Raw genomic sequence first — 72,089 nt, 5'->3', positions numbered from 1 at the left:
TGCATGCTAACTTATGGCTAAGACTCTAACTTCTGCATAGGACTCTGCTAGTTTTATGATCCCACATTAGGTAATTCACACCACTGCTGATGATGTTATGAATAGCCAGCATAAAATGAACACATGATTAAGTCACAGACATTGACAATAAAAAGAAAGTCGTAATTTGCTCTAGACATGTCTAGATAGTTACAGCAGACCCTGTTGAAAACAGGACTGTTTGGAGAGTATTTTAAATCTTTAACTTCTGACAGGTAAGTATTTAAAGGCAAAGAACTTTGCATGTATATATAAATCAGCATGGTCTCTATAAATATGAGTATATAGGTGGTGGGACTGTTTCACAGACAGATCTTCAGAAGTAGCAGTGGGGAAACAACTATATACCAATAGGGGAAGTTTAATGTCTTAACAAGCATATAGTATATTTCTACATCTGGAACTAGTATACAGCCTGAAGTAAGCCTGGGTTAGGTACTTTAAGATTTCTGATGACATTTTTCCTTTGTGTTCAAGCTGGATTTTTAACCTCCTCAAAGAAGCATGACCAGACTCTGAAAGAGTGTGGGGTTCTCAAATCCCTTTCAGAAACCATTTTAGAAGTCATTCACACTAATGGCAAATCACAAAGTGCAGATTATTCGATACCAGCACCTGGTGACTTTCTTTCTTACACCTGTGAAGTTCAGAGATGGAATTTGTTTGAGCACTGCTTGAGGACTTAGAGAAACAGATTTAGGTTCAGTGACAGGCAGAGTACTGATGTGACTTATTTGGAGACTGTTGTCTTTCTCTAAGTCAGAATGACAACCCCCTTTCAATATTTGCAAATAAAATAAAGTTAAAATAAAAATAACTAGTAAAAATATGTAAGCAAAAGAATATAGTATGCATTACCAATATGAGTAGGTAACTATTTCAGTATGTCCCCAGAAGCACAAAAGGAAAACTAACATTTTAGTAATGAGGTAACATACAAGTCCATTATTACTGAAAGTTTTTTAATACATAAAGAATATTCCTATATCCTGTGTTAGGACTTTAAATCAATTACCATTATGGTAAGAAAGGCATGAGAATAAGAACAGACATGCAAGGGATTCGATGAAGTGATCTAGATCATTCATTCTTCCATATTGTAAATGCTACATTTTTGCCTTTCTTAACCCAAAAGTTTTATAAAAGTAAATAGCTAGGAGCACTTCAAATCAAAGCAAAGATGTATCAGCATGTTTCTGGCAAGGAGTAAGACGAAGATAAAGTGGAAACATGTGGTGAACAGCTTCAGGGGCTGGTTCTGACCCCTCTCCTGAGCATGGCCAAAATAGACAGCATGCCACAGTGTTTAGTTTGTTTTAATTAATTAATAATGGATGATAAGAGTATGATCTTTCTCTCTTTACATCTCCCTGACCACCCATTCCCACCTATCTCCATTCTCTCTCCAAATGATGCTGCTATGCTTAGGGCAAAATCTTCCTACTGTACCACTTCTGTCATTTAGAACAACATTCCTGTACTTCTTTGCCTTATTAAGTCATAACATCAAGTGAAAATCTCTTTTTTCAGGCCATTTAGTTTGAACCTTTCTCTCTATTGACCTAATAGCACCTTATTTCCCTGTCTGTGATTGCTAATATCAAGGTACATGGATCTCACCACCAAATTTTGCATCAACTTAATGCCTTTAAACCTAAAATACTGTTTTTTGGAAGAACAGAGTAAAAAATAGGGTATAAAAGGCTATTAAATGCACCTATACAGCTATCAGCCCAGCCCTTGAAAATGTTTCCACTTCTTTATCATGTGTAGAAGCATTCTATAATATAAATAATGGCAAATTAGTAACCTGAGATTTGAAAGGTGTTACCTAAATGAAGCTGGATTTTATGATCGGAATCATTGACTATTTGAGAACATCTTCAGTACATGCTTCTAAACTGACTAATAATCAGAATTTAGAGCTTGATTTTCAAAGGGCTACCGTCCCACAGACTAACAGATATCTCAGTTATCTGTGCACTTATCTGTTTAGATAGGTAAATAACTTCCTAGGTCATTTACAAGCAGATTATTTTGCGTATATACTTCCATGCACTCACATCTTCGTTGCCAAATTCTCCTTAGTATTAATGAACATGAATCAGGTAATCATTTGAGTTGGAAAGGACCATAAAGATCACCTGGTTCCAAAACCCCTGTCACAAGCAGGGACAGTTTCCACTAGACCAGGTTATCAGAATCCCATCTAGTCTGGCCTTGAACACCTGCAATGATGAGGCATCCACAACTTCTCAGGGAAACCTGTTTCAGTGCTTCTCCACCCTCACAGTCAAGAATTTATTTCAAATATCTAACTAAACATATCCTCTTTCAGCTTAAATCCATTTTCCTTTGTCCTGCTAATACACACCCTTGTCAAAAGTCCCTCTCCAACCTTCTTATAGGTCCCCTTTAGGTACTGGAAGGCTACAATAACTCCCTGGATCCTCTCTTCTCTAGGCTTAACAATACCAATCTTCTCAGCCTATCTTCACATAGGAGAGGTGTTCCAGCCTTCTGATCCTCTTCATGTCTCTCCTCTGGACTTTCTCCATCAGGCCAGCATCCCTCTTATGTCTGACGTCGCAGAGCTGGATGCAGCACTCCAGGTGGGATCTCACAATAAGATAGCAGAGGAGGAGAATCACTGCCCTTGACCTTCTGGCCATGTTTCTTTTGGAGTAGCCTGGGATACAGTTGGATTTCTGAGATGCACACATTTCCAGGTCATGTTGAGTTTCTTGTCAACGTATAATAAGGGTTTCAGTTAATTAAGAAAATCTAGTTGCCTCTCTTTCTCTAAATTTCTTCTCACAGGGAAACTTCAATTTGTTTTTGTAGCTTGGGCACTAGACTGTGGACTTTCTGATTATGGTACTGAACTACATGCTTTGTTTTTTATTTTAAGCATAATAAAAGGAATACAACATTCTTAAAATCTTCCCTCATAATGGTTCCCAGGGTTTGGAGTTAATGGGTCACTGGTATTGTTTACAGTATTGAACAGCTCACTGATGCGAAGAAATATATTTTTTTCTTTCAGACATGGCAAAAGTAGGTGAATAGAAAAGCTCTTGTTCACTGACACTTAACCATACTGTCTTCTAGCAGTCATGCAATAAATACATTTAATATTTTTTTTCAAAAGGAATCAACAGAATAATATTACTAGACAAGCTAACATTTAACACTGGTTTCCCTTCCTTTCCTGGATCTGTCAGTAAGTTACTGCTCAGCCCTGTAGATGTAGTTCATTTAGCCAATGTACACTGAGCTTTATTGAGGCATTTAAAGTTTTGATAACACAATTTGCTTAAATGTTTATGCAACATGTTGTGCTTTGATGTTATAAAATATATAAGAACATATTGTACTTAATGGTAGGGCAAGCAGCAGAATGTTAAGAAAGCTGTTTTGAATAATACTTTGCCAAATGTTAAAACTTTAATTTTCACCTCTTTTTGTTCTTTTTTTCTTTTTTTATTTGTGATGAAACATAGCTATTAAAATCTGGACTAGCCAAATTATATATTTATGTCTGTGAGAGCCATGCATCAGTGAAATGACCCTTTAGTGGTGTGCTATGCATTAACCTAAGAGAACACATTAATTCCAATGAAAAAGGGATAGCAGAAAAAGAAAATCACTGAACATTCTAACATTCTTACATAATGTCACAATCATGACAATTTCCAGCTTGTGATTTTCTTGATGTCTGATGGATTGAATACAAATTACTCAAATATGTAAAATTGTTCAGAGGCTTATTTTGTTTAGCAGCCGAATATCAATCCCTAAAAACTGTTAAAATTATACAACTCCAAAAGTCTTGTTTGATGTTCTGTCTTTCATAGGAAGTCTATCCCTAACTATTCAGTTTAAAGGATGATAACCGAAAATCATTTCTGAAGCTGACTTTGTAAAATGGTCAATAATGAGCAATTTGTTACAATAGTCATATTCTATAATTATATCATGATTACAATATTGTTTTAAAATAATGAAAACCAACCCACAAGGTAATGCTGTGGTGGTGCATCCTGCTCCCTCTTTCCAGGCTGCACTGGGGTCTGAGAAATGCTTGTTAGGCCTTGGCCTTGAATATTAGCACCATGGCTTGGCTCTTCCTGAGCTTATCAGAAACAAGGTCTTCTCCCAGGAACTGCTAAAAAGCTCCTGTTTTCCTCAATAACAGCCCTGGAAAATATTGCTCTTTCCTGAATGGAATAAGCTCCTGTTCTCACACTTTCACACAGTGTGCTGACCCAAACTGTGGTCAGGAGGCAACACTGTTATGACTAAAGCCCACTCTCTGTTGACCCTATAAACAGTGGTTCAAAATGAGACCCTCTGAGCTCTCCTGGACTGCAACTGGATGTGTCCAACAGCCTCCTTCTGAGGGAGATACCTCTCAGAGCTAGCAAACCCTCAGGTTCTCTGGATCTGAGGTATGAATCCTCGGGGCTGATTCCCTGACTCCTCGGGGCCTGACCCTTCATCCAGCAGGAGATGCAGAAGCATCCTGAGTGAAGATTCCTCTGACATCTGAAGGGAATTTTTCACAGGTGCCTTGCTTACACTGACCCTTTCTGTCTGGGTGCACAAACATGTGCATACACTAAAGCAAATCTGGGAGAAATGTTGCTTTCTTAACTTTTTCTTGTATATTGAAGTAAGTTAGGCCTGTAAGTAAGCTCGTGACTTATGACTTCTTAAATACTGCTAAGTGTTGTTCTTTTGTGAAAAGGTTAAGTTCAACATAAGTTATAAGCTAAGTGTTGCTAAGTGTTGTTCTTTTGCTACGTTGCTAAGTATAACTTTGAAGTTATGTTAGGTTAAATGCTGTCAAGTGTTATTCCTCTGCTAAATAGTAACAGTTAAGTTATAAATTAAAGTTAATGCACAAATTAAGTTACTTATAAATTAAGTGTTCATTTGTTAAATTGTTAAGTTTAAGGTATAAGTTAAGTTAAAATGCTATTGAGTGCTGTTCAACTTTTAGGCTTTATTCCTTTTCATCCTTTGTCACAGGGTCCTAAACACATCCACACTCACACACACACCCCACACCCCCCTAAACAGTTCCTGGTTAAGCTCTTGGTTGTTTAGATTTTGTTTAGTTTTGTTGCTAGTTTTTACTTATTGTATCCTTATTGTCCTGTGAGTAGTGGAGTGAATCTTGTCAATGAACTTTGTTGTGCAGTCATTTAATACTAAATCTGGCTTTTGCTGATACCCTTGCCAACGATTTTTTAAGCAAACACTTGTTTATAACAAATGCTGACTTGTGTTTGATCTAATATGAGCATCAAGGTACTATGTAAATGAGAAAAAGGAAACAGACACTGGTTTTCCCAAGGAAAAGAGCATGTTTGGCTTACTTCTGGAACCCAACTGAAACAACAGTAAGAAAATCGTTCAGGTCAGAAGTTTTTATATTCTCTGAAGATAATGGGATAAGAAAACTTCATAAAGAAGATAAAGACATCTGAAGGTGAATTTAAAAAGAAATATGTGTCTGCATCTTTGTTTTGGTAATGTTCTGGCTGGATCCCACTGTTTTGATCAGGATGTATTTCCAATCACCTCTATAATTGGTTCACAATGTAAACACTAACTAGGTTATGATGAGGTTATGGGGTAATTTCTAAACTATAAAATATATTTATACTAGTTTCTTGTTGATATTTAAAGATCTAATAGTAAGAAATGCCGTACTAATCTGTTTTAAGGATAACTGGCTTTCAAATTTCTGAACACAGAAAATGTTTGAGCACAACTAGAAGCAAGAAAAAGAATGCAGTTTAGACGCAATCTTCAAGTTCAAAAATTATAATTATCAGAAAAGCAATCACATTTTAATAATTAATTTTTTTAATTATTTTTCAGTAACATTGTATTTCCAAAATAGAATTTTTTTTACTTAGTAAGATGAAGGCAATTTACAAATTGTTCTGTTTATAAGTAAATTTGTGTCAATTAATTCCTGTAAGACAGTCAGCAAGTCAGTCATCAGCTTCATTTTAAGATTAGACTACAGTTCTTCAGTTCCTTGTATTGATGTTCAGCCATCTTGAACTTCATTATTCAAAAAGTTCTCCCTTACATGCAAGATAAATTGAGAGTGACTGCTTTAGAATATTTATGCAGCAGGTGTTTCTTTTAATATCAGTACTCATATAGCCTTTTGAATAGTTAGGAACTTTAATGGCCTTCTGTAGCATCTGCAAAAGAATATTTCAAGTAACATATTGTTGCATTGTTTAGAAGTTAATCATCAGATAATATTAGTGATCATATGGAATAACATCTGTTAGCATCAATCACTATAATTTTAAGCACTTGAAAAGCCCATGAAGAATTGGAAATCCTTCAAAACAAAGGGGTTCTTGATAATTTTTCTAATAAAAAAAATTAAAAAAACACAACAAGTAGCTCAGGAAGCATTGTTTAATTTTATCTAGTTAATATATATATCTGAAATATAGATATGACTAGCATGAAGATCATATAGAGAACAGTAAAGTTTAGCAGATATAGAATACTGTAAATGCCAATAGAGAATCTTATTATTCAAAAGTCACAGGAAGGATTTTGATACATATTGGAGAACCTCTTAAGCTATAAGTCTCAGGGTATATATGTCTCAGGGTGGTCACAAAGGTGCCAGATACTCTTGGCTATAGACTTTGTATCAGTGATTAATACCAGACTGTAGTGGATCCTGCTTTTACATGTATGAACATTGTACAGGTTACTCTTAGTCAAACAGATCAATATGAGCAGATTTTGTACAACAAATGATAAGATCTGCATGAGAGAACATAGGAGTCCTTCACGTGTGCAACAGAGAACATTTCAATTAAGATTCTGGCCAATGGCCTCTGAGTAAAAAAGCTTCATATAGATTCAGGAGCCCTCCTGCCTGCAAGGTAAGATAATCTTCACAAACAGACCAAAGTATCTGGGCTATCTTGTTAAAAAACATCTGCAACAAAGGAATGCCTACCTTGACCACTGGCAGGGGTCTTTGTATAAAGTGGTTCAGATCTCTGTATATGTTAACCAAATATTTACGAGGCATCACAAGGTGCTTTCCAAAGTAAACAGAGAGCAAAATCACTGAATCTATCACAAACACTCTATTCTGCTGTTGCTTTCAGCCCTCAGTAGTGCCCAAATGCATAGGGCAAGAAGTGCACAGCCAACCAGAGCTAAGTAGAGTTTCAGAGGAAATACCGGATTGAGAGATTACAACTATATGTGCAGTTTATTTTGGACAGAACACTGTAATTAACACATCTGACTCCTCTGAAAAATGTTATGCAATCTTGAAAATATGCAAAGAGTTAGGATTTGTTTCATATCTCACCCAAACATAATTGTGCTCCTCAAAGCTTCCTGAAATCATAAGGGAAAATATATAGCCTATTACCTTAGAAGGGTACCAGAGGTACCTAGTTGCAACATAATTTAAATGATGTTACCCCTAATCTATGCATATGTGAGACACAAAAATTAGGTCTTGGGTTTCCTTGCTTTCTTCCTTGTGAGGGGCAATAAACTCATTAAATTTGCTCATTTGTTAGGTATTTCCATGGCAAACTAAGAGTTGTATCAAATTTTGCAATTCACATGTGGTCTGAACTCAGAGACCTTAAGATTATTTCATTTACAAGGATATCAAGTTTACTGTAACTTGAATCATGGTCACACAGGGGCAGACCTGATTCTCTGTTCCCCATATTCTGAACCTCACTTGTACTGCCTTAAGTGCTTACAGAATTTTGGTTTTGTGTTTTTTTTTGTTTTGTTGGGGATTGTTTTGGTTATGCAATTTTTAATGAAATTGAAAGTTAAATGTATGGAAAAAAGAGCATCTTTATGCTCTGCTGCAAAGTGCATTTACTCTGCACTTGTCCAGTAAGACACAGATCTCTTTTTTTTGTTCTCCACTAGCTATAAGAAATAATATTATAATAATTTAAATAAGAGCATAATAGTTCTGATCATTTATTCCTGGTTCTTGTAGTTAGATATTTTAATTTGGAAAACAAATATATATATTACATACAGATTTTAGGGGGTGAAAATGCATTTCATTTGAATGAGAACAAGATCTTAGGGGCTGGAATGACACAGTTTCAGAAAAGCATCTCTTTGCATGAGTGAATTTGGTTTACTCATTTTTTTGTGTCCTACATATGAGTATAAAGAAGTGAATGTGACAATTCTTAGGGACTGGTAAAGAGACTCCATCAGTCTTCTCTCAGGATTCTCATTTTTAGCATCAATGTTTCAGCTACTTCAGTTGTGGTGCTAAAAAGCTTTGTTAAGGTTTCTCATGTCTGTTCTGTTATGCAGTACTTCTAGCTCATAGTAGAAGGTGGACTGATATATGCACTGCAATAGAAATGAGTCTCACTACTCCTCTTCTTATTTAAGCTTATTTGACTGTGTTGCCAAACTTTGAATATGCTGTTGAACTTTACATTCCCACTCTATTAGCTCCAGATAGTTTTACCTTGCCTTCCTTTAAAGTTTCTGTTTGAAAAAGAGTAAAACTCAGTGTCCACACTTCAGTTATTAGACATTCAGCTGGGGAGGAAGGAGTAAAAAACTAATTAGAAAATCTTATTTGCTTGATTCCTTTGTTAGAACAAATGAAAACACAATTTTGGTTTTGTTCATTTTATGCACAGCTGTTTGAAATAGTGCAACATTATATTAATTAGAACACAATTTCCCCAGACCTGCTGTTATTTCAACAATTCATTAAAAAGTCCAGGTGTAAAATATGAGGGATTTGATTGCTCAAGGGACTGGTAAGGGCATATGGAGTTTTTCTGCACTAAGTTGTTGGTGTGAATCCAATGTAGGCCAGTAGTTAGAAGCTTTTGATTTACTCTGTAATAACTCTTCTGTAGGTCAGGAGATATGCCTAGGTACTGGCACTCTCATTCCCAAGTTTATAACTCACAACATTTTTGAACATCATCCTGGTATTTACAGATAATGGGATGAGCAGTAAAAACAGAAATAAAGACTGACTTCTTTTCAGTGATCCAGTTTTGAGATATATTGGGAAGCATGTCGAGATGATGCTCTACACTTATTCTTTCAGTAGAAGAATGTGAAAGGAATTATTTTATAATGCTTTTATTCTAGCATTTTCAGCACTGCTTTCAGTTATAAACTGTATTACACATCACCATTATTCTTGCTGTCACTCTGCTTTAAGGGAGTAAAAAATATTTCAAGACACAAAACCTTATATAAAGAAAGGCCCAATTTCTTCTTGTCATCAAGACTTTTATATTTTCTTGTCCTTTGTAAGGAAAATTTCTTTTAATGAAGGAGAAGGATGAGTCATGGTAGCGAATTACCTCATTTTCCAATGGCCCAAGAGAATCTGGTCTTTTGTTCATATAAGTGTAAGCCATGAAATATAAGGGAAAGAAATCTGGGGGCAAAACATACATAAACAAATGATGAACAGCAGCCAAGACCAATTATAAACTTATTTTGTTTTATGAAAAATATTTACACCTCTCTAGAGACTCATTGAAAGGCTTTTTTACATCTAGTCTGTAGGTCTCTTCTTAAATTTTTCTGACTTACCAAACAAATGCTGTGGTTAGAAGTTCTGCTGCCATCTGATTGGGGTTGGGCCATCCTTGCCTCTTTGATGTAACATGAGTTTCTGTGTAGCAGGTGGTCTTTCCTGCTGTTTATAGAGCAGCCTGGGGAGATCTGTCAGATGCAACAGCTCTTCTTTATCTGCATGGAGTTTGGGTAAATCACAATGGAACAGATGGAAAAATGTTCACGTACCACCACAGTCCCACCTCATAGTAGCAGCCTGTAAAATTCCACAAGCACTCCTGACTCCCCAAAAGAGAGAGGGAAAAATCTGATGGGTGTTTCTGAGATGCTGGAGGATACTCAGTTTGTTTATACACAAGCATAGACCTGGAAACTAAGAGAAGAGAACAAAGCTAACAAACAACCTGAAATACCACAACTGTTCTGTACATGTATTTTATGGTTACATTCTAGATTTCTGCAGAAAAACATTGGAAAATTAAAAATTTTTCCCTAATATCCTGTGCTAATTCAAAATTCATTATTTTTTCCTCTCTTTTTTCTTCCTCTTCTTTTTTCTTTCTCTCATTCTTTTTCCTTTTTGTCCTCTTATCCACTTAACTTAAAATTTTATACATTTCTAGTTAATTTTATAAGTCAATTATTTTGTAAAACTAAATATTGTTAAGATCATTGCCTAAAACATTTTTTACTTCAATGAGCAGGTTGATAAACATTTGCAAAAATCTTCCTCATACAAGGTTTTAAAGATCTCCTTTGTCTTTTAAAAGATGACAAGAATTACAAATGTAAAACAAATACTTAAATATTACTCACTAAAAATATGAAGGAAAATTCATTTAAGGATAAAAGCTCTAATGAAGTGAACTACTTTAGAACAAACATTCTTGATGCCAATGGTTCAGATTTTCAAAGAAAACATTTTCTTTTCCCATACCAAAACAGTGGATTATTTAAACTAATAACATTCCTAGCACACTACGTACAGAATTTCCTCTAAATACCTGCCTCTTCTGTGGGTGATAAACAGGGAAGTGACTTATTTCTCAAATTCAGCATAGACACTGTTTTGGACTGACCCTGACTGAATGCCAGGTGCCCACCAAAGCTCCTCTATTACTCTTCTCCTTAGCTGCACAGGGGAGAGAAAATATAAGAAAATGTTCATGGGTAGAGATAAGGGTGAAGAGAGACCGCTCACCAATTACCATCACAGGCAAAACATTCATCTTGGGGAAATTAGTTTAATTTATTAAAAATCAAATCTGGGTACAGTAATGAGAATTCAAAACTAAATTTAAAGCACTTTCCTCCCACACCTCCCTCTTTCTTGGGCTCAACCTCACTCCTGATTTTGTCTATGTCCTCTCCTGGCAACATCAGGGATAGATATGGAATAGGTTTGTAGTTAATTCATAGCATATTATTTCTTCCACTCCCTTCACTCTTCCTCCTGCTCCAGTGTGGCTCATTTCTGGGGTTGCAGTCCTTCAGAAACAAGCTGCCCAGCATGGGTCCCATGGGGTTACAGGTCCTGCCTGAAAATCTTCTCCAGTGCAGATGTCACACAGGGTGGCAATGGGACAGCTTCCTCACCTGGGCTATAGGAGGCTCTCTGCCCTGGCACCTGGATGTCCTTCTCCTGGTCTGCCTTCACTGATTTTGATGTCAGCAAAGTATGCTTCTCTCATACTCTCACTCATTTCCCCCACTCTGCTCACTGCTGTGCAGTTTTTCTCCCTTATCTAGACATGTCATTCCAGAGGTTGTCATTCCACTGCTGCTGATGTGGCCCTGTCACAGATGCAGGAAGCTTCTGACAGCCTCCTCCAGAAGCCATCCTTATAACCTCTGGCTATCAAAACCTTGCCACACAAAACCATACAGACACATATGTGCATTTAACAATGAATGTTTCTTCCAAACTGATTTCTTTCCATTTTTTCCAAGTTCTATTCAATTCCCATTTGCTTATAAAAACACCTTGAGAGGTCACGGAAAATTGACCTCTCAGATAAATGTCCATTTATCAGTAGTCAAATATATATAACAGCAGTATATACATTAGATAGAATTCAGGTGACTATATCTCTTAAATGTATGATAACTGTAGAAGGGAAAGATGATCAGTCCTACAGGAACTTAGGTAGCCATTGCCCAGATTCTGTTTATTTTAATTTTATTTATGAAAGGGGTAAATGACAATTCCTCGTGTCAGAGTAGAGGTGCAAATGCACAGTGTGCAGTATGAAGTGCTCAAATGTTTTGATACTGAGTAGCTTGTAAAGGTATTTGTGTGTTAATATTTGACTGTTACATTACCCTTAAAGTTTATATATCTATGAAATAACTCTGCTCATCTGCTTCACTCATCAAAATCATGTTTTGCAAGCTGGTCAGACTAAAAGACTTGTAAAAGCATAGGTCAGAATTAAATAATAAGGAAGACTTATTAATCTGCAATAATACAAAAACAATGCATGATATGTTTTGTTATAATGGATGGGGATTATATTGCATATCATTAAGCTCCATCACATAGGGGAGATTTCTGCTACTGTTAATTGATTCTTGTATCCACTTCTTTCCAACAGTTCTTTTAAAAAGGGAAGATTTTATTTATTTTATTTAATCAGTTGCCAGGAGACTAGATTTTGTTACAGGAATATATAGAATTAGCACAATGACATCCTGATACATCGTTTAAGTCTCATCATAGTAGGAATAATAGCATTATGGAGAGAGAAATTAGCTTCTATGCAAAGCTAGTGCAGCAATTAATTCCAATTATCATATATGCAGAAAACTTTTCAGTAGATATAGGTATTCTAGAACTGAAGGTTTTCATTTTCTGCTACCACTGGAAAACAAAATCCTTTGTCAGCTACTTGCAATGCAAAGTCATTACTAGAAAGTAAACTCTTCCCTGCAGGCATTTTCTCCCTCTAAACAGTTTTCCATTAATTAAAGGTAGCACAGAAAAAGCTCTATGTTGTCTGTGTAAAGATAAAAAAGCAGCAAACAAAAAGAGTGAGTGTGAAAGAAATAGAAAAATGGAAGTGTCTCTGCAATTTCCACTTAGTTGTTGAAAAGTGACTTTTGTTTCCTTTTGATACTGCTTGCTTCTGCCAAGAAGAAAGGAAATGAATGAAAGGGGTACCCCATCAGGCACCCTGTGTGTAAGAATATACTGTAAATTTCAGAGTTAATGCCAGTGAAAATACACAGGCTTCAAAGAAAAGCAGAATTAATCAGCACTTTAGCACTAACAATTGTGATTCTTCATTCCTAACCAAAAAAACACAATTTCTAAGTGCTGATGCAGATTTATATTTGAAGTGATTTGCAGTGTAGTGTTTTCTGACATATTTAAGACTAATACTTGCTTTGGCAGGTAAATAATAACAGCTTTCAAAGGCAGTTACTATTTTAATTTAAGACCACCAGTCTGTGCTGCCTTGCTCACTGCAAGAACTGAGTTTCTTCCCCTGTAGACCCCATGTATGCAAGTATGCCCAGTATATGCCCAGTATATTATCAAACTTTTGTTACAATTTGAAGAAAAACCTATTGATAGAGTGTATGGGTCACTGTGAAAATCTGGTGATACTACTTAATTGATTTGGCTCTGAGTCAGGAGAATTTTACGTTTTCAGTTTTCAACTGTGCTTAAGCCCTGCTGATTTCTGGTAGTTACATATTCATGTTTAGATGGCTGTCTTGAATGAGGGTACACCCCTACAGCAAATCACTCTTTTACAGTATTTCCATCTTTATTGTGGTTATGATTATTTTGTCAACACATTCAGAGATATAACTCCTGTTTCTAAAGTGGTTTGAAGTCTTGGTGCAAATTTTTAAATTTAATATTAATATAGAATTAAAAAGATAAATTATAATTTTACAGAGAAAATGACCTGTATGTTCACGTTGCAAAAGTGAATTTTCTGGTTTACATAAGCACTTGCATTGCACTGGCCAGGAACACATTCTGCTAGAAATTCTCAAAATTAACCACCATGCACTTGAATGTGACCTGTTCTACTACATAGAAAACTATACTTCATGTTAAGTGATTAGTTTAACATTATCTACCTCTGTGAACCAAAAAAATCAACATTTTTTACCTTGTGATATCTTTTAGATATCTTGCAGAACCAAAATAGATTGAGAGCTGAAAGACTTCCTAAGCAAGACAGGTAGAAAGAGTTTTAAATGAAGAACAAATATATGTGTTTATATCTTATGCATCATATTCTGTTGAATATAACTTCTTAAACATATTCCACCTTTGAACCTTGTTTTCAAAGACTGTCCTTGAAAAAAATAAAAAAGTCAATTAGAATAGCAACTACAGCTGAAGTAAACAGTCATTAGGGATGTAATGCCACTCTCTGTTCATCCAGCTTGAAAATACTGTTGTGTCTGCACTTCAGCATTTCAGTCTGATGTCTAATGACTTTTGTTCCCAGTTTCAGGGCTTCTAAAATATTGCTGAAAGCTGAAATCTTTCCTTTGTTTGAACTGCTAATTAGTTTTGTGTATATGGGATTTATGAAGTACAGGGTGTTTAAATCATATCTGAGATTAAATCTGCCTGGAAATGCTCTGCATTTCAAAATATATAAAGAAAAGCAGCATCCTAACAAATTCGAAGTTTGTGAATTACTTCTTACAGATAAAATGAATCTGCAAATCTTTTACCAAACAATTGCTGATTACCCCAGTCCTCTTGTTTTAATTGCATTTTCCTCGATTAAATCCTTTAGCCAACCATGAATGGAGTAAGAGTTCTCACCAAGAAATAATGAAAACAACATGCAATGCCAGGGCTCCCCATTTCCCTGCCTGTTTTGCTGACAGAGAAAGGTTTGTACAAATCTCACACAGCTTCTGTCACCTGATATCTGAGTTCATTGTCTAAACAAGGGAGAAAAATTATCCGCTTAACAATAAAGCTTATATTTTCATCTTCCTTAGATTCTGTAGACATTGTCTTATTAGGAATCCAATCTGTCAGGAAAAGCAAAGTCTATGCAAAGAAATTTTTATTGGTTCTGTGTTATGTTACAGTACTTTTATTAGACGGTGACATTCCTAAGACAGCACCTGCTGCGTGGATTTGGGCTGTTAGCCAGAAAAGAAATAAAAAAGAAATGTGTGGTTTAAATCCAAGCAGCAATGGGCTTGCACTACTGTAACAAATACCCACATGCCTCAACAGTTGGAAAGTTAGAGTGAATCACAGTTGTAAGCATTGGGGATAAATATATGTATAAGTGGCACTGTTATCACCATAATTTTCAGAGCAAGAGAAGATATAAAATGTCTCATCTACATCTGTTCTCTTTTCCCCTGTGAATATAACTATTGAATGATATTTTCTACCCAATATACATGGAAAGAGAGAACTTTTCCTTTCCTTCGTCTGTGGATTTGTTAGCACACTCTGGCCCATTCTACTGCCAAAGCAACAGAATCTATAATGAGAAAAAAAATAAAATTCAGTTTCTCCCTGTAAATCTGGAACAGGTCTAGATTTAATGCAGTATGAATGTGGCTTGAGGCAGAATTATGTCTAGAAATATTTGTGGGCTTCCAGGGTTGCTCAAACTGCTCCCCATGTGTAAAAATTCACTTCCCAAAGCCAAAGGAGATCACAAACCCAAAGCAAATATAGTTCTCAGACATCATACAAAAGATCATTTCTCCTTTTTGAGTTCTGCATTTGATATTCTGGAAGTAAGATCTGGATATATGATCAAATCTGAAAAGTAAGCAACAAAAAAACTTGAAGAAAACAATAGGCACTAAACTAGAGGGCTGTAAGCTTCTTCATTTTTTTCTACATCATTTCTGGATGTAGAACTTTCTCTCTGGATTTACATTGTGTTTTGATACACCCCTAGTCTCCTGCAATACGGGGCAGATGTCGTAGAATTTTTTCATTGATCACAGGCAGGTTGTTTCAGATGGAACATAAGCCTGATCTGGTCCCTCATGCAGAGAGAACTTCTGGTTTAGAAGCTAATGTCTAGCAGCAAGATTGTCATTGAAAAAGACAGTAAGTAATGTTCTGTCATTTTCTGACATTTATCACTTTCTCACAAGAGCAATATTTTGGCCTTTCAGACATCTGTCTGTTAAAGTTCATGGGTGTTGATTTTATGGGATTAGTCCAGACAAGCATAACTTGTTTTGAAGAAAATAGAAATAATTCCTCAGACTTTTAATGGGAAATAGGCAAGACACAGATCACATATTCTCTGTATTATACTCCTGTGACAAATATAAGACAAAAGCAAAAATTTCATGGTTGGAGTAATAAGTCTGTTACTATTGACACAATTAGTTTACCAGCACTCTCAGTGGTTTGGTCTAGTGGCTGGGTCAGGGCAATCTCACACATAAACAGAGACTAGGATGAGATGGAATCAAAATTTGCTCTGGGAAGAAGGACATGGGTGTATTTGTGGATGAAAAACTCAATATGAATCAGCAGTGTGTATTTGCAGAAAGCCAACCACATCCTGGGCTGTATGCAAAGCAGCAGCAGCGTGGCCAGCAGGTTGAGGGGTTAATTCTTCCCTTCTCCTCTGCTCTGGTGAGACCCTGCCTGAAGTGCTGCAAGCAGCTCCAGGGCCTCCAGCACAAGAGAGATGGACACCTGTTGGAGGCCAGAGGAGAGCCAGTGACTTGATCACAGGGCTAAAACACCTCTGCTATTAACACAGAATGAAAGAATTGGAGTGGTTTGGTTTGGTTTTCGTTTTTGTTTTTATTTGCCCAAAGAGATTGCCAACTTCCTGTTCCCAGAGGTGTTTAAGATGAGGTTCTGAGCAACCTGGTCTAGTGACAGGTGTCCCTGCTTTTGGCAGGGAGGCTGGAAACAGATGATCTTTAAGGTCCTTTCTAATCCCAAGTATTCTATAACTTTATGTTCCTATAATTTTCAAATATTCAAGAAAATTCCTATACTGAGAGAATTCCGAACAAATTTGAACTCACTGAGAGGTCCTTTGCTATGTTCAGAAGGTATGGTTAAACCTTCCTTCAAAAGAATTGGTGCCAGACTGGAGGGAGGGAGAGAAAAGGTATACATTTTTATAATGTTGATTAGAAAAATATTATATAATTTGATGTAATTAAATTTCAACCAAATGTGTCACCAGTGGAAAAATCCACTTGCCTGGAACTCTGTTGCAAACTGTGGTTAATGTGGTAATTCACAGCAATTGCTAACAGGAAATGCTAATGAAGGGTTTTCTGATGTTCTCCCTTTTGAGTCCTGCTGGTGGGAAGGTATAATAATGCTAGATCAAACGAGAGTTTTCAGTAACTTACAGCTGGACTTGATCTTTTCTGTCGGTAACTTTTCTTTACAGACAGCTCTGCATCTCTCTCACTTCATAAAAGTCTTCTTGCACTGATTTGCTTGCATTGTTCAACCTTCTTGTCATATATTTTGAAAATAGGTGGCAATACTATTGTCCATATATTTGACATATTATTTTAAATGCTTGGCATTAGTCCAAATTTTTTTTTCTTCTGAAACTGAATGAAATATGAAGGGATCTCAATTTCCAAAATTCTTTCCTAAAAAAGAATGACTGGGTGTCCTTAATTCAGTTTTGTTGATTCAGCCAGTGAAAAAAAGCAACTAAGATGTAATTTATGCTCATGAGATCCTCATCTGCATAATACAGTGAATATTAATATTGCTTCATTACTAGGTAAATAGAACATATTTCTATTTCTAAATGTCAATAACACACAAAATATGTTCTCTGGGTAACCTCTCTTTCAACTAATTTCTCTTTATGGATGTCTGTAAATCACAGATTCCTTTTAGGAGAATCATACTTAAAATATTTCAAGCTCTTGGGGAGGAGATATGGATATCTTCTTTTTCTTTTACTGAAACATTTTATGTTTTGGAGAAAAGAGTGTCTCTTTGCTCGGTGGATGATCTGTACAGCCCAATAGAGCAAAGACTTTGTTCATGGTTGGACCTTTTAGATTTTCTTACCATTATTAACTGAGTAATTGTGGCCTTCCTGATTGATAGCTGAGTACTTTATTTCACTACAGTCTTTTCACACAAAGTATCCATGCAAAGAACTTCTGCTGGGCATAGTGAAGAGTGTAGATGGGCATGTTACCAACCAGTGATGAGCAAACTTAAATTCAGAAGATGTTATACCCTGAGCCTTGGACTTTCATTTGTGCCTAGACACAGCACACATAAATCTCATCTGTGTGTGTAGGAGGGTAGGCTTCACAAGGATCAAGATGAAAGAACTGGACTCACCCAGGTTTTCCAGCTGGGCTCGGATAAAGACTTCCCAGTTAGACTCTGAAATCTTGAATTCTTGGAAGATTTCAGGTAGCTTTCATGAAACAGTCTTGTGAATGATGCAGTGTGTCAGTATCTGGCATGCCTTGAGCTTTCCTGAACTTTCTGAATCTCAGTCTATCCTCCGGGAAGGGAGGGGTATTGGTTAGTCATGTCCTGTTTAACACAGGAATATTAGGTTTCTTCTGGTTTTATCTACCTCTGTGGGCAGAGAAAAATTAAAAACTTCCTAAAATATAAAGTATCATGCTTGTTTTTTACACAGTCCTTGAATATTGTCCATTCATGTTGGGATGACCCTATCATAGACAGTGAACTCAATGGTTTTTCACCATCAATGCAAATGGAGGCTACTTTAAGAAGATGGGAGAGAAGATAAATACTCAGAAGAATAAGAGAACTATGACAAAAATAACAGTTCTTATATATTTTTAGCAAATTACATCCAACCTCTAATTCTTTCAAGATAAACCCTTAAAGTTTTGAGTTGTTTTGTTTTAGAGGTTGTGAGATTTTTGTTGATTGACTGTTGTCTTTTGTTTTGGGTTTTTTTTTTTCTAGATGAAGTATTAGAATTCCCGTTAAATTACTATATAATATTATAAAATATTACTAACTGACCCACTGGCAGTTTTAATACATTTGTGCAAAATCCTGAAAAAAATATTTCATTACTAATTCAAAAACTTTAAATGCTGAAAGTTCTGCTGAACCACAGATGATACGACCTTTATTTTCGAAGCAGTCCTGTTTGGATCAATCCTCTTGTTAACAGCAACACTTTGCTCTCATCGCTCAGTGTTGCTTGATGTATTTTCCCTGTCAGCTGTAGGGGAATTGGAACTAACCAGATGATCTTTAAAGATCCTTTCCAACCCAAAACAGCCTGCACCAATGTGCAATAATTCACAGAGTTTTCTTTTTGCCTCCATTTCCTTCCTAGGCTGAGATTTTCTTTTTGCCCACTTTAGAGAGAGGTATTTACATGGTTAAAATTCACATCACCTAAAGACCTTTCCTTCTGCCACTCTTTTTACCTCATTTTCAAATGAGAAACAATATGTTCACTACTTTGGCAAAAGAGACTGTCACTGCATGTGCTCACAAGCATGTGCTTCTTTAAAAGGCAATACATTCACTGTAAACACATATTTTTCCTGTTTGACACATTCCCAGTCTTTATGCTGGTTACTGCTGTATATGGTTCACCTCAAAAACAATGCATATTTATATGCAGATTGGAAGAAAATGAATGCTTAGAAATGTTGCATTCATCAACTCTCCTTGCATTTTGAGGGTTGTCTTTTTTCCTGGACTTTAAGACAAATTCTGCATTCAGTGTTAAGTCGTAGATCTCAGGGTACAGCTCTGACGGGTTAATTGTCATGGAAAGGTTGAGAAGGGGTACAGGAAGTCCTAGAAACAAGAGCTGCTATGACTCCTGGGGAGTATATGCTTTCAGGACAGAACATGGAGTCCTGTTATAAATGTAAGCTCACAGTTGCTCTCGAACATCTCTAGAGAAACCCTAAAAGGATGATATTTAGACAAGACACAGGATTGGTAAAGGTTAATTTCCCAGAGGAGATCTGTGCCAAAAAAAATAAAAAATAAAAAGAGCACCAGGAGGAGCACGAGCAAGTATTTTCAGTATAACAATAAGGAGATTCCATCAATGTATAAGCTCTTATGAATTAATTATTTTGCAGTGGTGCTCAAAAATAACTAAATCTCATGCCAGTTCTCGACTGCTCTGAAATTCTGAGATTTAGAAGCATTTTTGAAGGTAAGATTCTAATCCTTCTTCAAGGAATGTAACATTCAAACAAAAATTACATAGATGTGTGGCTTTAGGTGTGGGCAGGGAGTGGAGAACTAATTTTTGCTATGAAGTGTATAGGAATTCTATTGTCTTCGTGAAGCATAATAGTCACACACCATTTTTAGAAATTAAAAAACTGTGAACAAGTATCACACATACATTCATGTTCTATTTCTTATCTCTTGTTCCCCTATGAATATTTTAAAACTTTAAAAAAAACTTTAGAACTTTAAAAAAGATTTAAAAGAGAGGATTTTTTTTACCTTTAATAGTGTTTTTCTTAAAGAAATGGCTCTCTTTCTCATTTTGAAAACTGCTTAGGATGAAATGTTGGATGTTGGTTCTAAAATTCATTTGTTCTGCTGTCCATCAGGAGTAATTGAACTAATATTAATGAAAACATAACACTAGCAATAAAAAAATGCAATCTATAAAAGAAGCTTCTTATGTCACTCTCTCTGACTTCTCCCACAGTCCTGTTCTGCAAAGAGGAGCAGGAGGGAGCTGTGAAGAACATCTTCCAAGAGCCATTATCCTTCCCTGTTCATCTCCAGTGATCTGTCACATGTCACATTTTCCATCCTTAAAGGCATATGGTGGGTATTAGAGATGATTGCTGCAGCATGCTGATCCTGGCCCTACATATCCTTGTTTGACACACTAGATTGTTGAATGACATTTAGTTTGACAAAAAGAGTTGCATGTGCCTTTCATTTTGTGCCTTTTTTTATTTTAAAAAACATGAACAAGTTTTGTAAATACAATAGAGAAACAGAGCATCTCTTTGGTTTGTAGCAGATTTTCACACTATTCAAGAATGAGATTAATAGTAGTCTGGAATATTTAATACATCAGTACTTACTATTCAAATACATCCCATGTGCTATTGAATAAGATTTTGGGCACACTGGCTTATATTTCAGTGAAATATTTCTATGCAGAAGATAAGCAGAGAGTAGTAGGAAAACTAGGATAAACTGTAGCACACGAATTGGGCAGAAGGGAATGGAATATGTGCGTATGGGAGAATTTAAAGTTTCAGATGAATATCGGCTTTACTTCAGGTTCAGTCTGTGATCTGTTACTGGCTTGACACATACTCTAGATCAGAAGAGAGGGTAACAGCAGACATATGATATAACAATGACTTATTATGATTCTGACACTGATTTGTTTGCATTTGTTTGTTATTTATTTAACCTATCTCTGTTAATAAAGAGTAAAATCTAATAAAGAGTAAAAAATCTAATAAATTTCTCTAATCGAAAAAATCCATAAGATTATTAGGGTTGAACAGTTGTAGTGCCTTGATATCTCTCTATATATAGAGATATATAGGTGTATATATATATATATATATATATATATATATATATTCATCCTAGAATGGCTCTTCTTCAATAGCAAATCTAGTGGTAATCAGAATGAGAAAATTTAACTTGGGTTATAAAGCACAAGTCTGTCACTCATGATTTTGTATAGAATCATTTTTCTTGATGTATTCAGTAATGTTTTCATCATTCCATCAGTCCAATTCTAAATTGCATAAGCTATGGAGTTTTGATCCTTTTCTTTGTGCCATTAGGAAACCCTTTGTACTGTTTTATCACTGGAAAACATTGGTATCCTTTACTGCAGTTTGTTTTCTCTTTTCTAACCTTTTTTTCCATGTTAAACAAATTTGTACAGAACTTTAGGAAAGACAATAGCTCTCAAATTTCTTGGGGTCCTTATAGTGCTAACCTCCATGCTGCTGCATCATTCTTTTCTTAAAAACCCCACAATCTCATTTATTATTTTTTCTTGCCAAGCTGCAAAAGAGCTTTGAAAAATGAATGTCAGTTTCCATTAAAAGCATCTATTACTTACAGTTCAAATTTCCTTAGCTCAGTATTGAATCTTTGTCAAAGAAGAAAAAGGGGGAAAAAAATCCCCTTGACTGGGTTTCTACCCTTGCTTATGCAAATGCCATTATCTCACACAATAATTCCTTTTTTTTCAGTCATTTTGGTTGCATATTATAGGTCAGGTACAGTCTTTGATTTGCATGCTTTATTTGAAAGCTACTTACAGAGATCACCTAAAAATTACCTGTGAATGTATGTGTACGTGTGGACAAACTTCCATTTCACACCCAGCACAAGGTGCCCTGTATTACCTTCCCTGTGCTGGTGAATTTTTGATCTTGCAGGTACGTTCAGCTGACAGAACACCAGTGCCTGTAGATATCAGTCATCTGTCTGGAGTTCCTCCTACTCAGTAAAGGCAGCTCCAATGAAGCCGCCTACAGCTAAAACAGTGAGTTTCGCAAGATTAATATTCCCACATACTGACAAGGTACCTACATTTGCACAAAACAATGTTGCCCACTTTTAAAAATAATAGTGGACATTTCTGATTTTATTTAAATATTTCCTCACTCTGACACTCACATAGGAATAAAGTTAGTCTTGTCTCAATTAGAAATTTATAGACATTTTTGCTTTCTTTTTTTTGTTATCACTAGAAGGGCACTTACCTCCTCCCTCTTCCCTGCCACATAACAAAGGCATCTTTGTAGGTGAATGCTTTAGACAACGTGTATTCTCAGGATGCAATTCTGTTTTGATAACCACCTTGATACCTAATGACTTAATTAGATAATTGCATAATTGCAGTAAGTAAAAAAAAAAAAAATGTACAAAATGGAATAAATAATTGAAATTAATTTTTCCTGGAGAGGAGGGAGTAAATTTTGAATTTCATAACCTTAGCTTATCAGTGACACTAATTACACCTTGCATTTTAATAATCTTCCATTAAAAAGCTGCTGAGAGATCAAACAGATATATTTTTTTACTCTGTGAGCCTTTATGTGATGAACAGAAACATAATAATTTGAGAGTGGTGGGTATAGATTTCTATTTTCAGTCCTATTTTTCATATCATTGGAGCTGACTCTTAAAAGCTTTACAGAGCCTTTCATTATTTGATTCTTACATTTCAAATTGTCAGTGTTGATGGCACAAGAGTTTTATATTTGGCCCATGCCAGGCATATTATAAACAGCTGCTTTGCGCCAAATTTTTATTAACTATGACATAACTAAGGGTGTTATCAGATAATTAATTAAGCAATTTATTATTTAGGATTACTCAGTCAAACACTACATTAAGCACATGAGTCATGGTTGTTGAGAAGGATTTTTAATCTAACAATCTAATATATGTTTTTATAATGTTTACTATATAACTGAAATTATCAGAAGGAAAAAAGTATATAGGACTTAAAGGAATTACGAATATCTGAAAGATCATTTGTTTTGTCAGCATTGATTTCAGAGAGTGACTTTCTGTAGTACATCATGTGCCCTAAATATATGATCACACCTTTGAATCATCCCACTGTTATAAATATCAGAGATGAAATAACGAATTACATACATTTCTGAAACTCTTCTCTGTTTTTCTTTTATTTCTCTATATGGCCAAAAGTGTTAGGTCTGCCTGCCTGCACTGGACTCCTCCAAATAATGTTCAAATTTCATAGATTTTGACAAATCAATACAATCAAAAACTCTATATTCCCAAAGGGAAAAAGTAGTTTTCTATTGTGAAAATAGAAACCATCCTTCCCCAAGGCACCAACACTACTTCAGGCACATGTGAACTAGCAGGCTGGATAGTGGTTGTGGCAGCACTGAGCAGAGTCAGGCTGTGAAATCTGTCTGGGAAAATGAATAAATATTAAGATGTTTAGTCAATGCTGATATCTGTGCTACCGAGGTTATATTGATAGCTACAGTGACTGCCATGCCGTATGTCACACAATCTGGCCTTACTTCTTGCTTGCTTTCTTCTGAGGGTTACATCCATGTTCCTTTTGGGCTCATTCAAGAGCAGCAATATGTTAATAAGTAAAGAGACTTCTCTTGAAGCTGTTATTAACAGAGAATATAATTTAAAATATATATTACATATTTAAACAGGAACTTACATTTGCCTTTACAGATGTGGATTTGCTAGCTCTACAAAAATAAGTTGTTTTTTGAAAGCTTCAATTGTAATATTTATTTCATGCTTACATTACCAGCATCTGAGAGCAGCTTTTTGAAAGGCCTAGTTACACAAAAAAAGGAGACTTTAATAAAACCTCTCCTTAATTATGATACATTGATGAGCTCTAACTGGTCTTGAAGGCAGTTAGTACCTGTACACTTTTTTAATAGGTCCTAGCAGAGCAAGCCCAAGGTTATGCATTTTAATTTATTTATATATATATATATATATGTGTGTGTGTGTGTACATTTTATTTTATATATATATAAATTATTATATATATATTTATATATATATATTTTAACCCAGCCCTAGCTGCTTCAGAAACACTAGTATTAGAAAAACCAAAAATCGGATATTGAAGGAAATATTAATTCACGCTATTTTGAATGTATGGTTTTAAACCCAGGCTTTACAGGCTCACTCAAGATCCATGGGATTCAAGGATTCCAGTCTTCACTGTCTTACTGAAGTACAGCAGTGGGTAATGGAAGACAGTGCAAGATGTTTCATCATTTCCTAAGCATGTCCACAAACCCACAAAACTGGTGGCAATAAATCTTCTGTATCTCACAGGACTATAATAACTGTAATAATACATTAGGTTCTGCAAGAATATCCTGCTTTGAGGATTGATATTTCCCCAGAGATAGAATGTCCTCGTATCTATCAGGTAATTACAAATCACTCTTAACATGAAGCTAAAATGAAGGATTGAAGTTTAGTTACTAGCCTATAATTAAATACATTTAAATATAGAAATGTTAAATAAAATAATACAAAGAAATTATTTTACCCTTAGATTTTAGTCCAAAAGATGTCAGCTGTAGTTTATTGAAACTAAGAAACTGTGCTGAAATAACGCAAAATGCACACAGAAATTACCACAGCAACAGTCAGAAATCTTTTAGAACGCTGATTGCAGTAAAAATCAAAATCTGGTACTGTGGGTTATGGTCTGCATTAAATAAACTATTGCATAAAGTAGTTTGACATGTAGATGCATCTACAGGCTTTAAAATCAAGTACATAATTTTGAAATAACTTTTTGTTTTTGTGCTTTAATCTTCAATATTCTTCAGAAATGAGCCACTACTATTTTCAAATAAAAATAAAAAAGCATTTCTGAGTCTACTTTAATCTGCTGTTTATTGATCTTTTCTATTAATTGCATAGTAAACAATTATTTTATTATGAAATTTTGAATCTTTCTATACCACTAAAATGATAGCAAAACCAAAGCCATGTATTTGGCATACATATATGTTTGTGGGCAGCACTAATAAGTGCTTACTTGTGAATCAACCAATATAACATCTTGTATTGTTTTGTGCAACTTTTAAAATTTTTGCTAAAATGCTTTGGTAATTAGATTCTATTACAAGTCCATAAATGATACTGGATTAAATTAATTTACTTAAAACTCAACATTTAATTTTTGTCTTTGCTGTAAATCAAATGACTAATTTTGAACAAAAAGCATTCCAAAGAAATCAAAATAACTATTCATGTAGTTCAGACCCTAATTCTTAGTTTGGTCATACACATTTTAGGAAGTAATAGACCAATCCAGCTTTCTCTATTCATGTTAATTGGCAACAAGTGTTGACAAAAAATGTATATAAATACTTGCTCAAGACTCCAATATTTTTAGATTACAGTACGGTTATTTACAGATATTTTCTATTTCTATATTGTAAAATACTCGCAAGAATTTATTGGTGACTTTTAATTGGGAAAACAAAAAAGTATGGTAATCATGGAAAGATTTTTCTATTTGTAGTATTCAGAAAACTTTTTCCCTTTTAAGTCCTTCTTGCAGATATAGTCTGACAGATAGGTAGACAGATGGACAAATAGAATTGGCAGATAGGGATCACAGTTTATTTTCCTAGTGAATAAGTTGATTACATTGGGAAAGCTGACTATACAAACACAGGGAATGGAAGAAAACAGATGGTATGCGTTCCAATGCCTGGTGGCTGTTTGAGCATTAAACATTTGTCTGAACCGATTCCCTGTAAGTAAAGAATCTGTATTTTTTAATATCTTCCATTAAATAAAGACCCAGTGAGTGGGGAAATAATGAAAGGAGAATGAACTTGCAATGTTATTTCAAAGATTTAAACATTCTTTACGTTTTAAACCCAGTAAACTATCACGGGAAAGTCTTTGTTTAAGAGGAGAAAATAAAAAGTACCTAAAGTACAAATAGGAAAAGGTAAAACTCTTAAGCAAATATACAAAATCTCTTCCAAAACAGTTTATTCTTTCATGAAGATATTTTACACCAGTCATTTTTAAGATCTTCCATTCCTGGTGACTCGATAGAAACATAAGCTTGCAGGTCTGCTTGCAGATGAATGGTGGAGTGCAAGCTCCTAAGTTTTATATAACTGCTATCCTAATAGCAGAATCAATGACATTACACAAACCTGGCTCACACCCATCACCTGCAATTACAATGAGTTGCTGTTCATTGCATGTGTGGTTGTTGTTTTTAAGTCACTGAGGATTAAGGAAGAGAGAAAAATGTACTACAGTCCAAAGTCATGAAGGGGAAAGTGTGTTAGAGCCACATACACTGTATATTTATTTACTTATGATGAGCCCCAGCCACGAGCCATCAGCTTACAGTTTCTCTTACAATCACCCTCATTGGCTATTCATGAGCAAGTCATGAATAGCAGGATTATATCACTTTGTTTTTACTTCCTTAATAGGAGCTATTAAAGAGTCACTTTTCAGATTGGTATTATTAACTGTTTGTTAGGCTATATTTGAGGAATAGTGCTTTCCTTATTCAGAAGACTAGAACAGCATAGAGAACTGGAAATGGTTTGAGAAGTATTATGAACATCAAATTATTTGTAAGACAGGAAATAATTGGTATACATTGGCAAATGTAGTTTGAATAAAAGAGCTGAATACGAGCTTATTGCAGGAAATAGTTCAGACTGTTATTCTGAAGAGATCTGCACCACTACTCTCCAAATTGACTGCATTGCTTTTCAGATCAGTAGATTTTAAGGCCCAAGAAGGGCGTTCACATTTTAACCTAATGACTAGCAGGCTGCAGGACAATCAATTTCACTAACTGATCCAGAGTGACAATCACAATTTTGTAACATATAAAGAGGCAACCAAACATACCCAAACTTCATTTTAAGTGTTGAAACCACCTCATTCCATGGCATAAAGGATTTACTGCAGCTCTGTGTAAGATATCCCAAAGGTTTAATACATTCTTCATTAAACATGTGCAGCATGATCCCAGTCTGAATTTGTGTAGCGCCGTGTCATCACTTTTTGAGAGCATTTTAGTTAACTAAGCACTGTGAGCAACTAGAAAACCTTAAATAACATAGGGCAACAATTCTTTTACTATGGTGAACATCATGCCTTTTCTTGATAATAAACAACAATTGTGGATTTTTTTTCCCTCACTTCTTCAAGAACTGAATTTCACAGCCTTGTTGTTTACGGCTCCAAATGTCAGCATCCCACTTAAAAAAGATGCATCAGAAATATGGATTAATTTGTGCCAATTATTATTATGCTAGAAATAATCAGACCTTTTTTCAAAGGTTTCAAACTCAAAATAATCTTTCCATTTCTTTTCCACATGTTCATTCGATGTAAAATACAGGAGACACAAATGCCAATTCAAAAAAAGAAATTTCAATCTTGATATTTTCCTTCACAGTACAATTTTATTGGAGTTTATTAATTATTTTTATCTTCCTTGTCTTCTGTTTCTGAACACTAAATGCATTATTAAAATTTCAGTATGTATTTTCAAACTGAAGATCAGGTGTTAGCCACACTATATACATAATGTTCCCTTACTCTTGAAATCTAAAATTTATCACTGCTGGGAAAAAAGGGAAATAAGAGTTTCACAAGTGAAAAGTTTAGCAGAAAATGATGTATTTCAGCAGTCATTGAATAAATGGCTTAATACTTAATTTAATACTTCATTTTAATTAAATATGAAAACAACATTCAAATTGAAATAAACATTACATCAATCAACCATTCTGCAGATTACATCCAAGAAACCTCTCACTGAAAAAAAATCATGGCTGTACATGCAACACAAAAAGCTGAAAGGTAAAAGGAAGCATTCTAGGATTTGATTATAGATGTATATGTTTTCATGGTAGTTAACATTAATTTTGACAAGAAACCGCAGCTGTTCAGCTGCTCAGGTTTTTTTGGGTTTGCGTATTATCATGCTGTTCAAGCTCTGAAAATAAGAGATGTTTACCTAAAATTAAGACAGCAAAACCCTTTTGTCTTCTTTATTAATGTAAGCTTGAAATATCAACATCTAAGTTGCTTTCAGTATAGACCATAAAATCTTGTGATAATATATGCTGGGAGGGAGTGCAGCTGATCCCTAGGCCAAGACCCTGCTCAAAGCAGTGGATATGAAGTTAGCACTTGCATCTGGTTTGATACTGGGGGCTTCCAAGCATAAATACTGCTTAACTTTAATGAATTGTAACTACTTCCAACACTTGTTTGTCCCCACAGAGAAAAAAAAAATTCTTAGATATAGTTTTAACCATTCTTACTTCAATAAGACTATTACACACCATAGTGAGCAGTCTGGTTCCATCTTCTCCATATCCCTCAGGCATTAAGTTCCCTCAAAACTCCCTCTTCTACAGACTGAATATGCCCTAGACATTCAGCCTTGCTTCACAGGATAAGTGCATCCAGTCATTTTGGGAGGATTTGATGATCTTCTGTTAGTTTATTGACAACTTTGTCATAATGAGGGACTTCATATTGGATACAATATTCCTGGTGTTCTTAACCTAGGAACTGACAGGTAGAGGTGACCAGAAGGACAGCTTATAAAAAACGTGTGACAATGTGGTTTTGCCTCTTGTGGGGGGAAGAGTGTTTGATCTGCAGGCATTAAACATTTGTCAGCAAACATCACTATGGCATTGTGGAGTGGCCACAAGTCTGTTTGAAAGTGTTGTAGGTATATGTAATCAAATGGACTGGTAGGACTCTCCACAAGAGGGAGTGACACAAACCTTCAAGAATGCAGATGGACATTCCTTTCCCATAAGATGCCATTACAAAAAAAAAAACTTCAAGAAGCATGATGCTTCTCCAACCCAGACAGTAATCTAAACTACATTGCCAGTAGGATGATTTGCACAGCATGATCCATAGAAAACTGATATATATCTCAAAGTTCAAAATCTGTTGGTTTCTCTTTAAAAGCATTGTTGAAAAAGTACAGACTTCTTTTTTAAACTTTTTTCTTATATTTTTGATTCCCTGAAGGAAGCGCAGTGGTTGTGAAAATATCTCCCTGTCTTACAGAGGCATGTACACATATGCACATATAAATCTATACTATGCCTTGTTTATATTTGCAATACCACTGGTATGGTGACAAGTCATGTCATGTTTCTGTGAAAAAAAGAAAGATGGCAGGAAGGAAACAACACCCGAAACAGAGTAACACACTAGTGCTAAGAGATTATTGTATCCTTCTATCACAATTTGCTTTCAAATGTGCACATATTTAAAAAAAATTGTAGAATCTCAACACTGAATTCAACACCTTTAACTTGTTGAAGCATCTAAGACAGTGTGTTTTTCCCCTTGTCTCTTTAATTCAGACTCATGTACAGATTTATATTGCCCACAGAAGTAGCTGCAAGGGCAGAGTAACACAAGGACTGTTTCAAGAAAACCGAAATTGTGCCAGGGGTATTCATTCCAGGATTTGCTCGTGCACTTTGCCATTAGCATCTGCAGCTTGCATTTATGAAACTGTTTTAGTTATTTGATATCTCTATCAGACAACTGGTTACTAATTTTTCCACAGTGTCCCATCAGAGGCACAATACAAAGATTATCTATAAGAAACTAAAAAGGTCTTGTCCAACCAGATGGAATCACTGACTCAGAAATGTGTTTGCACAGCTACAAGTTCAGAGATAAATGTATATTACAGGAAAGAGGTTTTTGTTGTTGTTGTTGTTGTTGTTGTTTTGTTTTGTTTTGTTTGTTTTGGTTTTTTTTATAAAGAATCTGACCTCAAATTTTAACTTGCTCTTCCATCTAGGAAATACAGTGTTTTGAGATTTTGTTTTTTGGGTGGTTGGTGGTGTTTGATTGTTTTTTGTTTTTTTAAAATTTTATTATTTTAGAATAATCTTCTGCAATGGGTAAAAAAAGTTGTCATACTCACACAAGTATGAAACTAGTGTCTTCTCAAGTATAAACAGAAATAGACTTGTCACTTCTTATAAAGAAAGGAGACAATTTTTTTACAGATTTCATTGGAAGAATAAAAGCTGGGTTTTTGACAATACTTAAGTTTCCTTGTTCTTATTAATTATACCTGTACTGCATGTCAGTCAATGTCAAATTTTCTTCTTTGAGAAGGCCTTCCAGCCCTGTGGTGTGCATGAATATGTACCTGTCTTCAACCAATCTCTGCCAGTACCTTGTAAATTGATCTCTGTTTTAATAGCCTTGGTGCAACAGTCTTTTGTGGTGAAGTTATGCCTCCCCTTCTAATTCTGATGAATAGATTCATTGTAGAAAATGTGGTGGCTAAACATTTACTAATCTTGGCTGTCTGCAGAGATGCAGAAACATGTTGGCTAGTCAGACGGGTGCACCTTTTCATGTGGCATTACAATACAGATAGTTTCTGTGAGTTTCTGTTTGTATGCCAGACTCTGAAAGTACCCATCCCAGTCATTTTCCTGTGTCTCAGGGCTCAGTGTGTGCATGCCTGGGAGGCTGATTGCTGAGCAAGTTTAACATGATCTCAAAGGAAGAAAAAGGTGAAGTGATTTAAAATAACTAGTGTGTGAGTGTAGCAGAGTGGTTTTCCTACTGACTAAAAGAGCTAATTGTCAATTACAAAAATGTCCATAATGAAGAAATAAGGTCACCTGAACCAATAAGATCCAATATTTGCATTTGGATGGGTAGAAAAAAACATGTGAAAAATGTGAACTTTTTATTAAAACTGAGAATTAGAAAAAAACCCAAAACCAATCAAATGAAATCCAAATCACAATATCTTATATTTTAAGTGTGATTACTTTGTTTCAATTTTACAAAATCTTCTTTGTCTCTTTTGCTTAACTGTTCTCATCCCCAAAATAAAACTACTGTTCTTGGTATTGGTTCACATTATGCGTGGGATGGTAGAATCCTTAAACACATTCTTTTATCCACAAAGTACAGCCGTGCCTGAATGGAACCTGACAGCCTTTTAGCAGGAGCTTGTCACAGTAACCAATGGTAAGAAGTGGTGAATCAAGCTGAGTGTCTCCTGGATGGCTCTGAAAGCCTTACAGAGCATGTGGGATGCATTCAGTGTCCTTCTAGTTTAACAAGTTTTCTCTGTGAAACAGCATGTAAAATTTGTCTTTCTTCAGTGCTATTGTGTAACTGTTTCCTACCACACTTCTATCTCCTTAGAAGTTTATTATGCTTCTGGTTACTTTTAGGCTACTTGTCACAGGGAAGAGATAACAATTTTTTCAACTATTTGGTAGTATTAAATAGGGCATTTCAAAAAGCAGATTTCTAAGGTGATATTTTCAGGTGAATGTTAGAGTAGGCACAGTTTTTGGAACTCTCTGACCACCACCCACTTTCATTTATGTCATTTTCATAATACTCAATAGCTACTGATCTGACATTTCGTGCTGAGCTTGCTTGCACTGCAGTAATTTGGGATAAGCTGTAGATAAGTCAGCCCCCAGACTGTATGGATGAAAATCCTACTCTAGAATTTGTTTTTTATATCTCTGCCTAGCTAAGATATAGTGATAGTCCATCCTGAAATATATGATGGAAGAGCAGAAGACCTGAGAAAGAAGGGATTAAAATTATTTCTCAGAGTCTGTCCTACCTGAATGTAGCCAGGTCAGTCTAAATTTATCATTCTCCCTTTCTCTCTGCAGCCTGAGATGCATTCTGACCCTCTTGGTGTTAGTGGGTTTGGGAACAGTTGGCAAAAATGGTCTGTGGGTAGGCAGTAAAGAGGAAAACATTGATGATATGTCTATACAGTGGAGACTAAATGTGTTACACAGCTGCTGTTTTCTCTGTAAGGTATAAGTAATCCTCAGAGGGTGAGACCTATGAAATACAACAGCCATGATCTGAATGGCCTGGTGCCACCAGAGCAATTTCCTTCAAATGATTCTATTCAGTGTTAACCAATAGCACATGAATCATCAGGCCAAATTCATTTCAGATGTACAATTCTCTTCATTCTATACATTTGATCTCTGGCTGCGATTAGGTGAAACACGTAGAGTAGCAGTATACACTTCCCATAAAAAACTGCATATGGGCTTTCGCTGGAGAGGATGACTGTAAATATTCAACAGCAAAGAGAAGCAATGGAAATTTTGTGGTTGTGACTTTGAGTTGATACTACAAAAAAAGATTCCATCATAAAGTGGAATAGTTCAGATACTAACTAGCAGATCTCTGACAAAATGATACACCCCCTATTAAGAACAGTCACATAAAAAGAAAATAAATACTATTTTAATTGTGGTTCTTTCTGCATACATTTTCTAAGAGATTGTCTGAAATGGCACTTTTTTATGTAACAATCATGTCTGAAGTTTTCCTCTTTTTATCCTGTAGAAGTGAAATTGAGTGATTACTTTTCAATCCCTCTGCCAATTTTTTACAAGGTCTTAATCTCATTCAAGACGTAATAGACTAAGGAATATATTGAATACACTGGGTAATTAACTGAAATTGAAGTCATTAAACAACCAGAATAAGTGGCAGTTCCTACAGGCAGAATTTGAAAAAATAATAGCATGAATGATTATAAAGAACTGTTTCAAAAGCATGAACAGAAGAGACAGAAGATTAAGGAAAGACTGTGGCTTAGTTTCTAAGTTTTAAAAAGTGTCTTTTTCATGTGTATGTTCCAGGTCTTCATGTAAATATTTTTGCTAGCATAAGGAAAACTTGATCAATTCTGTGTGTAGGACAGTAAATCCTACTTATACATTTCTATCTGTTAAAATGAAATTTTGTATATATAGCCTCTACTATAAGTGGTTAAGTTTCCAAAGCTGTCAAGAGGCTTTTAAAATTACTTTGATCTTGAGGTTTGAGCCTGAATTTTATAAGGACAAGAAAGAAGAAGAAAGAACAAGAAAGAAGAAGAAAGAACAAGAAAGAACAAGAAAGCCAAACAGCATCCTATTTGACTTGTTTGAATGGAAAAGGACTTTTCTGCTTGTGTTTTTGTTTTTGTTTGTGTTACAGTCAGATACACTTGCTACACCGATACAGTTTCCAACATGGTATCAACAAACAAGGAAGGAAGGTATGAGACCATCTAATTTGAGGAGTTGGTCTATACAAAACTGTAAATATATAACAGGAATTGGAAATCACAGAATCAAATAATAGTTTGGGTAGGAAGGGACCTTAAAGATCATTTCATTCCAACTCCCCTGCCATGGCCAGGGACACTTCCCTCAGCTTCTCTGGGCAACCTCCTCCAGTGCCTTACCACCTTGGACAGTAAATAATTTCATGTTAGTATCTAAAGTAACCCTGCCCTCCTTGAGCCTGAAGCCATTTAACCATGTCCTGTCAGTACATACCCTTATAAAAAGTCCCTCTCAATCTTTCTTGTAGGCCCTTGAGGTGCTGTAAGACTGCTACAAGGTCCCCCCAGAGCCTTCTCCAGGTTGAACAACCACAATTCTCTCAGCTTTTCTCATAATAGATGTGCTCCAATCACCTGGTCACATTTGTTGCCTCCTTGGGCTCATTTCAATGGTCAATGTTCTTACTTTGAGGGCCCCAGAGCTGGATGCAATATTGGGTCTCATGAGAGAGTAGACTACCAGAGTATCAAGATACATAAAATAAGTGCATGGACTTTATTCCTCTTGGCAGAAAAAGTATTACTATGCCAAATCTTTTGCTCTTCTTGGTCAGGTCAGTTGGAGGCAAACAATAGGATCACATAGCCAGATCCCTGTGAAATGACACTCCTGAGATTCTCAAAAGCCACTTCAGAAGTGCACAAGGACTGGAAAAATACTTTTCCAGTTGTGTCTCTCTTATAGTCAGATACACTTGCTATTGAAAACCTCATGGTTTCCATACTTGGGACCTTCTAGAACATCCCACAGCTCCTCGTGTCTACCTGAGGTCACTGCTTTTTCTGAAAGAGCAGATGAAGGTGAATTTAGATGTGTCTAAGTATCTACCCACACCATAGGAATTCGCACTGCTGGCGTGTCACAGAACACTTCTGTCCTGCAGCATATGCACACTGTCCGTCTCTTAGTCTAGATGTAGCCAAGTTAGACTGCTTTTTCACCCTTTCTTGTGGTTTGTCTGAAGTTAGACATTCAGAGTGCAATTCATGAGAGCAGAGAGGAAGATGTAGGAATTGATAAGACTGTAACTGTCAGGAGAATCTTTTAGTACCCACATCACCAATTCACTGCAGCAAGCACTATGACCATGCATCACTATAAAGCTGAAATTTAATTCTTTCTTTTTCTGAGACTGGAGTTTGTATATATCTAAAGTGATCAAGCTGATTGCAAGTTGCACATGTTTCAGATTTTAAGTAATGATGGTTATCACAAGACTAGAGTTGGATTTAAAAAAAAAGGTCCTGCTTCCTATGAAACCCAGACTTTATAAACAATTACAGCAATATATAATTGTATAGAGTAATTAAAATGGTGATTGCAATCTCCTATTTCCTCCCTACATTTTTCTTCTGTACTTTTTTTTTTAAAAAAATAACTCTTTTAACAAAGAAGAATCCTTTGAGAAAGATTTCTAGAAGATATGAATGGCAGTAATTCTATTTGCTAAGGTTGACTAATATAATAGCCAGTATTTTAAAATTAACTTTGATGAGTACTTCTGTCTACAGCTGTTAATCCCTTCTTAAAAGATTAATGCAATTCTCATCATTGAAAATCTCTAGGCAGGGATAGATTTGATTCCTAAATAAATTAAAGCTAAATCTAAATAGAATTAACACATGATTTGAATATGAACATTTGGTAAATTGCTCATGCCACACACCAGCAAGGAATTTTGTGTCTTGATATGGCTCAGAGAATAAAGTTCTCTCTGTGTTGCTGCCTGAGTCTTCTTTTACACTGTTTGCTGGTGTGAACTTCTAATAAAAAATAAAAATAGCAGCTAATATTCTTAAAAAGGAGGGGTGAGGATATGACAGCAGATTTACAAAGGCACTTGGGTTATAATATATACAGATATGTTGTTAGAAGAATTTTCAAATCAAGTAAATAACATTAAAAAAGAAAATTACTGGTGTTCAGGGTCCAGCATAAAAGCTTCTTTTTCAAATACATGAAATTGCTATTTGAAACTCTTTATGTTCAAATCCTTTTGTGGAGCTCAATGATTCTTTGTAGAATTAAAGCCAAGTGAAGAATAGAGCACTTTTTAAATCACTTGTCAATTTTTGAAGTATTACTAGAAAATATGACACAGATACATACAGTGCTGAGTTTTTAAGATGGACCTGATTTTTTTTTTTTTGCAAATAGAGGAGTTGTATCATTTATGGATAAAAGCATTATGTGAGATTCAAATTAAACACATTTTAGAGTATTACCTGATCTTTATGAAGTAAATCTCCTTCCTAAATGCAGTAGAGAAGAACTGATTGGATCCATTACTGTAATTTGCTGCTTTAAACGTCATACTAAACGTCATGAACTTTCCATAGATTACAGAAAGGAAAAATTTTCTCTGGACATAAAATGCACACTTGGCAGCTGAGATAAGTTTAAAACAGCTCCTGCTGGCTCAGTCAAAACAATATTCCTCTGGTAGAATTTTAAGTATCCCACATGAACTGTGTTCAAAGTTTAATTCTCACTGAAGTTGAGGGAATTGCCCTCTTTTGTCCCATTAGTTCAACTATAAGACAGCTTTGCCATTTCAAAATCATGGGAGTGCATTACTATTTTTGCTATACAAATATGATTTTATATTATATACTTATTATACCTTCATAACTTTTAATACACAGATTGTTTTTCCTCAAGATCTTTTACTGAAAAAAAAAAAATAAATAAGATCTATAACTGTTGACACTGAAAACCTATTTCCCCCTCCCTCCATTTTCCTTATATTGGTTTGTGAACTTATTATTTTCATCTTCCTTACTTTTCCTCTTACTTTATTTACATTTCTATTACGTTTTCTTACATTTACTCTAACTTTTCAGAAGACACTCTGAAAGAAAGTAGAAAATAATGAAAGTCAAAATGTGAAAAAAAATTCCAATGCATATGATATGAATTTGCATTAGCTTCTTAAAACAAATTATATCTGTTACTATTTTCAAAACCTGTGAAAGTAACTATAAAATTCTTTATTTTGTTGATTTTTATGTAGAATTAAACTTTCAGAATTTATATATTTCTGATTTTTTCTCTTGCTAGCTTCATAAAATAAAGCATAACTGAAATCTTATACAATTAGCTATAAAGGTATACTCTATACTATTTCAATGTATGGATTTTTTTCCATTAAGATTTTTTCCACCTTTAAAATAGAATTCTAATTATTCCATAGTAGTTGTCCTCTACTCCTTGCCAATAGGCAATGCACTATTCATGCAAGTCTTTACTGTCATCCATGTTTCTTGTTTAAAGACAAGAAAAATTTAACACTAATTCAAAAAATAGAGGCAAGTGTGAAATGCTCTGGAATTTATTTAACATTGTTGCCTATTAAGTTAGAGCTAGTTTTAGATGATAATTTGTTTTGATTTTATCCATCAGACATTGACTAAAACTGGATTCTCCTTAGCAATAACATTCTCCCAACTTTGCATTCTGGGCTCCACAGACAACTTGTACTTTGACTAAAGTTTTATTTTTCTACTGATCTGTCTGGCCTTAGTGTGAGACTCTGTGGTGTGTGTGATGGTGGCTTAGGTTGGATTGACTGACTATTAAATTTTCTGTGAAATAATTTATAGTTGTTTAGAAATATGTCTGATCATGGTGTTTATACATTTCTGGCCTAGTTTTAGCAGTAAAAAAACTCTGAGAAATTAAGAGTGGCCAGTTTTTATACTTTGTTAATTATAATAAATTATATTTAAAGAAAAGGGATTAGGAGATAGAAATTAGTAGTAATATTATCATAAACTATTATCATACTTTAAAGAATGCCTAGATAAGCTGCATTATGCATATCCTGTTAGTTCCAGTTACGTATCTTTACACAGAATTTCATATAATTATTTGCTTATTCTAATTTGTACTGGTTTGGCTGGGGTAGAGTTAATTTTCTTCTGGAAAGAAGATTGGCTGGTACAGAGTTTATTTAGGATTTGTACTGAACACAGGATTGATAACAGAGAGATGTTTTTTGTTACAGCTGAGCAGAGTCTACACAGAGCCAATTCCTTTTCTGCTTTTCCTACTGCCACACTGGTGAGGAAGTTGGGGCTGCAGGGGAGGTTGGGAAGTGACACAGCTGGGACAGGTGACCCAAACTGACCAAAGGGATAGTCCAGAGCATATGGCTTCATGCTCAGAATATAGAGTGAAGGGAAGTAGGAGGAAGGGAGGAGGCATTTGGAGTGATGTTGTTTGTCTTCCCAAGTCACCATTGTGTGATGGGACCCTGCTCTCCTGGAGATGGCTGAACAATCTGCCTGCCCATGGGAAGCAGTGAATTAATTCCTTTGCTTGTCAGCATGGCTTTCTTTTTTTCCCTGTTTAAACCATTTTTATCTCAACCCATGAACTTTCTAGTTTTCACCCTTCTGATTCTGTCACTGGTCCTGTTGGTAGGGAATGAGTGAGTCACTGTGTGGGGCTTGGCTGGGCTTAAACCTTGACATAATACAATATATTATTGGTCAGAAAAATCTGTGATTCGTGGGGAAACTTAGCAGGAGGATTTTTTTCACCCAAGAATTGTACTTCTACTTTCAACCTGCTCCTCTTCATCCTCCAAAAAAAAAAAAAAAAAAAAAAAAAAAGAAAAAAATAGAGTGCTCTACTGCTCAGAATTCAGAAGGCACAATACTAATCTCTGTGAAAAAAAACTCATCTGAAGATCTTCTAAGAAGGTTTGACTTTAACTCTAGCATCTGAGGAGCATGTAATGAATGGCTGGTGACCTATTTTTCGCTCTTTAAAGCTTCATGAATTGTGCCCTAAATCTCAGAGTCATCTACGACATGCTTTCTAAGAGAGTTTAAAGATACAGAATTGGAATGGGGGCAAGACTGTAGTGTCACATCATTCAAAAAGAAAATATTGCATTGTACAAATTGCTGGGATAATAGCAATACCTTTTCTTGGCTTTAAAATAAAGGGTCCAGTGAACATTTAACGTTCAAATGTCAAATGAAGAGTTTCTGAAATCCCATAAGTTTCATCCCCACATTTTTATTTCATAGGCTGATGAAAAGTCATATGAAAACGGAAAAGGTTTTACAGATGATACAGAGACCTTTTAACTCCAGACATAGCTACAGGCTATGAAGAGTAATGCAGTGTCCCTGGTGTATCAGGCACAGGGAAACAGGGTAAGACAACAGAGTATATGGACAGTCTGAGTCTGTTTTATTAATTTCCTGATGGAACTTCAATAAACAAATGTGATCAACAGATTGAGATAGTCTTTCCCAATGCTTACCATGACTTTTAGCAGTACATCAATTAGCTAACTCAACTGTGAGAAACAATCAACTGCCCTTGTATCTAAGTAAAGTACAAAAATGAAAAATTGTTTTTCTTTTTCTCTTTTCAGCTGCCCAACCCTATCATTCAAAGTTTTTAAACCCACCTCTCCGTGAACAAACAGATGTAATGGGACTTAAACAGTTGCTTGCAAGTGAGGACATGGTTAGTTTTTCAGCATATAGACACACTTCAAATACTTTGGTGAAAGAGAACTGTTATGTAGCCATGTCACATCAGCCAGAGAGCTATTGCAGAGCCTTAAGGAGATAAGAAAAATTACAGCTAAATTAGATTTTTTTAAAAAAGTGATGAAATAAATTATAAAACAACAGTAGGGTCCTTTTTATCTATTTTAAGGAAATTGGTTAATTTAGCACTTGAATGTAAATATGCCTTCTCCATATGCCAAGAAATGTCAAATAAGTGTGGTATAATTACTCTGACAGCATTCAAGTATTATTCTGTGCAATCTAAACACATCTTGTGTTTTCATGAGATAGTGGTAGACAGGTTTTGAAAAAAATCTTTAGACTGAAATAGCCAATGTTAATAAGTATTGTGTTATTAAAAAAGTCATGCTTCTATTATTAAAATAAAAGAAAAAACATAAATAAGGAATGTAAGACTGACAGTTCAAAATGATAAATTATCCCTTCTAGATCAGCTAGAAATTGAGGTATAGGGTGGTTACATTGTTTAGTGTGTTTTATCCTCCTTTGTATCATTCCTCAGTGTGTTTTATCCTCCTTTGTATCATTCCTCAGTTGACCCAGCATTACAGATCTACTTCAACTTTGAGACTTAAAGAAGAAAGAGCATGAAAAGAAGTTAATTTTCCAGAAGTTTTTGCGTCCTTGATACTGAGGCTATTAACAATGCAAGAAGTATGTGTGGTAGTGGAAAAATCTGCAATGTAGTCAACTGGCACCCTCATCAACACATTATATATCAAGCGAACAGGACCAAATAGCTCATATAGTCTCCAGATTCTCTTACATACAGATTTTTCAAATATAATTGGTGTGAGATTGGTTGCTAGCTACATCTTTACATTAGTTATACATTCATCCCTAAAAATATGACTAAGCACTTTGGAAAGTCATATTTGTGTCTCATGACAGTGAGTCAACATCAAAAGGAAAAGATATGGGCTTTTCATATTAGTTTTTCTTATGTGAATACTATCAAGAAAGTATGCCATTAGGACACCCCTTAATATTTCATGTGTTTAGACATACATTTAGAAAAAAAAAAATAAAGTGAAATGGTCTTAGGTTGATCTACTAAAGGTAGTCTGAAATCTAAGTGTAGCAGTGCACACAAAATCATAGAATCATAGAATGGTGTGGACTGGAAGGGATCTGAAAGGTCCTTTGTTTCCAATTATCCTGCCATGAGCAGGGACACCTTTCACTAGATCAGGTTTCTTAAAGCCCAATCCAACCTAACCTTGAACCTTCTTTCAGGGATCTTCCACAACTTCTCCAGGCAACCTCTTCCTCATAACTCCACCAGCTAACGTATGCCATGAATTGAGACTAAAGTATGAAATAAAAGGTACTAGATACTAGATAGATAGCAAACATGATGTTGATGACAACTTTGTTCATTTTGAAACAGTGATGGACACGTTGCTCATGCATTAGGATTTCTTTTTTGATGGATGTGCCATTCTGCAGGTTGGTGGTTCAACACTAACTTTAATGGAAAGAGACAACATACTGCTGTGCCTAACTTTTAAAAGAATTACCACTGCTGCCTATATTCAGCACTTAAATTGGACTGAAGCAAGTGCCATATCCATCCATCATCGCCAAATGATGGATTTTCATCATTTCTTAACAAAATTGAATTGCTTGGACATTCTGCTGAGATAAATTTAATGCTTTTTGGGAAAAAGAATATTCTTGGCTCTAGCAGCTGAATATGAAGCACTCAAGAAGAGTTCATAGAACAGCAATACACTGCATAAGGAAAATTTAATACCAAATGGCATTTTTCTTTTCCTACAAGTTTTTAGTTGTTTATCTTGTATCTCTTATATTAGCTGAGAATTTATTATTTACCCACGGGTTTAAATTTGATTTGACTGATTTTGTGAAATCAACCTTAAGAGAAAGTAGAAACAGGAAATTTTATCCGTTACCTTCTTAATGAATAGGTGTTCATTCCTCAATCTGAAGTTAATATGGAAAGTATACCAAGTAATAAATATAATTTTGTGATCTTAGAACTGGGCAGAGTGAACAGGAAAGCAAACAACATTATGTCTCTTCTCAACCATGAATTTAATATATTTAAATGAAGACCCACCTACACACATAAAACCAAGCTAGAACCAATTCCAAGAGCTGAAATTAGGCACTGAATCCTCATATAGAATGGTTCAGATTAAAGATCATCTTGTTCCAACTCCCCTGCAGGAGCAGAGGAGTTTCCTGCATCAGCAGGAAAACGTTTTACTAGACCAGGTTACTCAGCCCCATCCATCCTGGCCTTGAACCCTACCAAGGACAGAGAATCCACAACTTCTCTGGGCAGCCAGTTCCAGTGTCTCACACCCTCATGGTAAAGAATTTCTTCCTAATATCCGATGGGGATCTACATTTGTCAACTTAAAGCTATTTTCCTGTGAAAACTCCCTCTCCAGCCCTCTAGTAGACCCCTTCAGGTACTGGAAAGTCTCCCTGATGCCTTCTCCAGGAGGAACAACCCCAGCTCCAGATCTTTAACCTTCTTAGTGGCTCCTCATTTCAACAGTTCTATGTCTTCCTAGTGTGTTTCTGTATTTGAAGTAATTACTGGAAATAATTTTTGGAATTAAATATTCCACTTATGTTTAAAGATGTTGTCCCAAAGTACTACTAGTTCCAACAAAACAAAAAACTAATAATGTGTGGAATTACCTGGCAAGGTAGGTGGTTTGTCTTTGGAACACCAGAACAAGTTGTCAAGCTTAAATTATTCCATTATTCCACTTTCTTAGACCAGGAGTTAAGTCAGTGCTCAGACTTCGGGTAATGCAGAAGAGGGTATCCAGGATACAATGGCAGAAAGGAAGAATATTCTAAGGAGTTTCATAATTAGCTGTAAATGTGAAGAAGGTCAAAAATAGGAAAATAATTAATTCTAAACATTTAAACATTATATTATCCCTCTAACAGAGCTGAGAAAGGAAGGATTTTCAAGAAAATATATAAAAGAAAGAAATAGTAATAGGTCTTGTGGTCAAAAATTCAAGGTTATTTCTCTAATTTGCTTTCAAAAATTTAAAAGCAAAATAAATTATTTTTTTAAAAAATATATTTAATATATTACTATTACCAGCTGCTAATCTCAATATTTTTTTACATGTGCAAATAGTATTGGTAACAAACAAACAAAAAAATAACCGATGAAATTAAAATACAGATAAGAGGAGACATGTCCCCTTAAATTACCAGAATTTATGACAGCAAACTGTGCTTTATTAGGTGCTATGAGTGAGATTTATCAGATAGATATACAGAACTTCAATACTTGCACAATGATAGTGTGACCTTGTTAATTTTAAAGCTGAATTTTTTTTTTTTTTTTTTTTTAATTCCCTTTTTTTTTATATACCTTTCTCATTTTGTGTCATATCCCATGTTAAGGTCCTGGAAATTTTAGAGGAAAAGGAATTTAGTAACATAAGCAAGCTATATATTTACATATACATACATACATATATATATATATATATATATATATATAAGACAATTGAATGAAGAAGAAGTTCTGAAAAGGAGTCTGAGTTATCTAAAAACGTCCTACTTTATTATTTCACATATATTTTCTGATAACTCAAATTCATTTTGGAACTCATTCTTCATTGAGATATCTGTCACCTCTATGAGTTTTTGTCAAGAAAATCTTCCAAGCATGTTTCTGTTTTGGTAAGTTTGTTTTCTGCATTAAATTTCTGCATTAAAGGCAGTCACATTCCTGATGAAACTTGTCTGAACCACGGCTAATTTGCAGTAAATATTGAGTATAACTTATTGAACATCAGTGGAAAAATAATGCTTCTACTAAAGTAATAAAATATACCAGGATCATCCATAAAAAGTTCTGTCCTCATTAATTCCATACAAGTTAAAGAAACTATTTTATTACTAAATGCAATCATAAATCATGAAAACTTCATATAGTTCAACAAATTGGGAAAACACTTTTTTTCCTCCTGAACATTAATTCCCACACCTACCATTGTTTGAATTTTAATAAAAAGTGATATTCGTACCAGCACTTGAATAAAGAAGCTTGTAACAAGTCTTAAGTCTACCTGATTCATGTATATAGAATATCCATAGCCAAACCCACCTCCTGATATAGGCATCTTTATCTCCAACACACCTGCAATGCTGCCAGGCATTACTAATGTTTCACTGAATGTTGGCAAATTTTACTGTAAGAATTAAGACATAAGGTGAGCAAAATAATTTAAGCAGTAGCATGCAATCACATTTATACCAGGCTTTTCCTGAAGTAAGAAATGCCTGTGAAGGCCACATGACAGGGATTTTATTTATCACTTCAACAAATTTGATGGAGAAATGCAAAACTAAATGTACTCAGGTACATGATAGTGATGACACTAGAAATGTAACAAAGCTTGTCAATTGACATCTGTACCAATGTGTCCAAAATGGTTTCAATTTTACTTCTGACTGTGTAGGAATTGGATAAGAATAACAAAATATTATAAATGTACACTTTTTAGTAAACATTTAGTAAACATTTGGGATGTTAGTAAACATCTCAGTCTTGTCTCCTCCTCTTAGCAAAATCAGTTTACATCTTCAAATTCTATATACAAATGGCAATATATAGATTTCAATACTTCTTTTTTAATCAAGTATCTGCAAAGAGTCAGCAGTTCACTCTTTGTTTATGGTTATGGAAACTTTCATAATCCACTGATTATGAGATCAGCTAAGGAACAAACTGAACTTCCAAGCAGCACATTTTTAAGTATCCCCAAAAGCAAGGCAGTATACATATAAATTGTATGTCATGAGTGATGAGGGACTGTGCAACACCACAGTGCTGTAAACAGCTGACTGTTTACGAACACAGTGGCACAGCAACCAGTTATATATAGACTATATTACAGTAACCATGGGCATCTTTCACAATGGAAGCTGAGTATGCAGAGTTGAAAAGTTCATGAGTGACCTATAACAACAACATAGAAGGCACTCAAAAAAAATGCTCTGTGAAAGACAATGAAATAGTAGGAAGAATTTCAGGATAAAATTTAACAGAGATATTAAAATTCTGATATTTTTTTCTGCCTTGTATTTTTTTTATATTTTCATTCAAAATGAAGATGAAAAAATGTATATTTTTTAAAAAATTACCAGTGGGTCTGTGTAGTAACATATTGCAACAATATTAACAAAAATTCTTTATGAAATACCTAAACATAATATTTTTTTATTTTAAATATTACATATTTGTTATTAATTTTGTAAGATCATCTCAGTTCTCTACTTTCCATAGTTCAGATTTTTCCTTTGGACCCACTGATATGATACCTCCTGAGAATGACAAAATGCTCAATTAAAATATTCAATTTTTTTTTTCTTAAATATACATATTCAGTTAACATTTACATATTTTTTTTTTTTGGTACAAATTTGCAACCTTCTGATTTTTCTTGTAAAAATACAAACATATCTGCTGAGTTACCTTACAATTATAGCTATTAGTAAAACAGGTGAGAAAAAGCATTAATTTGATATTTGCTTCAAGGAGTAGAGTTTGAGATCATTATGGGAGAAGTTAACTGGTATTTTGAAAAATAATACACATCTACTGTATTTGGAAATAAAGATGAAGCTTCAAAGATAATGTAATAGACAAAGACCAGTTTCTGTCACAGGCTAGAAATGCTTTAAGTCACTTTACAGATATTTTTGTCCTTGTTGAAGTAATTTTGGCTTTTGTATTATTTGGCATCATGTCAGAATATCCTTTTTAATACCTTCCAGGGCATTTTGCTTCCTCTATATTGGTTATGTAGGCAGAGACAATAAGAACTAATAATCCAAGAAAACACCAGATACATGCTACAACTTGCACGTGAGGCTATAGGAGTGGAGCATAATTGAGAAAAAGGATTATTTTTATTTAAATGAATAATCTATTCTTCATTTGAAGGGGAAAATACAATATTCCACCCCTCATTCTTTACCAAATAAACAAAGAACTTTTTGTCCTGCAAAAAAGATGAAATCAGATGATGTAATTTCATATAGATAAAGACTGTGAGAGACAACATACCAATGTTACACACCTCTAACATGCCTGATGTACTTAGTGATAAAAAAGAATCATTTCTTACTAAGAAATTAGAGATAAAAGCATAACTATCATTATTTACAGTTGACATAATAACTTATGGTCTACTGCTTCTTTCCTTTCGTCCTGCTGCTTCAAGCATGCTAAACTCAGTGTAAAAACTGATGTACATCCAAAATAGAAATGCAAAAAGAATGTTACATACTTGCATGTGTATACACGACACTCTTTAACTTTTGTTTATTCACTTTAGAGGCAGCATTTTCAATAAAAGTAATAGAAATACAAAAACAAAACATCTATCTGTGACATCAGATCATAGCTGACATTGAATTTTTGATGACATTAACATTACATTTTTTTCCGTTCATTCCTTTGGGTACTATATCACAAAGCTAAAAATTGTATGTTTTTTTAATGCAATCACATGGATTTCTATCTAACTGCAATTTTTTGCTGTACCTTTAATGATTTGATATCTTAAATGTCTTCGATATTTGACGAAGTGGTAGAATTTAGAAAAGGCGTGAAATATAGGAGTGGATTTTAAAAATAAATGAGAACATTTACCTTGTTTTGAGATGACATTTTTTGCATTAAAAACAACTTAGCTCATCTTATGTGTGAATCGGTGTGTGTCAAGCAGTGAGAATAGCAGTGAGTGGCAGAATGTTTTAAATCAATGTATAACCTCTGAAGATGACTGCTCCAGCATCTCTTTAGAGTGTGAAATCAACTAAGTGTATAACACCTATGTGCTTTTACAATCCAAACAAAATAAGTATGAATGCTTGTAAACAATTTATGTAACTTTTTATTGAGAACAATTTCATGCAGAGTTTTGCTGGAAATTCAGTACCAGAGTTGTACAGACATTTAAGTGTCTTCTCTCAATTGCGCAGAGAAAACAGAGAAACCAGACAATAAAGGAACACCACAAAGTTAACTTGCAGGTCATCTTCTCTAGGCAGTCTGTACATGCTGGGCATCATATCTTCATTTTAGTAACTTTATATATAGATGAATGTAGGTAGTGTTTTACATTTTCCAGGTAAGAATAAACACTGTATAATTGGTGCCAGATGAAAAATTTACGTGAGAAATATTCATCAGTTCCAGCAAGAGATGAAAATGTGTTTAAATTATATGTACAGGGACATATATATGACCCTTTTCCTTTTTTCCCCCCGTTCTTCTCTTTTTAATATTTGAATTTTAACCATGAGCCTATTTAAGAATTTTTCTTACACAGTACAAATAAAATAATACTTAAAATTCCTCCCCCATGCCATATGCATATACTTATATTTGCTTTGAGACTGACAGCCTTGGTAGATTTTGTGCATATCTTCTGCATTCTGATACATAAACCTTTCTTGGAAGAGAAATTATGGAAGTTGATGACATGGTTTACCTTTCCTGTGCATTCCCTTCTCAAAGCAGTTTGAAGGAGCAACTGAAGCTGCCTGAAATCAGGCCACTCAGAAACTGCAGCCCATTGCCTCTATAGGGAATCCCACCTTTTCCATGGCACTTCAGTTTCTGCTTTTCAACATTAAAACAATTAAAGACATCAATTATGCAACAGGTGAGCTGAACAAACTCTCCTAATAAATTGATGCAGGATTTAATTTAATTTCTCTAATCAACACCACCCAACTAGATCTTTCAATGTGAGGTACTATTTAGAGCAAACCAATGAAATCCGCAAAACTCAGCTTCATATAATTTCTATGAATTATATGGACTGTTTTCAAATAAGGAGAGAACAAACACAGGATGATCACATTCATAACAGCAAACTAAATACCTTCCCAAAAACGAAAGAGGAAAGCAAAAAAAATGAAATATGTGTGTGATTTCAGGGTACCATGAGTGAAAATATAAAGGGAATTTGACGGGACATCAAGATGAACATCTCCTGCAGTGCCACATATTCTCTGAAGTGCTCAGAGGTTATGCTTTGAAAAACCCAGTAATTCCAAGTCTCTGCCATCCAACCTTGTCAAAATCTTTTCTCCAAATGCTGTGATCAGCTCCTGTTGGAAACAAAGCTGAGATAGGATAGGTGCTTTATCATGTTACAGGATGTTCTTAAGACTGAATCAAATAATAACTCTTTCAACAAAGGGAGGAATTGAATGTTTTTTCTTTTATCAAATGTGACTGGAGGACAAATTTTTAAAAACCTTTAGATGTTAAAAGGCTCATAAAAATAGGCATTGCAAGAACAGCTAAGCAGACAATATTCCATCTAGATTTCTGTACCTAAATATCTTTATTTTCTGTTTGCATACTGTTCAGAATTACCCAGAAATTAGGAAAGAAAGCAACCTTAATAATGTAATGTAAATATTTGTCTTTCTGATTTTGGGTCTGCCTAAAATATTTCAAAGAATGTGAGTGAAAGAGCATGTCATAGTGTAATCAACATTGCTCTTTGCTTTAACATTGCAATGAGTTCATCATGTTCAGATTAGTTACGTATGGTTCATGCTTAAACTTGTGGGAAATCACATTGTTCTTTTCTTCTGGGGACCCTTACTGACCTTAGGTCACAGGTTAGTGCAAGTCAAGGTGAGATGGTGGGTGGGCTAGTTTTTGTTGTGGGTAGCTCAGTGTCAAGTGAACTACAGCAGGCTGTTTCTTGCCTCCTTGTCTTGTTCTCTCTAAGACAAATGTGTCCAAGAGAAGGCTAGTCACAAGAGGTTTGGATGAAAATCCAGCATGGCCAGTTTATCTCAGGGCAAGAACTATTCCTGGTCCTCTTAAATTTAGTAACGTAGGCATAGCCTGTTAGTTTTAATTGTCTTCCCCTTCCATTCCTACCCCCTTAAATTGGAAACACAGATGGAAAAGCACTGAGTGTATAAAATAATTTGCATCTCATTTGCCTACTATTAAATGATTAAGCAAAGCCGCATGTAGAAAGTTCTTTGGAAGAAGGAAAAAAGAGCCTGAAGAGTGGAACTAATGAAGGACCTGTTGGACTGAAAATTTCTTTATGAACCCCAAGAAATACCAAATTTGTGAAGTTATATCACTACTTGGCCTTTCAGTCCTTAAGAACAGAAGGGAGAAAGAGGAGAAAAGAAGACAGAAACAGTAACTTCTCTGAGCCTATCAGTATTTTTTTGGATCTTCCATTTGCAAAGACTCTATTACACTACTTAGGAATGCAAACATCTCTCAGTGATGTATGTGCTGGGAAGGTGCAAGAGAAAAGTGAAAAGAGAAAAGAGGCTGAAGAACCAATTTGGAACGTTATAGGAAACGCAGAGCAAATGAAATAAAAATATCAAGATTGTCCTGGGTGCCTCTATTACTGTTAAAATTCAAACAGAGACTAAAAATTCACTCTTTCTTTGGAACCTGGTGCAATTTCCTGTATCCTCTGTACTATGATGCCTTCTGCTTTTTGAGCCAAAACAGTTAGATATTTGCAATCTGTGGAAAAGTTCATGAAGGTCTTTGTCAAGACCGAGGTTACATGTGGATTTACCATGAAGCTTAAGTGTCAGCACACTGGTGAGTGATAGACTGATATGTTTACTCTGCTTCCTCCTCCAGAAATGATCTAGTATGTCAATTCTTTTGTTTTCTTTGCTATTACATATGTTCATATAGTTGTAATATGCCTTTCAGTATAGTGTGAAGTTATTTGAGTTATTGAACAGGACCAATTAATAACAAAAAATGAATGCTAAAGAACAAGAGACACTTTATTTAGACTGGATGTCTAAACTTTTCCTTAAAATATATCAGGATATTGTCTTTGGATATATAACGCTAGAGATATCCAAAAATAATAAAAGTAAATGAAGTGACAGTTGAATAAAAACTCAAAAGGACAGTTTGACCCTTGATGCATAAATTCTTGACAACAGACAATAAATACATACAATGATAATCTTTGGTATTATGTACAAAAACTCCTAAATTGGTGCATCCAGCTCAAATGTCAACAACTCAAGAAGAGTGAGGATGTCTAAAGGAAGTTATAGTAAGTGCCCTAAAATGAGAAAAATAATAATTATAACAAATAACCTTTTTTTTTTTTTTTTTTCCAGTTTAGCAAAAAGGGTTTGGCCTAGATTACATTTAAAGGTTCCCTCAACCCAAAGTATTCTATGATTCTATAATAAAATGTTAATTGGTGACTTATTCTGTCCTTCATAAAAAAACATTCTATATCTGTATAAATATAGACACCTGGAACTGAAATTTGACAGCTGTACATCAGCTGAGGTGACATAAGCATAGCAGATCAGAAAAGCAGAGAATTTAATCTCTATAATTTGAAAAAATATTATACATCAAATATATATTATATGAATATACAAAATATTGTATTGGAGCTATTAATCTCCAAATTATTTAACTCAAGTTGGGATATTTCTACTCAAAACAGTATTTGTAACAAGTAGGAAAAAAATACAGGACAATCTGAGGCCATGCTTCATTCAGGGGGATTGACTAAACACCGGCCTTAAATGCTACTGCCTTCTGGCTTTCAAATCTGTGAATCATCAATCTGAGATTCTTTTTAATTGACTCAGCTCATTGCAAGGGAGAATGTGGGGGTTTGTTCTCTGCTGTCTAAATACAGACATAGTGCAGAAGCTATCAATAATGTTCATAGTTTACACACTTCACTACTGTGTTTCCTAGACTTAATTTAATAAACTCTTGAGTTGCCATGGATTCAGAAGATAAACATCCAGATTTTTCAATATAAATTGAAACTATGACATTCATATGTCACTACTTGTACTACGCAGAATGAAAATTTATGGTCTTTCAGATGGACAAGGATTACCTGAGTCAGATGATGCCAGAAATCTAAGGTGTGGACAGGTGGAATAGAAATCAACAAGGCAGATTCTGTGGTTCATCTAAGTAAAAAATTATTTTTATAATTAAAATTCCATATATACTATACAAATGGCTGGAATTTCAAACTTCAAATCACTTTATAAAGCAGCTAAAGAATTCAGTACTTAGACTGTAATTTGTAAAATGGTTGTTTAATATATTTGGAGAAACTAAGGAGGGTATGTTTAGACTGATGTGTATAATTTTTCTTATCCACACATGGATAAGACTGCTAAGCATTTTATTTCATACTGAAGCATCCCAGTGAAAAGATAATCACTAGTATTTCTCAGGTAAGACCTGTGCACTAGGAAATCTCTTATTTAGCAGAGGGTCAGCATAGGGATTTACATATTTTTTATCATGGGTGTATTTCATTGCTTTTCAGGGAATATTTCTTGAAATGTCAAAGCAGGTGCCTTAAAATACCTCATTTTTTTTACAAAAACCCTCAACCATAAAAACCCTGCTATGCATCTTAGAACTTAATAGCTGGAATATATCATATTAACACACCACAAGCTACATTGGAGCAACATTATGAAACTGAAACTTATACCTAGAAAAAGTCAGGTTACTCAGTGTAAGTGACTTAATTTGAGTTTTACATCTTTTTTCACTGAGTGACATGACAGTGTGAAATCAATTTGTAATGTTGAATATTTGAAGGCTGAGACCACAGTGTAAATGAAAGCAGACAAAGCAAGCATAGGCATCACCAACTGATTACTAACTAAAAGGAATGCAGGGGAATTAAAAACATCTCTTTCTCTCAAAGCTACCTTTATGGATGAATATAAGCCAAATTAATTAAAAGGTTAAGATTGTCAGGAACAGGAAACACCTAGCACAATTCTCCTGTTCTATATATATTGTTGATATTTTCCAGTGACCTAGAAAGTACAGTTGCCTAGAGAAAGAGGGTTGGTTTTTATTCAAAGCTTTTATACTCTGGACAAAGCTAGTAAAAGGAATAAAATCCTTAATTGTTGGGACCATGTGTGCTTGCAGGTGGTGAGGCAGGAGTTATCATTGACTATAAGAACAGTTATAAGAACAATTTAAACAAATGTAACTATAATACTTATTTCACTAAAGTTAATTAGTGAGAAATGTGGAATGCTTTCTATGGAAATGGAATTCCTTTTCTTTACCTCAACCCACCTAACTCTTTGACTCTAGAGTGAATTCCATATATTCCATATGCTGCTGAGATACAATCCATCTGTGGGTTAGTCAACACAGGCACATGCTTCCAAGATGTGCATGTCTTAAGTAGGGCTCTAATAACCACTTACATTTCTTAGAAAAATGGACAGTAGTAAGATGTGGGAGTGATGTGCTCTGATCTGGGCAGCGTTAGGGGAAAACACAAACAAGGACTGTTCAATGCATAACAGACAAATACATTTTAGGTGCAGTGTTAGACAGCATTTCATAAGGTTGGAGTTTAAGGGGCTTTGAGTAGTTTCCCCAGAAAAACAGCAGCAATTCCATTTGTTGAGCAATATTAAAAAATATTCACCAAAGCTTTAAACAATGATTAGTTGAGCAGCTTTCAGTGATATGTGCAAAATCTTTGGTTCTTTTATTATTTTTAGTCTGGTTAGTGAATGTTTTTTCAAGACTATTTATCTAAACTATCAGCTGAAATCTCAATCTTGATGATTTAAATAATAAAGGTACAAGGTGCATGAAACTGTCAAGACATTTATATTTCTTGCTAATGGTCCCTTTTCCCAATTACTTTGTCTTTTGAATAATCAGTTGATATATATCCCCTTGCAATGCTTCAAAAATGGTCCTTTCAAATCTATTTTTATATTATATATTTATTTTAATAATCCACCATTTTTTCTCATTTCCAATCACTTTCAGTCATCAGAACTTAGGACCTTGATGAGGAGTTTTCTACAAATGCAAATACATAGATTCTTTCCAAATCTCCACAGATTTCAATATCTGAGCTCCCTTTCTACAAGGAGGCTAGGATCAAATTTGAAGTCAAGGAAAAGAAAAGGACATTGCAAATACCTGGAAGAGACTAGGTGTGTGACCTTCAGCAGAGGAAGATAACACACTATGCTTTGGATTATCCCTTTTTCTTGCTCTGTCTTTTTTTTTCTCCATCCAAACTGTTTTCCCAATCATTCTTTAAAGGGAGTTCAGTTAACTGAATCGGGGCCTACTTCTAGCAGTGAATTATGTTGCAGCACCATGTGTTTTTTTATGACTGAGTTATTGCCCCTGATGGGAGTAGTGTAGGTTTTTACAATGGAAATAGTGACAGGCAGACCCTTAGCCATTGTAATGTTAGTAGTGAGACTGTGCAAATACAAAGGAGCTCTTGAGGGAATTGCAATTACATGATATATATATTTTCCTGATTAAAACCTGCCATCCGTGTTTTAATGGGGAAGCACGGGAGCATATAAATACTTTTGCCAACAGGCTTATAAGTATTCTGGATTATTGAGACCATTTCTGACATTCATGGCTGAAGATGCCTCAGGTATTAATATAAATTGGGTCTTTGGAGTAATGCACTACTGGCTTAAAAAAGGTAAATGGCTGAGGCCAGGACCAAAAGGAAAAATGAATTAAAGTTTAAAGAAAGAATGACCAAAGTTGTCAAAGTTTCAAGTTATTTCAAGGTTATCAAAAATGAGGCCTGCATCTCAAGACAAAGCCTGTTTCCATTAGAAAAATACCAACTTAAGGATTCAGAATACAGAAACTCAGATTAATATGAATCTAACTAATTATATTATTAATCTAATTAATATAGATCAATATTAATGATTTAAAATTAGTGAGCACAATAACCCTAATTCCTAAAAACTTTACAAGTTATCTGAATTCAGGTGACTAGATGCATTTTTGTAGGAGGAACCTAAAGAGTAAAAAATATTTAATGTTCAGAGTATAAGCTACAGAATTTTTGAAAACCTTATATGAAATTTAAAGAGACAACAAAATAGAAACCATTATGAAAACCTGTAATAATGTTCATTCACATATAGGAATATTGAGGAATATACTATTTCTTGTAGGTATCAGAGGAAGCCAAGAATATAGAAATCCTTAGTTATCTAGTCTTAGTCATTCTCTTATAGATAGAACTAATATGTGTTAGAACTCCCCAGCTAATGTGGGTTTTTTCCTTCCTACTAGGCAGTGAGAGTAGCAGAGATGGAGAAAGCTACTGTGCTGTGATACAGCCAGGTCCTTCCATCTGGTGCAGACCATTCTGTACTTTTCAGCCAATACTTCTGCACAAGTACAGAATAAAAATGCTTTCTTTCAAGTCACATATAGAAATTCTATTGTCATTTTTGAAGGGCCTTAGGACACCCACAGTACCTTGCTTGCCTTGACTAGCCCCACAGGATCCTTATGCATGCACCTCTAGTCTGGATTTGGATCTCCATGTCAGCTCAGGCCTGGACACACAGGGTACCTGGGCAGTACCATAGGTCAGCCCAAGTCTAGTCCCACTTCTGCTGCTGTAGATTGCTGACAGGTTTTTCCTGGATGGACTCTGAACCTACATACTAGATGTGCTGTCTGTAGTCTCACCTATCCTGCTGTGATCCTTGGTTCCTGTTCTTGTCTTGACTTGTGGAACAGTGACCTTCCTACGCCTCTGCAACAGCAGCTTTTCACTTTCTTTCCTCCTTCCCTCTTCTTTTTCTTCACATTTATATCATGGCTGATCCAGCCCGGAGCTGAGCACTTATTTTTCACTTAACAATGCAAAGTCTTCAGGCTACAGTTTGATGGGAGGCCAAAGGGCTGCTAATAATACTTGAAGTCAGTAGATCAGAAGTCAAGTGTTTTTAGACTGCCATCTGGGTTTCAGAGAGTAAGAAAATTCAAGAAATTCTGCCAATTTTCTCCCTTCACCTTAGCAGGTCAGCCTGCAGTGTTATGATAATAGTACTACTTACGCTTAACCTAAGCTCCTTGAACTGAAGGATATAACTTAGTTCATTTCTCTAGAGAGGCTTAGATTTGAAGGTGATTTGCTTAAAGTCAGAGATCAACAGAACTGAAAAGGAAGTTGTTATGCTCAGTACAGCCCCCTTTACAAACCTCCAGTTTGTGCTCAAACTTCCAACTATGCTCTGGTGTTCAGTCAGAACATCAGACTGGAAATCTTTTGTCTTTCCTGCTCAGCCTTCATCTATACTTGACGGAAAGAAGAAAATTCCTTCAGAAGACAGGTCTGGAGGATCAGGTTTCTTACTTTTGGCAAAATATGAAGCATTTTCTCTAATCTCAGAAACATTAAATCTATAAATTCTAGAAGGCTGCCCTATAATCAAGAGTACCAGACCTGCACAGTCTACTTTGTCACATAGCACAGAAAGTGCCTTTAGAAGTACTCTTCATAAAGAGAAGAGTGTACAGCAGGCAGGGGACAACCTTGTGAGCTCTTCATTAATGTTTGTGTTACCCTTGGAGAAAAAGATGCAAAGGTAGAGATGCTACTACTCTGACTATCTCTAATTGACAAAGGTTCACCTGGAGATAAATATTAGCAAAATTCAAGGAAGGGACAAACTAAAATAGGTCTTTCCACTTCTTCCTCTTTCTGCTGTGAGGTCTCATTAGCAAGATGGACAGAACTCATTTAATTAGCTTCAGCAATTTTTGAGATTATTTATTTTTAATCTCAAAATAGTGATTAATTTGTTTTCTTTGTAAAGGATGTATGCACTGAAATTAAACATGGTGACCAACATTCATGCCCGGCATGAAAAGAGAGGGATTGATTTGTTAATTGCATGATAGATCCTCCTATCTGTTTGTAGATCTCTCTCTTTCTCTTGCCCTGAAATCTTGAATCAGAATCATAGAATCAGGAGGATCAGAAACAACCACTAACATCATCAGGTACAACCATTAACCCAACATTGCCAAATCTACCAACAACAGCACCATGCTCCCATGTGCTATATTTGCATGTCTTTCATGGAAATCATCACCTTCAAGGATGGTGGCCCCACCACTTTCCAGGGAAGCCCTTTCCAATGCTTGACAACCCTTACAGTGAAGAAATTTTTCCCAAAATGCAATCTCAATGTCCTCAAGTGCAACTTTGATGCCTTTTCCCCTCATCTTATTACTTGTTTCCTAGGAAAAGAAACTGACCCCCATACCATTAAAACTTTCTTTCAGGCAGTTGTAGGGAGCTTTAAGTTCTCCCCTGAGATTCCTTTTCTTCGAGCTAAACAGCCCCAGCTCTCTCACATGTTAATCACAAGACTTGTTCTCTATACCCCTCACCAGCTTCGTTGTCCTTCCTGGAAACCTCCAGAAGCTCAATGTCTTTCTCGTAAGGAGAACCCCCAAACTGAACATATTATTCAAGGTGTGACCTCACCAATGTCGAGTACCAGGGGACAGTCACTCCCCTAATCCTGCTGACCGCAAAATTTCTGATACAAACCAGGACATCAGGATGGCCTTGACCACCCGGACACACTTCCAGCTTGGAGTCAGCTGATCCAGCTGTTGAAAGGAATCTGACAGTTTGCTGTTGCTACCATATGCTTTTCTACTAAAACTGTAAATTCAGAGGAAATAGTGAAATTAAGCCCAAATATCTTGAAGCAAATTATTTTCCAGCTTTTGAATGCCAAATTTGGAAAACAGGAAGGAGAAAAGTAGAGAAGGATGGCAGTAGGGTTCTTTTCATTGTTTTTATGTTCAAAAGTTAACAGGCTTAAAATCTTCTTTTGCAGATATAAGACCTGCTTGACATGCTGTTATTATAAAAAATTTGTAGCTGAAAAGAGTGTTGCCTAGGGAAATTTACATATGTAAATTAACGTAAGTTGTACATGTCATTGCTGGAATTTTCTGCTTTCACTGATAGTTATTCAATGCAACAGTTATCTGTGTACCAATTTACACAATTTTCTCTGCAGTTCTAATTTTATGAAGGTTTATTAATTTACTAACTAGTAACTCTGAGTCCCACAGTACTTTGGTGATATGGCGTTGGCTGGATTCCATAGACTATTATGCCTATAAATTTAATTTAGGTAGAGTTTTATTTAAAATACCTGAGGACTAAATTAAAAGACAGATTTATATTTTCTGTTTGAGGAAGATTATATAGCTGCGACATACAAAGAATTTTCAAAAAATTATTATAAAATGAAATTAAATGAAATTTATTTGAGTTTCATTTTATTATCTGTTTCACAATGGTACTATGCAGGCATGTGTTGTATAAGTGATCACAAATATATCTATACAAGTTTGGTTTATTTTTTAATTCTCAGGGGATTTGATTTGATTTGGTTTGGTTTTGCTTTGTTTGTTTTGGGGGATTGTTTGTTTGGTTTGTTTCTTTGTTTTTTGAGGATTTTTTTAGGGGTTTCTTTGGTTTTTTTTGGTTTTTTTTTTTTTGGTTTTTCTTTTTTTTTTTTTTTTGTCTTAATTTTTTTAAAATCTCTAATAGCTAATATAAGAATGGCAGTTCCTCTACATTTTTACTAGAGTTTAAATCAAAGACATTATAGATAAGGTAAAGCAAGAGGCCAGTCTTGGTCTAGGATGGGAATTGTCTTTCTTCCAGGTATAAATAAGTCATGTCTTGCTGTGTGTGTTTCTTCGTTCTTTCAGAGACTGAAGCCTACTCAGTCAGGGATTTTCTCATCCCACTAAAACCACCTCAGGGCATGTGAAAGACAACATCGATAAACATCTTACGGAGTCAGACTATGAACTATAGCATTGGTAACTGTGGTATGAATTTTAGAGTACGACTTGAACAAATGACAAGAGAAATTTTTTGTTGGGCCAAATGACCTTTTAGTGAAAAGGAAAGAAATCACTGGAGTGAAATTCAGAACAAGCAAGCTTTAATAGCTGTTTCAGGAGCTAACCACAATTTGAACAACTGATTCTATTGAGTTTATCAACCTGGTCATCAAAATGTGGTCATAAGCAAAATCTTTATTATGCTGCATGAACTTTACTGTGGGGAAGAATTAGGAGCTATTCCACATATATACACACATATAAAGCAATGTGTGTATACTGAAGCAGTAGGGACATTCTCAAAGGATTTGCAGCATTGCTGTATGCCACATGCAATTCCCTCTAAAATGAACTTTCTTATGGTATAATTTCTTCCTGAGAACAATGAATTCAGTGTGCATGGAAGGTAGATTCAAATCATCACCCAATGAATTGCTTGAAATTGTCAGCTGAATACATTGAAGCTGTTACCTCGTGTGAACATATTGCTAAATTCTTATGTGGTCAAAGCCCTTCAGTTTCACAAAGCTTTTGTAGGAGAATATTATAATAATGATGCAAAAATGTGATAAAATTCAGTTAACTCCCTCCCTCCCACTGAAAGAAAAAGCAAGTTTTGAAAATGAGTTAACTGGTCTTAAACGGCTTGGGAAGAGGACTGCCTAGAAGAAGAGGACTTCCTTCCACATCCCATGGCACCAAAAGGCTACATTAGTTTCACATTGAAGCCATTTGAGTCAATTGCATTTCCAGACTTTAACATCCCATGGAATTGCCTTGTCATTGTGACAACCAAGAGAAAATAGGATAGGAAAAGGGAGGAAATTGCAAAGCTGAGAGGAAATTAGATCAACTTTGCTTGTCAGAACTATAACTCGCTGCACCCTGGATCAATTACCAACATTAACTGAGGTTGCTTCTCAACAGATTAAGCCAGATTCTTTGGTGGTGAAGCAGGAGTTGGAAACCAGGGCTCCACTGACTGATCCAGCTCCCAAACTAGCAATACTTTCCTTCTGTCTTTCTGTTATTCAGTGAACACTTTATAGAATAATAATAAAAAAATAAGTGTTCTTGAAGGGAAACAGAATTATACATCAGGACATAAAATGACCAGGGGATGTGCTCACAGCTCTGAGAGATGAGAGATATATTCAATAGAAAATGCCATTTTTGAGTATCACTCTTGTATCTTGTTCAGTGTTCTGTATGCATGACTACTGGCTAAAAAATATTTCTTTCTGCCTGAGGTTTTTGAGTAAATAAGAGAAAACCTGTCATGCATGTCTTCAAAGTTAAGCTTCCTGGAATATAAACCTAAATATATCTTCATTGAAATAGTCTTTTCCAAAATGCCTGATAAGTCTGGTGCTAAATTGCTTAGGCTTATCTTAGGTAATTTAAATATAGCAGTGATTAGAAATGTAAACTCCTAGGAAAGAACCTCATACGGTTATTGGGTAATTGAGCAGGGGATTTCAAGCATTTCTTCACTCTAAATATGGACTTAGTTGCTTCAGAGGTGGTCAGGACCACTTTGTCCATCTAATTTTTTTCCACTACTGCACTGACATCAGTAAGACAGGCTCACAGCAGTTACTCAGTATAACTATCCCTAATTTTAGTGGATGTGTAGTGAAGGAATTAAGCATTTTCCATTAGAGGATTATTCTCAAGCATTATTGTGATATTTTCCAATGCACTATGTACTAAAAAATATTCTGAAAGCAACTGGAAAGGTATTTTTAAGACTTTTGAGTTGATTTATATTATGTTGTTATTTTGTGTAAATTTCTCTTTCAAACAAGCAATTTTTTGTGGTTTTCTCTAATTTTAGTGATGATTTAAGTCTTTGTTGTACACCTGCTTTAATAAACACATTAGAAGACAGACACCTTCCAAAATATTTGATATGCATGATTCAAAATAGAATTTACTGCTGTTATGCTTCCTATCTTTTTCCATTTAATTTATACACACTTTCTTGACAACAAGTTGTAGCTATTTTAATTATGAAGAAAAGGTATTCTAGTATTTCTCATATGAATATTGATGAAAATAATGTTTAAGTAAAATATACAAATGGTCACTTTAGAAAGGTATATGTCACTATTTAATCAGACATACAAAAAAAAGCCTCAAAACACCACGTGAATTATGAATACATCTCATGGATACATCTGGGATGTAAACTGTACAATTCTACAACTGTAAAAGTGTCAATAAAATTTCTGATTTTTTCATTCTTTAAAGAGAAAAAATGCAAATCTTTAGATCAGTGGTACTTTGTATATTATTTTTGCTGTTATATGATGTATTTTTGTCTGGCAACAGACATGTCAAGCAAGATGATGCATTTTTGGTGTTAAAAAAACAAGTGAAATAATCTCAAATTTTTGTCTAAAATGTCATTGACTGCGATATAATTTTTAGTAAAAGGTTGTGTTGTTTTTCTTTATAATTCTGTTTCTATTGTGTGCTTTCCAAAACTCTAGCAGTGAGCTTGCTCTGTTTCCTCTAGAACTATGTCAGCCCAGATTAAGAACAGCAGAAAGATTAGATTTAGATATTTCCTTCTCAGTCGACATTCTGTTGTTCTCCAGTGAACAGGGTCAAAACTGATTCTGAAAGAATGATGGGAAAGTTCAAGCATATTTTCAGAAAGCACTCAGGGCAGCCTACTGTATTGAGAGATTTCCACTGGACATCACATAAATGGTCTCCTGCAATCAGCATTATACTTGGGCATTAATTCTACTGCAGGAAGAAAAAAAAATCAACAACTAATGTCATAAGATGTCAGAGAAAGTAAAAGACTGATCACAGCTGAGAATTTTTTAATCTGATAAAATAGCTGCCCAAATGAATGGGAGGAAATATATGTACTGTTATTCATTTTCAGACAGAAAATAAAGTCCTAGTGATACCAGTTATATGTTTACTTGACATCTTACAACAGTGGATGTTGGAGATCTTTTTAGTTGCCACTGATCTCAATTTTTTTATATTTAAGTGGGGTTTGGATAATACAGAGTACAAAAGGGAAAAAGTGGTAAATATAGTGTGTATATATTCAGAAAAATACTAAATAAAAATACCCAAACAAGCAAAGAAAAAACCAACAAAAAAAACCCCAATTAAAACAGAGTTGGAGACTTTCTACTGCAGAACTTCTACTTGACTGTGTTTGACCCTTCATCCATATTTTGGTTAATTTTTTTACTCACTTCACAGCATTTTATAGTACTTGTCATCTAATCAGCAGGCTATTGAGGGCAGTTCCCCCCCAAAAGTTAACATAAATTCTTATTTTATGATAAATAAGTTAAAAAAATAAAAGAAAAGAATAAATCAGGAAACCTGGAAAAATAATAGTAAAGAAACAGAAGGATTACAAGAATTGACAAAGCTGAAGTGACTAAAATGATTGGGAAATCATCTTCTAATATCCTTTTTCCCATGGCCTGTTTTTTGAAGTTATTTAAGCTGTGTGTCATTCTGCCATATTCTGTTTGGAAGGTGACTATTTCAGTGGCAGTTTGAATAATAATATTTTGCTTTCTTCAATTATATTTCAATTAATTGACTAATGTGGACCTATAGTAGTTTCAATAGGACTATCCGTATATATGTATATATATATATTACTAAGAAGTAACATTAAAATACCTAGTTAAATATCTGTTAATATTCAAAGACTCAGAATTTGACTTATGGCTCATGTTTTTAATATCTTTTCCTTTTGTAACTCCTATAAATTTTTTTGCCATTTCTCTTGCTGCCAGTATGATACCTCCTGAAAACCACTTTTGAAGATAAAGTGTGAAGAGATGATGTAAAAATATAAGAAAAAAAATAGCAAAAAAAATTACTAGATTTTAAAATATTTTTTTAGGAAGGATAACTCTTTGAGTAAAGAGAAGACAAAAAAACTTTACTGATGAACTTCAAACTCTGCAGATTAAAAAAAAAAAATAATGATTTTTAAAAAATCATAATAATAGCAGATGAGCATTTAAAGGATTACACAGCTCAAGAAGCTTAGCCATAAAAGATGAAAGCAATATGAAAAAGGAAGTTTTCTTTCTCAAGTTGTCCAATTTCTTGCATGTAGTAATAGCATCTCTCACCTTAATGTCTTAGTCTTGAGACCTGACACATGCCAATAAGGTAAGAGACTGAGCTTCTCCCAGGTTTAGGTTTTCTCCAGTCTCTCCTAGTCCTGACCCCTTCCCATTATCTGTCATTTGCAGCTGTTTTGAAGAATTTTGTTATCAGCTCCATGGGGAGACAAACCTGTGGTATTTTGGGTATTTAAATTCCTCTAATCATTTCTCCCTGTGAAAAAAATAGTAACAATACAAAAAATTAAAACTTGGGACTCTAAGCCAGTGTCAGCTTTTATTTTCTTCATCTGTTTTTTGTTGGTTTTCTCCCTCACCTTATTTTACTTTCCCAGATTTCAGAATGCTTATACTGAAGAATAAGTCATGGCTTGCATGATATCCTTCAGTACCTCTCCAGGTGCTCACAAAACAATTGCATACAGATCAGCGCTCTTTATTTCTTGTTGCCCTAATAATAATAGAAATAATAATTATAATAATGACATTAAGCCATAGAGTGAGGCACATGATGTTAGTTTTTGATGGATGGTATCCTCCATGTGATCATCCAGAGATCTTACTAACTTATTTCAATTAGCAAGTCAACCATAAATTTGAAATATTGCCGAGACAGAGACAGGGAAAATGCAAAACCAAAGTTTTCTTTCTTAGGTGGGATTAGATTGAGATGATAATGAAGCTGCCAAAGTAATCTGAGTGCTGCAGCCAGAAGAGGTGATGCCCTTCCTGGCTGACTGATTTTCTATTGGTAGCCTGTCATAATTTATAAAACATAATCCATAGAGCTATGAGAACAAAAGGAGGTCTGGAGGGGCCAAAACAGATAAGAGAACACAGGAAGACCTCTGCTGAGTATGACTACTGTTGTGGGGTCGTGCAACACCACTGGCTTCTGGATGTCTCAAATTCTTTCATAACTTATCCAAGTCTGATCTCTTTAAGGAAGAAGCAGGGGACTAATGAGAATGTACTAACAACAGTGATTAAGGACCGTTAGTTATATCTAGAAATGCCACTTCTGTAAAGCCATAGAACAAGTGTAATTATTTTTTTTCTGATTAAAACAGCCAAGCACACAAGAACATTTCATTTTTTTGTGTGCTTTTTCTCCTGTTTTTCACACACACATTAGCACTGTTCTGTTCTGGGCATTTAAGGTGAGGTAAATAAAAGTGGAATGAGATGCTCTAATCTTTTCTTTTCAAGTGCACATATGATAGAATGCAAAATACTATGAGAGACAACTTTCCTTTTAGAAACTTTTGGTCATGTTAATGATTTTTCTATGTTTTACATGGGTAACAAAAATAGTCAAGTGGAAAAAAACATGCAAACACAAATAGGTTTTTGCTTAGTTCCACTGTAAATTTTCTCCAGTGCTAGGGAAATTTTTGTGATGTCAGCTGGAAGCAGTGAAGCAGAAAGCACAGTTTCCCTTGTACTCAGCTGCACCACCACTAACCTGGCCAGCCTGAATCCTACATCTTATCCTCACGTGACTCGTATTTTCTGTTGTCATACATGCTTTTTAATCTGGTTGGCAGAGAAATGTGTTGCTTATTAGATAAAAAATAATCAATAATATGACTTGGGCATTTCTTTGTGGGAGAAATCAGTTTGTGGGAGAGGAGGGGAGAATTTTTGTTATCGTTTTGTTATCATTTTTTGTCTCTATTGATTTTATATATTCCAGACATTTTGCTCTGCAAAGGGAAAATAATACATTGAAAAAATCTGTAAAACCTGTGCTTCTGAATTTTTTTCTATGGTCTTAGACTTATGTCTGATTAATTTTATATTTATGGTCAAATTCATACTATTTAAAGCAGTAAAATGTTGAAAAATGAGATAATGTACAATGGCTCTTAGGGCTACAACTATATTAAAACCATAACTTACAGTTACTAGCAAGACTCTGTCCAGGAAAAGAATATTGACCTTTACTACAGACAATCAAATATTTTTTTTCTTTTTATTTATTTTTTTTTTTTAAATACATGAATATGTCTTATGACCTTAAAAATCAGTCCTAAGTAATTCTCAATTTGGACATTCAACAGCTAATAACAAATGCATGCATATCCTACACCTATCAGATAAGCTGTCATCTAGCACCTGCTAAATTTATAGTAAAATACTGGTGTTCTAAACCTTTGACTGATATTAATAGACTGTGGAATCTTAGACAAATCCCTTCACTACTTGTGCTTTGTTTCCACAGCAAACCTTTGCTTTTGGTCTCTAATTAGAGAGGATTTCTGGTGTGGGGATGGCCAATTACTCCCTTTGTACAGAACCTAGCAAACCCAAAGATATGAGAAAGAATTAACTGGGACTGGATGTACTTTTAGAAAGCTTCTCAGTTCTAAGCAGATACATTCTGGACATATTTAGTCATGTATATATTAAGTATATGTTTTCTCTTGATTGTTCTCAAAAGTGTGTGAAACAGTTATTATTGCTTTTTTAGTTCTATTATATCCCATGATTTACAGAGAAGTAAATAACCAACTATTTTAGAGCCCTTTCAATGCTGCTGGATGGTGAGAAGCTACATGCCTACTAAACATCTCCTTAGCTTAGATGTTCGCTTTTTAAGTTTTATTGGGGTATTGACACGTGGACACTGAAAGACTCATCTTAGAAACGGGAACAGTGTAAAAAGACACATTGTTTAGAAGGATATAGGAACAAAAATTGGTATACACCTATTTATATAGCCCTACAACCATCAAATTTTAACTGAACATCCTCAGCATCTTGAAGGAATTCCAGGATGTCTACATGAACCTGTGGAACTTGCTAAAAGAGGTCTTTCAGTTGTGGAAAACCTATCAAAAAAACACTAAAAAAAAAAAAAAAACTATTAAAAAATCTAAAGCCATTTTAAATCTTTGGTACCAAATAAAATAAAAGCTAAACTTTCTCTTTATATTCCTCAGGTGTTTTTTTGAAAATTCAAGTTCACAGAGACATACCTGGAGCTAACATTGAAAGCAGCAATAATAAAAGAAACCCAAGTAATTTTCACAAGGTGTACATCATAAATACACATTTGGAAGACAGGAAAAAGCTAGGCCAAGGATTTGCTTCCTTTTTCATAAGTGACAGATTGGATGCTGTGCTTCCTTCTATGGGATTTTAGATAGAAGCTCCAACTGGAGCTGTGGATTCATGTTTCCAAGTCACATTTGAGTCCTCTTTTCATACAAATACACATAGGAGAGAAACTGACATCCATTTTCTTTGTGTTTTTTATTCACTTCAATCGTAATGAGAAACAAAGGCTTCATAATGCTCTGTCATAAGGAAATGCTGAACTTGGAAACGTTTTTTTTGGCTTTACCACAACTTTGTCTAAGGATGAGTACAAAGAGAGGAGAGTCTGGTGACATGAGAGCACCATCTAATTCAGTGATAATGTTCTCTTTTCACATGGCTTTCTCTCCCATGTTGTCAAGGTAAGACTTTACCAGGAGATTTTTATTTTTTACTCAGTCATTTATCTTTTCTGTGCAGCAAGACAGTTGAGTGACAGCATTATTTAGACGTGTGACAAGATGGCATGTGGTATTACCAGTGTCTTGCTAACACAGAAGTAGTCCATAATGTCTTGCAATTTCTTCCACAAGGCTGTACACTGTACTGAGTAGGAGAAGTTGAAGAAAAAGGAAAACAGAAATGTGTGATCATGCATATACACTTACTGACTCCTTATTTCTATCTTCCTTCCTTTTAGAGTAGACTGTCACTGCAGGAATTTGCTCAATGAAATGTTAGGAATAGTAGATATAAGCACTGCAATCTGCTTCCTGGCTCTTCTCAGTATTTGCAAATTGTCTTTGTAGCATCTTCTTTTGTGATATTTAACCCATTATTCAACACTCAGCTTTCAAGTTTCACCTCAGTATTAATTAAAGATGCTTGTTTCAGCACAAATTTAAGTTTATGAAAAATCTCAGCAGAAAAATTTTACTCTTTACATTTTACATTTTTCAGTGACTATTCGATAAACTCTTTTGTCCTTATTTTAAAATTTTTTAAAAGTCCTTCTGGATGATGACCCCTTTTTGCTGGATATACCATTTGCAGAATTTCTATCTGCAAAAAAAAAAAAAAAAGCCTGAATTATAAGATATTTTCCCTCTATAAGCTTTGACCAGCAGACTTGGTAGGTTCCCTCTGTTTGTCTTAAGAGCTCCAACAGGAACATGTGCTTCTCGTTTGCAATAATATAGAGTAGTAAGAGTGCTCATTTCTACAATGAGAAGGCAAAAAAAAAAAGTATTCAAAACTGAGACACTGAAATTTCAAATCATTGTAGGAGGCTTGCTGAAACATAGAGGGGAAAAAATTTAACAGAGGATTTAGAATTGGATCCATTGATTACAAATACGGCAGGAAGGACTCTGCTGTAAGGAAATGTTGACTTGTTAATCTCTCTTGCTATCAGAATGCTGAGGAGGCTGAGGAGAGGCCAGGTGTGCTTTAATTCCCAGCCTCCTCAGGGAAAGGCTCTCAATGTATTTATTAATCTGTGTGGGTAACAGCATTCAATAAACTGTTTTCCAACATGAAGGATATTTTTTTATCTGACACTGAAAGGGGGAGAGAGAAGGAGTCTCCTCTCATTTTAATGGCTTTATGGATGGAAATTACTTGTGACAGGGGTTGGAACAGGGACACTGCTAAAATGTGCCACTGCTCATCAAGCCCAGGTTGGGATGTTGGCTGTGGTTACCACACTCTCACAGTCCTCAAATATTGTTGCAATAATTAGGAACAAATTTAATTTCACAGGAAGCACAGGGCAGGATAAGCTATCTATGTCTTATTACTCTAAATGTGCCCCTTTTACCTGCAGCCTCTGGTGTCTGTGCGAGGACTTCCAGTGAGGTGCTACTTACATTTTTTGGTTTTCTCGTGCAGTGCTCGGTGTGCAGTGTGATGTGAGCACTGGCCTGTTAGTAGCTGGGATCAGCAGCTGTGGCATGCATTTATTTCCTGCAAACTAACCAACAGTTAATATCTGCTAGCTGACACCATCTGGACTGACTTTAGATCAGTGCTGTAAAGAAGGTTACCTATTCTACAGTGACATTTCCAAATGATTCTGGATAAGGAAGAGGTCAGTACAGAAAGTTAAAAATTATCAGATGTTGTGAAATAAGTAGTAACATAACACCATCCACTTGTGATGATGACATTAATATGGGGATTCAGTATTTGAGCTGAGTTTTAGTCTTTATGTGAAAACTAATTTGGCCACTGGGTTAAGTTGTCACAGCTGCACTGAGATCACTGGAGGTTTAGAAGCTGGCAGCAAAAGTGAATCCACTTCTTTTCTTTGGTGGCTTTGGTCTTAGGTCATAACACATGCTTTCTAAAACTAATAACATATGGCAGACTAAGCATGTTAATGGCCACAGTTTCGGTGGAGTTCTTGTGCATACAATTAGCTGAATAGTCAACCAGCTGAATGTGGACATGTGAACACCACAGGCACACCGGGATCAGCTAAGCTGTGCAGATTTGCATGCCCAAGTATTTGCATTATAGTTCTCTTAATGTCCATCTACCCAAATCCCTTAGGAGATTCAGTAAAAGAGGGAAGCCTATTTGCACAGCTGAAGATATTTACTTTGCTTGGGGGAGCAACTCTTTTGTTTGTCCCTTCACTGCTAAAGGAAAGTCTTCTGTGCAGTTTAAAATAATTTCAAGAAGAGAACCAGATTTTTTTAATTACTCCTTTTCATTGTATAAGACTATCTGTTTTAAACTAGATTAAATCCTACATCATTCACAATTTATTGACTTATGTTTTGTAAGTGCCATCTCAAAGGCATGATTCTGGACAGCTAGCATTTGACATGAATATGATTTGACAGGTTGAAATAAATACTGCAAGGCTTGTGAGCCCAAATGGACCATATGTTTCACATATTGGACCTCATACTCAACCCTCATACATCAGTGTGCCATGGGCAACCATTAATTCTGTCCCTGCTCTGGTGAGGACAGCTCCAGGTAAATGCATAAGGTCCTTTATCCATATTTTTCTGAAAATTTAAAACATCTTGTTCATAAATTACAAAAAATCCATGAAAGCAGTAGAAGGAATAATAACAACTTACTAATGCTCTTATTGTCACTTCACTATGATACAAAAGTTTGCCATCACATTTAATTAATACATGGACTGGAATTCCACATTCTTTCTGTCCTTGCAGTAAATGCAAACTTGAGTAGATTTCTTTCAGAGCTGATTTTTAGTTGAACACTGTAAGAAAGGCAATCTCAGAAATCCATTAAAGCCTCAGGCGACACTCCATGTTTGATCATAGTGGATGCTTCTAAACTGAAGATTATTCCCTTTTGACAAGAGAACACAGCCATTGCCAATAAACATTGTTACCTGCTGTCATGAAAATACTCTTACTGAGTGTCTTCTTGATATCTGAGTATTTATGAAGAAATTTATGGTAATCTGGCATGTATTAATTTAATATTGACACATGAGTTAATTATGATTTTCTCAGCAAGCCTGTTTCCATTCGGATTTCATTCTCTTCCTCCAAGTGTTTTTCCCCAATTTTAGAATTTTCTAATGGGAATTTTTCTATTCCTAGCTATATTCAAATTATGTCTAGTGAAACATACTTCCCAATTAAAATGTCAAAAGAACACCAGAAGAACTCCCTTAAGTTTCCAATATGGAGAAAGTTGTCATTAAGATTTATTTTCTCTACTTTGAGTATTATGGAGCTTTATGTGAAAAACCAAACACAAATCAAAAAAGTGTTGATCAGTTACATAAAACAAGTTAACAGATTTCCAACTTCTAACTCAACATTCTATTCTTACCAGTGTTTGCTAACTGATAGCTTTCTCTTCTAGAGATATTTGAGCCCTGTACCTCAGAAATTGTTCTGGATTTTCCTTAGTTTGTTTTTTTTTTTAATTTTTAATTGATGCTTCCTTGTATGCATGAGGCAAAGCAACTCGTTCTGGATATGTGGACACTTATCTGATCTCAAAGACATTGATAAGCATTCATTCATAAGTACTTAGAGTTGGACTACTTAGAATTCAAGACTTTTTAGACCTAAAAACCATTATTACACCATTCCCATCCAAGCTTGTATCTACTTCTAAGAGGATGTAACCACCTGTTATGAAATTTCCAAGGGTGAAGGATTTTATAATGAGTGAAAAAAAAAAATCTTATTTCCTCACTGCACAGCTGTTAAAATCCCTAAAATGTTACTTTACCCCAGTCTATCTTAATCCAGTTTCCATCTGAATTTTCCTATCCTGAGAAGACAAGACCAGGTGGCAGATACATGGCCAAAGATATTTTGAGTTCTGTCATGTAATTAGAGATGTTTTAATACATATTTTAAAAGATTATTTACAACAGCATAGAACACAATCTAACAGTGTTTTTTATTTAGAAGCAGAGAAGTTAATCAAGTTTTAAGGCTTCTTTCAGAAAGTTTCATAGCTTCACCCTTCTAAGAAGTGAAAAGAAATTTGAAATGGAAGGTTTTTCTTTCATGCAGAAAAAAGCTAGGTTATTAAAAGGTCATAATTTGTTCTAATCTGTTATACTGGGTTTGCATGGCCAAGCTTTGGTAGTGTTTGGTGGCTACAGGACTGGCTTCTGGAAGGATTTGCTAGAAGCTTCTTCCATGTCCAGCAGAGCCTAATGGCTCCAAAGGTGGACATGCCACTGGCCAAGGCTGGGCCAGTTTGAAATGGTGCTAACACCCCTGTGATAACAGACTTAATAGGAAGAAAATTAAAAGTTAGCGTTCAGTTGCAATTGCGGCCAGAGAAGAGCGGGGTGACAACGAGTGAGAAGAACAGCTCTGCAGACACCAAGATCAATCCAGGAAGTTCAGGAGGTACTCCAGGAACTGGAGCTGGGATTCCCCTGCAGCCCGTGGTACAGCCCATGATGAGACAGCTGTCCCCCTGCAGCTCATGGGGATCCACAGGGGATGCAGAGACCCACCTGGGGCCAGTGGCAGAGACCCACACCAGAGGAGATGGATGCCTGAGATGAGGCTGTGAGCCTGTGGGGAGCCCGTGGAGAGAGGATCCTCAGCTGCAGCAGCCTGTCCTTGAAGGACTGCACCCTGTGGAAGAGTCTCCCACATTGCAGCAGTTTTGGGAGGGCTGTTGCCCATGGGATGGACTGATATTGGAGAAGCTCATGGAGAACAACAGGTGATGAACTGACCATACCCCCCATTCCTTGTCTCTGCACTGCTGGGAGAGGAGGTGGAGATGGGAAGGGGAGAGGGGTCAGTGGAAGATGCTTTTAATGTCTTGTTTTACTTCTCATTATCCTGCTCTGATTTTGTTTGCAATAAATTCAATTAATATCTTTAATTTGACCTTGTTTTCCCATGACAGTATTTGATGAGTGATTTCTCTCTGTCCTTATCTTATGAAGCCTAGTCTGGAAACAGGGAGACACAGAGGAGACCTTGTTACTCTCTACATCTACCTGAAAGGAGGGTGTAGTCAGGTGTGGGTTGGCCTCTTGTCCTACTTAACAAGTGATAGGATCTAGATTGGATATTAGGTAAAATTTCCTCACTGAAAGAGTGATCAGGCATTGGAACAGGTTGCTTAGGGAAGTAGTGGAGTCATCATACCTGGAAGTGCTCAAAGATCGTACATGTGGCACTTAGTGACATGATTCACTGCTGGATCTGGCAGTGATAGGTTAAGGCTTGGACCTGATGTGTTTAGAGGGCTTTTCCAACCTTAATGATTCTATGATTCTTTCCATCTGTATTGTAGATGGCTTTTTATTAACTTTGTTCACCTAGTGAAAACTTTGAGTCATATATTTAATACTGCTCTGCTGTCATTAACAGCTTTATGAATATTTAAAAACCTCCTATTTAGTTTTAAGTCTTATAACTGATTGTAAATAAAAAAATTCATTCTTTACATATCTCAATTTGATGGTTAGCAAACACTAAATTGTAGTGATGTGAAGGGGATATAATATTAAACATTTCAGTTGTGTAAATATGTTTGTGTACGAATCACATATAATAAGATGTAGCAAGGCATGAATCAAGAAAGGATTGAAAAGGGAATTATGAGGCTAACAATTTCCTGTGAAAAAAAAGTATTTATTATTTTTTTTTTCTAAATTACAAACATGTTCTTAAAAAGTTCTAGGTTTGAAATTTAAAAAATTCTTTCAACAACATTAATTATTTAGCACTTGATAAAAATTACAAGAAAATGAGGAAGAGAATATTAAAAAGTTAGTAATGAATAATATAGAAGCATAGATCAAAATAAAGCAGAGAAATGAGATACAAAAATGGAGAATATTAACAAGCAACATTAAATTAACACAGTTGTGAAACAGAGATCACTTTTTGAAAGAAACATCTCTGATTCTTCAACATGAGAACCATTTCAAAATATCTTTTTTTTCAAAGAACAGTTGTTCTTTTGAAGTGCAAACCTCTCAAATTTATTTTGTTTTGATTTTTTGTTTCATTTTTGTTTGTTTGTTTGCTTTATTGCTGGGATACCCATGAAGTCTATGAGTTGATTTTAAAGCCTTTTTAAATCTTTTCTGCATTTTGGAAGGTGGAGTTTTGAAAAGCAGGTTATGGCAGTTCTTTGCAGAGAGAGTCTGCTCAGTGGAGCAGTGCTTGTGCTGTGACTAGCACAGGTGGCAGCATTGGGGTTGAAGTGTTGTGCTGAACCTGACAGCTCTGAGGAAGCTGCTGGCCTGCAGTGCATGGACTGGTGGAATAAAAAGACAAAACAGGGGTCACTTAGCAAGAACAAAAGGGGCTTGAAAATCTGAATCTGTAAAATGTAAAAATTATAATGTCAATTAATAGTATCTATTAATGCTCAAAATAGAAAATTGATGATCTATTAATGGACTACATAAGTAAACTCATGTATAATTGAATATTCAAAGCCAAAGAGGTTAGAGGACAAAGAGGTTTTTATCTCCTACAAGTCATAAAAAGCCAGAAAAAAAGCATGATTATTTCCCACTTGGCTAAATAAAGAAAGCCTAGAGACATTAAGACTGTTCATGTTCATAATATTTTCATTAGCAGTGGGGAATTTGTTTCATTTGATTTCTCAAAAAAATGCAATTTAAGACCATTTCTTTCATGCACATGTCACATGCTGACTTCAAAGAGAAAGGAACAAAGAGATACATACTTCTCTTCAAATTTTATTCATTTCACTTCTTCTTCTCTGGCCACAGATATTTTATACATGGTTATTTTCATTCTTATATTTTTGTTATCTAATAGTTCATTATTTATGTTTTATATCAATCTGTAAGGTCAATATCAAACATATAATTTAAAATGTACAGGTATTAAAGGCTGGAAACAGTTTTAAACATCCTATATGGCATATGTTGCATGTTTTGAGTTTTTGTCAGGACTCTGGGCTATTCTGTAAGCATGTAAAAGCTGTACAGTAGCCATTTCCCATGAGTTTCCTCAGGGAATGAGTCCCTGAGCCAAGCAAATGTCCAGAGTTCAAGAGATTAATTAGAACTGGTGATTTAGAGGTGGATCAGACAGTAAGTACTGCACAAGAGTTAATTATCTACAGCCTGGCTTAGGTGAGCTCGTCAGCTTGAGGGAGATGGAAGCTCCCCTTGAAATCTATTGAATTGTACTGAATGTGAGCTAATACAGATTTTTCAGAGAAGTTCAACTGCTGAATCTAGTAATGCCCAGGCCTCCCAAAGCTGTCTCCTTAAGAACAAAAATGAACAGAGATCTGCTGAGTAGGAGCCAATATGAGTGATGAGGAAGAGAACATGGAAACAGAATGGTTGCTTTGTTTCCTGTTGCCTGTTGCTTTCAGATAAAAAAACTTCAGAATGGGCTGGTGGCCAGAAAACACTGTGGTTTGAGTTGTTTTGGTTGAACTGGAAAACAAGCAAATAGCTCCCAAAATGCAGAACCTGCAGAGGTATTTAGGGTTTCTTCTGTATTTACATCTAGATGCATGTTTAGTCTAGTTTCTAAAAGGGAAATATCAAAAACCTAGATTTGGCATAATAATGTATTTAGGGTTGTAAAGTTTAAAAAATATTTGGATAGATGCATGCAAAAGAACTTGTGTAAAATTCCCAAGCAAGACCAAAGAAAATGTAAACTAGTAAATGAGACTACAAAGAATGTTTGTAATATATCTAAAGTATGTTAGATATATTATGATGCCTCTCATCCAGAGAAGGAGTTAAATAAGACATGCAGAGCAGTTTATAAGGAAGAATATTCCCATGTGAAGAATATTTTGAAGGAGTATTTAATTATAAAGCAATTGTCTACAAGAGAC

This window comes from Cyanistes caeruleus, chromosome 6 (genome assembly GCF_971803275.1).
Source record: "Cyanistes caeruleus chromosome 6, bCyaCae1.hap1.1, whole genome shotgun sequence".
Classification (NCBI taxonomy): Eukaryota; Metazoa; Chordata; class Aves; order Passeriformes; family Paridae; genus Cyanistes; species Cyanistes caeruleus.
This window is presented reverse-complemented; position numbering follows the sequence as displayed.